General features: G+C 43.4%; 8 protein-coding genes and 1 pseudogene across 15 annotated transcripts; 3 read left to right on the top strand and 6 right to left on the bottom strand.

Annotated features, from left to right (window-relative positions):
• Window positions 1-3,989: 3,989 nt before the first annotated feature.
• On the top strand, window positions 3,990-6,740 carry syt15 (synaptotagmin XV). The gene is made up of 8 exons (XM_053414125.1): window positions 3,990-4,134; window positions 4,230-4,422; window positions 4,600-4,745; window positions 5,234-5,526; window positions 5,628-5,795; window positions 6,111-6,219; window positions 6,332-6,517; window positions 6,601-6,740. The coding sequence occupies exons 1-8, from the start codon at window positions 4,128-4,130 to the stop codon at window positions 6,738-6,740; spliced, it is 1,242 nt and encodes a 413-aa protein (XP_053270100.1). The 5' UTR covers window positions 3,990-4,127.
• Window positions 6,741-7,475: 735 nt separating this feature from the next.
• nat9 (N-acetyltransferase 9 (GCN5-related, putative)) lies at window positions 7,476-10,569 on the top strand. The gene is made up of 6 exons (XM_053414191.1): window positions 7,476-7,648; window positions 8,067-8,176; window positions 8,436-8,576; window positions 8,694-8,753; window positions 8,839-8,933; window positions 9,018-10,569. Exons 1-6 carry the CDS (start codon window positions 7,572-7,574, stop codon window positions 9,165-9,167), a joined length of 633 nt encoding a protein of 210 aa, XP_053270166.1. The 5' UTR covers window positions 7,476-7,571; the 3' UTR covers window positions 9,168-10,569.
• lrrc59 (leucine rich repeat containing 59) lies at window positions 9,649-13,580 on the bottom strand. 2 transcript variants are annotated; one of them, XM_053414189.1, is made up of 8 exons: window positions 13,434-13,580; window positions 13,217-13,319; window positions 12,404-12,463; window positions 11,940-12,098; window positions 11,602-11,706; window positions 11,441-11,513; window positions 11,016-11,207; window positions 9,649-10,883 (listed from the first exon to the last, which is right to left on the bottom strand). In XM_053414189.1, exons 2-8 carry the CDS (start codon window positions 13,316-13,318, stop codon window positions 10,600-10,602), a joined length of 975 nt encoding a protein of 324 aa, XP_053270164.1. In that variant the 5' UTR covers window position 13,319; window positions 13,434-13,580; the 3' UTR covers window positions 9,649-10,599. The 2 variants fall into 2 exon arrangements, with proteins under 2 accessions (XP_053270164.1, XP_053270165.1); XM_053414190.1 differs by having other exon boundaries at window positions 9,649-10,880.
• Window positions 13,581-14,301: 721 nt separating this feature from the next.
• Window positions 14,302-19,493, bottom strand: LOC128427239 (5-hydroxytryptamine receptor 3A-like). The gene is made up of 10 exons (XM_053414333.1): window positions 19,454-19,493; window positions 17,703-17,878; window positions 17,222-17,266; window positions 16,986-17,095; window positions 16,327-16,496; window positions 15,873-16,033; window positions 15,584-15,794; window positions 15,369-15,494; window positions 14,836-14,864; window positions 14,302-14,523 (listed from the first exon to the last, which is right to left on the bottom strand). Exons 1-10 carry the CDS (start codon window positions 19,491-19,493, stop codon window positions 14,302-14,304), a joined length of 1,290 nt encoding a protein of 429 aa, XP_053270308.1.
• Window positions 19,494-23,534: 4,041 nt separating this feature from the next.
• LOC128427238 (5-hydroxytryptamine receptor 3A-like) lies at window positions 23,535-29,585 on the bottom strand (annotated as a pseudogene).
• Window positions 29,586-34,245: 4,660 nt separating this feature from the next.
• LOC128427236 (5-hydroxytryptamine receptor 3A-like) lies at window positions 34,246-39,110 on the bottom strand. Its single transcript, XM_053414332.1, has 11 exons — window positions 39,087-39,110; window positions 38,931-38,994; window positions 37,698-37,858; window positions 37,189-37,233; window positions 36,976-37,085; window positions 36,265-36,434; window positions 35,735-35,892; window positions 35,133-35,343; window positions 34,860-35,063; window positions 34,593-34,633; window positions 34,246-34,476 (listed from the first exon to the last, which is right to left on the bottom strand). Exons 1-11 carry the CDS (start codon window positions 39,108-39,110, stop codon window positions 34,246-34,248), a joined length of 1,419 nt encoding a protein of 472 aa, XP_053270307.1.
• Window positions 39,111-40,492: 1,382 nt separating this feature from the next.
• LOC128427235 (5-hydroxytryptamine receptor 3A) lies at window positions 40,493-44,407 on the bottom strand. Its single transcript, XM_053414331.1, has 9 exons — window positions 44,398-44,407; window positions 43,784-43,944; window positions 43,233-43,342; window positions 42,659-42,828; window positions 42,371-42,531; window positions 41,839-42,049; window positions 41,472-41,624; window positions 41,173-41,279; window positions 40,493-40,714 (listed from the first exon to the last, which is right to left on the bottom strand). Exons 1-9 carry the CDS (start codon window positions 44,405-44,407, stop codon window positions 40,493-40,495), a joined length of 1,305 nt encoding a protein of 434 aa, XP_053270306.1.
• Window positions 44,408-45,879: 1,472 nt separating this feature from the next.
• Window positions 45,880-63,212, bottom strand: rnf157 (ring finger protein 157). 2 transcript variants are annotated; one of them, XM_053414260.1, is made up of 19 exons: window positions 62,622-63,212; window positions 59,285-59,403; window positions 57,067-57,155; window positions 56,617-56,766; window positions 56,268-56,385; window positions 56,049-56,115; window positions 55,912-55,955; window positions 55,664-55,711; window positions 55,452-55,523; window positions 55,191-55,350; window positions 54,072-54,184; window positions 53,750-53,982; window positions 53,303-53,405; window positions 53,055-53,163; window positions 51,986-52,224; window positions 51,825-51,887; window positions 51,685-51,733; window positions 49,693-49,803; window positions 45,880-47,871 (listed from the first exon to the last, which is right to left on the bottom strand). In XM_053414260.1, the coding sequence occupies exons 1-19, from the start codon at window positions 62,707-62,709 to the stop codon at window positions 47,723-47,725; spliced, it is 2,124 nt and encodes a 707-aa protein (XP_053270235.1). In that variant the 5' UTR covers window positions 62,710-63,212; the 3' UTR covers window positions 45,880-47,722. The 2 variants fall into 2 exon arrangements, with proteins under 2 accessions (XP_053270235.1, XP_053270236.1); XM_053414261.1 differs by lacking the exon at window positions 49,693-49,803.
• Window positions 63,213-64,211: 999 nt separating this feature from the next.
• srsf2a (serine and arginine rich splicing factor 2a) lies at window positions 64,212-67,711 on the top strand. 6 transcript variants are annotated; one of them, XR_008333313.1, is made up of 5 exons: window positions 64,212-64,789; window positions 65,392-65,734; window positions 66,089-66,372; window positions 66,646-66,738; window positions 67,242-67,711. XR_008333313.1 is itself a non-coding variant. In XM_053414168.1 (3 exons), the coding sequence occupies exons 1-2, from the start codon at window positions 64,455-64,457 to the stop codon at window positions 65,708-65,710; spliced, it is 654 nt and encodes a 217-aa protein (XP_053270143.1). In that variant the 5' UTR covers window positions 64,212-64,454; the 3' UTR covers window positions 65,711-65,734; window positions 66,646-66,940. The 6 variants fall into 6 exon arrangements, 2 of the variants coding, with proteins under 2 accessions (XP_053270143.1, XP_053270142.1); XR_008333312.1 differs by lacking the exon at window positions 66,089-66,372; XR_008333310.1 differs by having other exon boundaries at window positions 66,089-66,738.
• Window positions 67,712-68,257: the final 546 nt, after the last annotated feature.

Here is a 68,257-nt window from a genome sequence, read left to right as displayed (position 1 = left end):
CTCGTCCTCCTCGCTGCTGACCGGGAACATGCTTGAGGACGGGGACACCAGGTTGGAGTTCGACCCCACGGAGGCCTTCAAGTTCAGCCTTGATCCGGGTGGCGAGCCCAAGAGGGAGTGTGAGCCCATGTGGGAGGTGAACGTGTTTCTCTTGAGGTCCCACCAGGAGCCCATAGGAGTGATCGTCTGCACCTCTGCGTCGACCAGCTGCGGCTGGGAGGTCATTGTACCTTCTTCCCTAAACACCTCCACCCTGGGACCCTTAGTGGCGCCCTCTCTTGAGATCAAGTTGCACCTACAGCAGTCGCGCAACCCTGAGTCGCTCAAAGAAGAAACCAGGGGCGACCTCCATCCTCCTCGTGTTGGACACATTTCCCCCGGCTGCCACGGCAGCTCAAGCTGGCAGACTGAGTCTCGTCCACCTTCTGGTTCTCGTCCCTCTCCTGAAGGAGTCATGTAGCTGAACATTTCCTCAGCTTCCTCTCCACCCTCTGATAACTGGGAGCCTCCGGGATCCTGCAGCTCTTTTACTTTGTCCTCAACGAGGGACCCACCATCTGCATTTCCTTCCGCTAAACTAACAGAGGAGGGTTTCGGAGAGGGGAATTGAAAAGTGAGCAAATGATCCTCCAGCAGGCGCTCGTCCTTTGTGTCGGAGAGCTGGGGGAGATCGGGGGAGTTGGACGGCAAGGGTGAGGAGTTGTGAGCCTGTGGGGGGGACGATGGCGGTGAGGTTGCATGCTGGGATACAACTAAGTCCTCTTCCTGATTCGGGGTCAGTGTTAGTGTAGAATCCGAGTTTAGAAGATCTACAGGTGGTAAGGTAGGCGAGCCGAGAGGGGAGGTGAACGGGGAGGGTGTGGTTGGGGCAGAGGATAGTTTGGACGTCAGAGAGTCTGGTGTTGAGGAGTAAAACACCTCCTGGCTGAGACTCGAGGGGCGTGAGGTGCCTCCTCTCCACACTATCGTCTCTGGCGTGCTGCTGCGGCTGTACGTGCTGCCGCTGCACCCGCTCCACCGCTGCATGCTGCCAATCCTGCGCTCGCTGAGCAAGGAAGGGCTGTGCACGCTCACGTTCTGGGTGCTGAGCGCCAACTGGTGGCTGTTCTTGGAGCCGATGTGCTGCCACATGTTGGGATGCAGCTGCTGGAGCATCACCGCGCTCTGCTCGGAGTGCGTGTTGGCGCTGGAGCTGCGTCTCAGGTGCATCCTGGTCCAGGTCGGGTCCCGCTTGTGCGGCGGGCCCGGCGCCATGACCATGTCCATGGAGCTCTTAGAGATGGAGAAAATGGGGGCGTGTTCATTGTCGTCGTCCAGGCCAATGAGCCCTGCCTCACTGGAGTAAGATCCCGACTGACTGACCGAACAACAGATGGCCTGGTAGTTCTCAGACACAGGGCGCCCGGGCCTCGCCATGGCAGCAGCGACCTGTGAGGACAGACATAACCTTTAGTGAATTGGTGCTTCTTTCACACCACACACTCCTTCATGGCGAGAGTGAGACGAGAAGATTGACACCAGACTCGTGTATGTTCCTTCGAAATTTAAAAACACGACCACTGACATTTATCTTAGCTTAGCATAAAGACTGGAAACAGCTAGCCTAGCATCTTGTTTTGACTATAATGTTGTTAGCAACCAGCAGAGTAATCAGAAAGTTACTGGTTCAAGAGGTTGTGTCAAATATAACCCAATTTTTTTCCAAATTAAACATACATAAGTTTAAATTGAACTGGTTTACTGCCTCATATCTACTGCAGTAAACAGATATTCTAGACGTATCACTCTTCTCATCTAAATCTTTATAAGAAAGTGAAGTGTAGTTCCCAAACTCTTAAATTATCCCTCTAATATTTCCCAGTCTTGTTTTATTCTGGAGCACCCCCCCCCCCACACACACACACACAGGGCCTGCATGGACACGCACACACCCACGCATACAGAAGCACTCGCAGATTAGCCTAATGAGATTACACAACCCAGATAATTTGATTATTGAGACCAAATGCAGATTGATTGAGACGGATTTAAAAGAGCATTTCAGGATTTCGGTTGATTAAAGTAAAATAAAATAAAAACAGAGGAAGACGGAAAGAATGGAAAGAGACGAATATGAAGAATAACACTTAACTTGTTTTATTTTCGTCTTCTAATAGAGAGTCGACGTTGTGCCTGATTTAGCTCTTGTGTGTATTTGTCTTTTTAAAACACAGTTAAAACCCAGTTCAGCGGTTCGTCCTCATTTTAAATCGTTGATGCTCAAGGATAAAATCCCACATGAATCCAAATTCAGGTTGAAACTAACGACCAAATTTTCTAATCCACCTTTGTCCCAAACTGACCCTGTCCCATTTGACCACAACTGACTTCTAGATACCGAGAATAACCAATAAACCTCCTGTTCTGACCAATAGAAACACAGTGAGGACATTAATGTGACACATAGAGGGACGTAGAATCTGTCAGATAGAAGAGAAAGAACCTCTTACCTTTACGTCCCGTGGCCTGTTTTACCCTCTTCAGAACAGGTGGTGCTAAACGGCGTCACTCCTTCCTCCCGTCATTTCTCGCTCTCTTCCTACCTCACTCCTTAAGAAGATCACCTGTCCTGTGTCTGCCCCCCCCCTAACCAAACACATTCACCTCCTTTTTCTCCCCCCCTCGAGACCTCTCCACAGAGCCGGGCCTCATTTTAAAGTTGGCGTGAATACGAGAATTTCTCTTTGTCAGGGACGTGTGTGCGTGTGCATGTGTGTGCGTGAGATAGGGGGGGTCACTACTTGGCTTTCGGCTCCGAGGATTAACCGTGATCTCGTTAGCCGCCGTCCAATCTGTGAGCAGAGTGAGTGTGTGTGCATGTGTGTCAGTGAAACCACAGTGAGAGGCTAATGATTCCAGGTCAGTGGTCAGAGGAGTCAATCTACATGTGTGTGGATATGCACACGCTCACGGGAGGGATGATATGTAACTTTATAAAACAACACATAGTGAGGCTGAAGAGAAGTTGATCATTATAACTGATAAAAGGTTCAGCATCTGGGGACCGAGAATGTCTGTATGATACTTTGTGCAGATACAAGAAGTGAATCTTTACATATTTCACAGGATAAAGTGATTTTAAAATTGATTTGAGGTTTCATTGCTCACTGTCAAGGTAGCATCCAAATACCTTGATCTCAGTTGGAGACGATTCACACGGATTATTATTCTGTGGACTTCTCTCTGATCTTTTCTTTTTTCCTGTCACAGTCAGATTATCCTGTTTCTGCCCCTGAGGATAAAATATGCTGTGAGTTTGAGCCGTTTCTCCCACGCTCTGTGGAATGTGTCTTATGTAAATTCACAGTGGTACAGACAATGTGGTCAATACGGTCTGTACACACACAGAGTCCAGGAACCAGTTCACCTGGTCCGGGGCTTTCTGTGTGTAAATGAATACCTGGTAATTATTCAGGATTATAGACCATATGCACAGTGGGAAATAAAGTAATGAATTAAACTTTTAAACACAAATTATGACCCAAAGTTTCTCTACAAGATTGGGATGAAGGTTCAACGGCAGCTGATTTAAGATTAATAAGCATCTGGGTTTGTGGCCGTGAAATAAAATCCAATGCAACAGCAATAACCTTCTCTTTAGAAGTTTAATGTATAAATATTTTATTAGAATACGACTACTACTCTTATTTTTGTGTTCTCTGTTCTGTACTTCAATTATATTCCATATTTATTATCTTCTTTTTCTTGAGCTGTAATTATTCTGTTCTGCCAGAATGAATAAATGATTTTCTAATCTAATTAACTGTTTGTAAATCAGTTGTTTGCTGTAAATTGTTGTATTTAACTCTGATAAACTAATAAACTTATGGGTCAAAACATCCCAAACCAGCGAGGGTCTGTGGTCCTTTAATGGTTTATGAAAACCAGAACCAGATAAGAGCCTGACACGGTGGGAATCCTCCAGATGTGTCATACTCGCTCGGCCTCACTACTCCAAACTCTACACACACGGTCACACACAGACTCACTACAACAGACTCACTTTCATGACTAATGGTGGAGGATAATCCTCGGACTGTCGGATGAAGAGAGCTCCCTCCAGCTGATTTAATAAGAAGTTCTCCTCCATGGAAGGTAAACACTGAACTACATGAGTCTCAACATCTGTGTCTCTTCCTGCTCGTTGATGTGTTGTGTTTGTGTTTGTGTTTGTGTTTGTGTTGGGTCAGACCGGGTGTCCCTGTTGGCTGTCGGTCTGTCTCTCGGCCTCCTGACGCTGCTGCTGCTGGCTCTGCTGTGGTTCTGCCGGTGGAGGAGGAAGAAGAAGGACCAGAGTCTTTACGAGGAGCTGCCGTCCCCAGTTCCCTCAGTCCCATCCGGCTCTGCTCCCGTCATCCAGGTGTCTCAGTGCTCATGGACCACGTCAGTAACACACAGCCCTGGTTCTACTAATACAACATTATCTGTAGTTGATTGTGTTTTTGGTACAATTAATCAGTATCTGTAACTGAGATAAATGTTGAGTTAAAAAAGTGTATAAAGAGAATGTTACAAAACTTAGTAATTGAGTAAACTTGGTCCCTTAACTGTTTTTCTCAGGCCCAGTGAGATCCCGTTCACTTTGCCTCCTCGTTTCACGACACAAACTTGTGGTGAAGTGAAGACGGAGGAGGAAGAGGAGGTGGAGATGAAGATGGAGACGCAGTGCGACAATCTGGCCCATCGAGGGTCACTCTCAGTGAGGAGTGGGTCATTATTATCTTTTTATTTTAATTTAAATTGAAGTGGCTGGAGATGCCAAAGTCATTATGATAATAATTGTTGTGATTTATCAGTCTGGAACAAAGTGGTGAGGTGACTATCAGACCCTTTATAAATGATATTATTATAAATTACCTGAAAGTAATTTTAAGTTTAAAGTCAATCACATTGATTTAAAAACAAATCCTTGTTATTCGACAAACTATTTTAGTAGTTAATTGATAAGTTTACTGTTTTTTATTGGTTCCAGATTCTCAAATGTCAATATTTTAGGCTTTTCTTTGTCATACTAAACTTTTAATTAGCATTAGAAGTTTTGATTGGAGCTCAGGTCACTTTGAACTATGGGAAGTTTTTAGGGACATCTAACGACCAGACAATCAATTAAGGGAATAATCTGCATATTAACTGATAATAATCTTTAGTTGCAGCCTTGTGTTCATTCCTCATATTTTCCACGGGCCTCCCTCAGGTTTGTATCCGGTGGGGACGCTTCTCGCCGGCCTCTACTCGGTTCCTCCTCTAAAGGAGGTGGTGGCTCCTCCGCCCGGCATGGCCACCCGCCTCTGCTTCTCTGTGGAGTACCGACGCAGCGGCGAGCAGCTCGTGGTCACATTGTTCCGTCTGGGCAACGTCCCGCCTCGGTTCCACGGAAACATCACGCTGGTGGAGCTCCGGCTGCTTCCTGACGACCGGCGGCCTCGCCAGGCCAAGGCCCGCGGCACGGGGCCCAACCCCGAGTTCAACGACTGCTTCATCTTCCAGGTGAGGAATCAAACTTCATCCGGAACCTCTCATCTGTTTTAAAAATATGTTTGCTGTAGATTTAGTTTCGTAATTTTTGGTAAAGTTTGTTTGGTCCTCAGGTGTCGGGAGTGTGTGTTCCTCGGAGCATCCTGAGTGTGTGTGTGTTGAGCGTGGAGCAGAACGGGAAGCGCCACGCGGTGGGCAGGGTGCTGCTCCCTCTGGAGGGCGAGCTGGGTCGGGCCGGACGGGTTCTGTGGAGAGACCTGGAGGCCGAGGACGACACACAGGTAAACCACATGTACCTGTTTGAGATGGACGGCACCTCAAAAGTGAAGCCAGAGAGTCTTGACTGCCCCCTGGTGGCAGGTCACAAACCACGGCCTCCTTCATGTTAGTGGATGGGACATGTTAGTACTGAGGCTCAATCTCCTGATTGGCTCCAAATGGCGCCAAGAGCACAAGATGGCCACACCTATATCCCAGATGTTCAGGGTTAGGGTTAGCTTAATATCTGAATGAACGCGTCCTTCTACACACACACACACACACACACACAGACACACACACAGACACTCATAGTCGCTCATCTTCATCTCTCCCAGTGTTCAGAGTTGGGTGATGTGCAGATATCCCTCAGTTACAGTCCGACTCTGCAGCGCCTCTCTGTGGTGGTTCTCAGAGCTCGGGGCCTTCAGCTGCTCACAGACGCAGGTAAAGACGTTTGTCTGGGTTTCATTTAAAAAAAACTCCATCGATAAAACACGAACATGGATCTGAGAACGTGTTGTGTGTGTGTGTTTTTCATGTGTGTGTGTCATTACAGGTGTGTGTGTCCAGGTGAGTTTACAGATACACACTCAGGTGGTGAAGATGAAGCGCAGCTGTGCGGTGACAGGAGACCACGCACAGCCGCACTTCAACCACAGGATGACCTTTAAACTCCGCGTGCAGCACCTGGACGATGCCTGTCTGAGCTTCCAGCTGCAGCAGCCGACCGAAGTCCCCTCAGGTGAGAGGTCAACCCAGTGTTTAAGAGGAACCTTTAGATTTGAACTTGTTACTTAAGGCTCATGTGTTAATGTTTCATCCCAGAGCCTCCGGTCCTGCTGGGAGTTCTGGTTCTGGGGCCCTTCATGTACGCCAGGGGCCAACAGCTGCAGCACTGGATGGACATGGTGAACACGCCACAGGAGCCCGTCCGGCTGTGGCACAGACTGAGCCGGGCCACTTAGCACATGTGTGATGAATTAATAAAAAATGTTTTGTTTTAAAGTATGAATCAAGTACTTTCATTATTTGCCAAACTTCCATCAGAATCAGAATCAGAATCAGAATGTATTTTATTGCCAAGTAGGTTTACACCTACGAGGAATTTGCTCTGGTTATTGGTGCATACAATGAACATAGAACATAAAAACATACAAACACAATAAATGCAACACACGTAAGAAAAGCAATAAAAAGAAACAATATATATTTACTCACTATTTACTTCTTATTTACTTCCCTTTTTCTAATATTTATACAAAGTAACATTTATTTAGACATAAACATATCTAAATAAAATATATATAATAGATAAAAGATATAAAAAGTGAAGTAAAAAGTGAAATTCAAGCTCCATCTTTGAAACAACCATGAAACTGACACCTTATCTATCGAGGAAACTTCGAGTCACAGCTCGGACTTTGAGTTTTAATAAATTTACAGCAACTTTGCTTTTGTGAAACGACCTTTGTCTCTATAGAGTCTGATAGTTTAAAAATCTCTTCCTGTCTTATTCGAAAGATCAATCATATCAATCAAGAGAATTACCAAATCTTAATTAACTAACCTGCATCCTGAATAATTCAGTGAGTTTAATTGAAATGTGTTTTCATTGTTGATTCTCTTCTAGCAGCTCCACAGGCAAAGTTACCTTTTGTCCAGCAGGTGGCGCTCTCCTCCGGAGTGTCGGTGAGAGCAGCTGCAGTTTGAAGCAGCGAGTGAGGAAGCAGGAAGTGTTGTCAACGTGTTATAGAGTTAAAAACAGTTTTCAGAGGATTTAATGTTGATGAGACGTCATGAAGATAAATGAGAACATTTCACTGGAGGGACAAAGAGTCCTGCTGGTTCCCTACAATGAGAACCACGTGTCCAGGTAACGAGGCTCTGTTTACTCTCGTTACATCTGTTATTACTTCTTATCATCTTCGAGTTTGAATTGATCCTTTAAAAGTCTGACTTCAACCTTCAATCATATGATAATAATAGCATATGTATTATATATAATAATAACAATAACAGTCTTTATTCAGACATTTATTCTAATTATTATTTATCTTTTTCTTAGAGGACAGTTAGAATGATCTGACTTTCTTCATTTAACCTTCAATCCTCTAATAATAATAATAATAATAAACTTTTATTTATAAAGCAGGTTTATAAAGTCACAGACATAGAAACAGCTGATCAGCATTTCCATGGACACACTCATCATTCCCATGGGACGCCAGTGACATCCTTAGAAGCTTCATGTCTAACGTGTTTCTGATCCAGCTGCTCTCTGCTCTGCTCAGGTATCACGAGTGGATGAAGTCTCCTGAGCTGCAGCAGCTGACCGCCTCCGAGCCGCTGACCCTGGAGCAGGAGCACGACATGCAGAGGAGCTGGAGGGAGGACCACGACAGTGAGGAGTCCTCTGTCTTTCATGTGCAAGAAAATAATATCAGCTTTTATAATTACAGCCTGAATCAGTGGGTTATGACCCGTAGCCACCAGACTATTGTCATTTTTTAGTCACCGCCAAATTTAAAGTTGCGTGTTTTTGCTTCAAACCAAAGTTAAATAGCTTTTAATCAGTTTTTATTACAATCTTTCATCTTGGCTTAAAGATCCTGATTGAAAAGCTGTTTTTTATGTGATTTGGTTTTCTTTGTTTGTGCCAGAGTGCACGTTCATCATCCTGGACAAGCAGCTGTGGAAGGATCCCGGCGTCGAGGAGGAGCAGTGCATGCTGGGAGACGTCAACATCTTCCTGACGGACCCCACGGATCCGTCCTTGGCTGAGCTGGAGATCATGATTGCAGGTGAAGTGTTAACGTAATGAAATGTCTTAAATCTGCCTGTTTTACGTGTCAACAATTGAAAATACATTTCGGCACAAAATGTTCTTGATGCTGATAAAGTTTGTTATTTTAAACCAGAGGCCAGTTACAGAGGGCGGGGCCTCGGGAAGGAGGTGACACGGATGATGATGAGTTACGGTGAGCTGCCTCAGGAGTTTTAAATCACTTCAGATTGAACTCTGGTTTGATTCTGACTCAGTGACTTTGTGTTGTCTACCACTAGGTGTCACCAAACTCGGGATCAAAAAGTTTCAAGCGAAAATCGGGCTGGACAACGAGGTCAGCGTGGGCATGTTCAAGAAACTTCACTTTCATGAGGTAAGGAGACTCGCCTGCTCCGGCTGTGAACACCACAGCTCTGTCCGTGGATGTAAACACAGTGTGTGTTTGTGTGTGTTGCAGGTGTCGGTGTGTAAGGTGTTCAAAGAGGTGACCCTGGAGATGACGGTGGACGAGGCCGTGCGGACGGGGCTTCTGGACGAGACGGCCTTCATGAAGGAGAGGGACTACACACAGGCCTGCAGGGACAGACAGGAGCTGGTCTCACAGTGACACGTGAAGACGTCTCAAAGACTTCCTGCAATGAAGGAAACACCTGGAGACACGCCAGACTGAAAACAGTCGTTTGCTTCAAACACATGCAGCAGAGTCCTCTATTTAATGTCTCGCTCTATGTCTCTTGTCTGTAACACTATGATTCCTCAAACCCTGCAGAGGTAACTGAGTACATTTACTCAAAGTACTCAACATAGTTTCAGGGTGCCGGGACTTCTACTGCATCGTTTACTTCAGAATATATTCTCCTTCTCCCTCTCTACCTGGAGATACCAGTTGCACCATGTGCTCACAACAGTATTGTACTTGCACGTGATTATTCCATCACTATGTTTTTTATCTGATTTTTAAAAGGAAAATCATGTAGGAAAAATAAGCGTTTCCATTTTTATCTCTTCTAACATGTTTGTGTCATGTTCTTCCAAACTGCAGCATCAGGCGACACACAAAAAACAAAAAGACAAACTTGACAAACGTGTTTCTTGCTGTGCAAAAGCCATTTAATGACGCCGACGATGAAGCTGTACAGAGGCAGCGATTTCAGAAATCAGCAGCTGAAACCAAAAGAAAGAGGGAAGTAATCCGTCTGCGGTATTTAATTTATTCATTTTAGATCTTAAATAAAAACCTCTGTTTCCCCTTAAAGAACAAATCAGGTCAAGTTTATCCTGCAGCTGAGATTCGAGCGATGCATTTGCTGATGTGTTTCTGTATATTGAGAAATGATGGGTAGGGAGTGTGATAGGTTGAACAACAGAAAACCAGAGACAGAGGGGAAGTGGGGAAAATACAGTTTGAAGCATGATTTGATCAAACAAGGATGATTTCAAGCTAGAGGGCAAACTCATGCAAAACGTTTTTGAAATTTAGTGCAGTGAACAGGAAGTTCATCCAGTGAACAGGAAGTTCATCCAGCACAAGACTGATACCAGATTTTCAGGATCAATATCAGACATCGGTCACGTGCGATATATTTTGATGTCGAGATCAAATCTGCTGGTGAATCAGTTTGGTTCCACGTTGCATTAGCTGCTTCCACTGATGTTAGACTGTAAAGACGCTTGTGAAGGTCGGAGCTCTACATTCACACAGTCTGACACCGACTGGCGGAGGCACAACTCTGACTGGCAGTGAACACGTGGCTCCAGTGCAGCGGACAGGGCCACCGGACATTTAAAAACATGCTGTAGTACAAAGAGGATACAAGCGCGACAACAATTCCATAGGAATTTAAGACGATTTTAACACATTTGTCCGTCCCCCTTTCTGTCTTCCCCTCCCGCCAACAGGGTGAGAGGATGCAGGGTTGCCCATCTGAATGAAAATCATGATTTCAGCGTATAAAAAAAAAAAAAAAAAGAAGATCCCAGGATTCATAGGTGAGCTGAAAGCCTGCAGGTGTCAGTTTTCATGTTTCTTTCAGGTTTTTCTAGTTCTTGGACGTTTGCGTGGATTCAAGAAACTCCCTCGCAGCAGACGACAGGTTGTGCACCAGTTGTCTGACCACGCCCTCCTGCTCTTTGGCCCAGGTGAGGCAGTCAGCCATGCCGATGTTGATCGGCACGCACACGTCCTCCTTCTTCAGGTCGGTCAGCTGGCAGGCGGCGGCGACTCCGGCCAATCCCAGCAGCAGCAGGAGGAGGAGTTTGAACAGGAGGCCAACGAGAGAACGCCGAGGTTTAGGAGCCGATATCACGACAACTTTTTTATCTGCTGAGATACAACAAGTGTCAAGTTAAACACAATATTAACAAATCAACTACACTAATTAAACGCCTATAATGGTCTGTTATCATCATCATCTGTCAGTAGAAGACAAACATGGCAGACGTGTGTTGTCCTCACCTGCTGCCTGTCCGTTCTTTTTCTTCTTCTCCTCGCTCTTCTTCTTCTGTTGTTCCTTTGCAGCTGCGGCCGCCTTCTGAGTGTTGTACTCTTTCCTCCTCTTCTCCTTCTCCTCCGCCTTCTCTCGTTTACGCACCTCCTTCTCCTTGGCCTCCCGCTCCCTCTGCTTCACCTCCCGCTTCCTCTCCAGCTCTGATGGGTGGGGGGGGGTAAAATCAGACACATGAACATCACATGTTCTCATAAAATGTTATTATTCACATGAGAAATTAAATTTTAATTGGAAAATTAGATTGAGTCAATATTCCCTTGCATAAATTATTTTACATTTAATTTAGGAGGCAGTTAATGCTTAGAAGTGTGATAATCTTAAGGTTTGATATAAATATATATTAATGACTTTATTTCAAAGCCCGAGCACAAACCTTTTTCCCTCAGAAGACGCTTCTCTCGAGCGCGATCCACCTCGTCCTGAATCTCCCTCATGTGCTGCAGAACCTGGAGAGAAGAAGAAGAAGAACAGACTTTTAGTTTGAAGTACTAACGTGTGACCTGGATGATTGATCGCTCTGCAGTCCTCCGTCACCTTGGAGGAACATTGTTTGCACTGTTTCTCGTCCAGACAGTCTCCTGCTGCCTTGGCCAGGCCGGCCTCCAGAGGGTTGTCCTTCAGATCCAACCACCTCAGACTCTGGAGAATTAAACACAAAGAAGCCACTTCACACTTCATGTTGTTGAAGACAAGCAGAGCAATAAAGTATATCAGGAATAATCAGCACTAGTTCAAGTAGATCACCAAGTGTTTACCATTAAAGACATAAAGTTAGATGTTTGTTAGATTACTGTACAGATATGAGAGTGTTATCGATCTTCTCATCCAGATTTTCATATCCACACTGTTCAAATAAACTCGTGGACACTCACCCTGAGCTGGGAGAAGCTGACGGGCAGAACATTCAACTTGTTGTTGTACAGATCCAGATGTTGAAGGTACACCAGGTTCCCCAGGTCGTCTGGTAAACAGGTCAGCTGGTTTTTGCTCAGATCCACCTTGATGAGGTGGGTCAGGTTGCAGAACTCTGGCTGCGCGAAAAGGAAACAGAGTCAAAGAGAAATGAGCGTTAGAGACAATGTGGGAAAATGTGCAGATGAGCCAAATGACGTCAGGATGAATGAAGAGTGAGAAACAAACTGAGACAGGATGTTAGAGGCGGTTGTTCCCAGACTTTACTGAAGTAACAGAGAGACTTAAAGAAACTGACTTAAATCTCAATTTAACACACATCAAAATCTACACCATAAAACCTGACTTCACTTCTTTAAGACTGAAACAGGTTGGAATATGAAGAGGTTGCGTCCCGGGAGTGTAGAGTTGTGTTCATACTCACAGGGAGGGACGTGATGTTGTTGCAGGACAAGTCCACAATAGTCACTTTGGGGAATAAAGCCTGCAGAGACAAATCACAACATGAGTTCATTAACACATTGTATTTCCTCAACATCCTCAAATCGTTCTCCCTTCTCAAGTCTTTGCTGGATGTTGGTGGTAAAGCTTCCACATGAGCTTTATACCTAATTTGCAGGTTCTGGAAGTTTTCAACAACTTTAACTGAATCACGGGTTTGATGGATTTCTACATCGACGTCCACCGATGATTCACGCGGCTCCTTTTTGTCAAATGACAACTGAATGAGTACAGTCACATAAAATGTGCACTGCTTTAATGATATATTTACATGTTGGACTCGTTAAATTGAAGTAACTGAGGACTGCAGTGAGATCGATGAGGTGGAAAAAAAAAAGAAGCAACATCTGGAATAAACTGCACAAGTATAAAGTACCGTGAACTGGTGTATATGTACTTCGTTACTCTGCTCCACTGTGTAACTGCACGTTGCATTGAAGTATATGAACATGTGATCAGTCCGGTATAGGACTGGTAAGGGACCGGTATAGGACCAGTGTGGGACTGGTATGGGACTGGTACAGGACCGGAGTGGGACTGGTATAGGAACGGTATAGGACCGGTATGGAGCTGGTATGGGACCGGTATAGTCCAGATAGAGTCCCGATATAGGACCGGTGCGGAACTGGTATGGGACCGGTATAGTCCCGGTATAGGACTGGTGTGGGACTGGTATAGGACCGCTATAGGACCGGTGTTGGGCCGGTTCCCTGGGCTGCAGCCCCCCGACACTCACCAGCTCTCGGACCGGGACCTCGGTGAGGTTACACAGGCTCAGGTCCGCCTCGTTCCCGCTGATTTTGTCCCTCAGGTTCAACACTCGGCTGCTTTTACTCATCCTGCGGGTTTGACAGGAGGAGACACTTCAGGGACAGACACACACACCGGGGGACACAACTTTAACCACCGGGGGAACCGTCGCTCCGGCCCGGGGAACCGAAACCCCTGCTCACCTGGTTCTGAAGCCGCCACACGATCGAGGAAGGAAGGAAGAGAATCGAGCCGAGCAGCTTCTGGAGACGAAGAAAGTTTGAGCAGCGAACCGAGCTGATTCTGTCTCAATGGAGATACACGTCACTGCTTGGACCACGGAGAAGAGGAGCGGCGGCCAGCAGCGCCCCCTGCAGCCCCGGAGGAGAACTCCACACAGGGGCCGTACCGATACTTTGTGAAAGAAATTTACCGATAGTTTGTTCAATAATTATCACTTTTTTAAAGAATTAAAAGTTTATTAGGCTTCAAATCACATGACACATGCCTATATTATTTAATATTTAATTCCAACTACACGTTGGTTAAGAAGATGATGTCTAACTAAACCACCGTGACCGCTATTGTTTAAATAAATAATAAATAGAGTTTAGTAGCACTTACATGTATAACTTATAGTTTGGCTTACTTGATTCTTGTTGCTCTGGGTTTGTTCCCTCATGGTTGAATGCACTTATTGTAAGCCATTAAGATTACATAAAATAAAAAAAAGGTTTTATAATGCATCTATAGATCTGCTCTCTAATTAATAATAAAAACACACATGGAAACATTCCTCTCACTTTAATGTGAATTAAAAGCAATGCACACGGACACAGTGTATATCTACGAGGGTAACATACATTTTTGCTTAAACATACATGCTTCATTTCTCAATAATATAGGCATTAATGGATTCCTAAACTACTTTATTTATAACATGTCAAATATGTTCCCATCAATACCAGTCATTTCAGGAGGATTATGATGTGTACAGCCCATTACACTCTTACTGCTTTAAAGCTGCATCAGAAACTCCAACTCTGTGTTTTTATTATTCATGCCCTATAACTACAGGTCATAGTTCCAATTTAAGAACATATAGATTAAAAATAGTGCTACAGAGATGAGGTAGAACACGCAGAAAGCCTTGTTGACTCTTTGTGCCACTCGGGTCCAGTATCCAGGTTTCGGTTCTTCTCCTCTGCTCTTCAGGAGCAGATTCAAAGCTTTTATCTCGTCCAACAGATTTTCTGAGACGTGACTCTCCTCCATCAGTCGGCTGCTGCTTTTCTGAAAAGCAGTTTACAAAGAGTAGACTGAGGTAAACAGTTAAAACCAATGTCAGGCACCAGAAGCATTTGATATTCCTAGTTTTGTTGATATCTCGTTGTAAGAACCTTTCCATTTTTAGAGGATATGATTATTATCCTGCTCTAAGTTAATTCACATCATCCATGTAAAAAAGAAAACTCATTAAAACTCCATCCAGACATCACTGCACAACATTAGTTCTTTTTATGATTTTATTTTAAAAACGTGCAACTTAACTCTAACCTCTTGGAAACCAAAAGGTTCTGAAGCCCTTTTACCAAGAGACCGAACTTGGTATGAGTAAAACTGTTTATTTGAATCTGAAAAGATGCATCAAAGAAAAAACATGGTTAATACACAATTAAAATAACACAATGAATCAATTTCCATGTCAAATTCAAATCATAGACATAGAAATAATGATAAAATAGATCCTTATCATAGTCAAAAGTCCACTAAACGCTTTGTTTCATATAAACAATTTTCCATCAGTGGTGTGATGTTATAAAGAACATTTACTTAGTTACAATACTTTCCACTGTACTTTTTGAGACAGGAAGTGAATTGGTTTACTGATCCATTCCGAGCGACCAGGCTACTTTAGATATGGGGATAAAGTCAGAATACCTTTGAGTATATTTAAAGGGAATACTTAATTAATTTTACTTAAGTAGAAAATGTATTCGTACTTTAATATGCTCTTGTCTGTTTATTAACTTTTACTTTGGTAAATTTCTCTCTCTCTCTCTCTCTCTCTCTCTCTCTCTCTCTCTCTATAAAATGACAATTCTCCCCTTCCTCACAGTTGAATGAGATGGATTTACCTTGTTTGCCTTCTTCTTCCGTCTCGTCGTCCCGTGGCGCCGAGTCTTTCTCGATCAGATACATCACCAGAACCGTCTCCAGGAGGCTGAGCATCATCAGACTAAAAACCCCGATACAGTAAACCGCTGAAGAGAGAGGGCCGCGTCATTTACACAGATAAATAACCACTAATTTGCTGTTAGTGATATGAGCTGAAGATTGTGAGCTTCTCTACCGATCAGTGGAATGCTGTTTGACGATGACGGCAGAATTTCATTCAGAATAAGCTGCATGACGGTGATGGCGAGCAGCACGGTGATCTTGAAGCCCAGCTTCTCGCCGCCGCTGTCCGAGATCATGAAGGAGGACAAGTCCAGACAGAGTAAGAACAGGATAGGAAGGATGAAGTTGACGATGTAGAGGGCCGACCTCCTCTTCATGTTGACCTGTTGAGTTAGGTTGAGCGGATTGACCCACACGCTTGAAGAAAGAGAGAATTCAAACAGCAGCTTTGTTCCACTTACTGTGTAAATGACCGAGGTCTGGCTGTGCAAAAAAATTTTGTTTGTTATGCTGGAGACTGTGATGTTGATGAACAGCCACTCAGACTGGATCCTCATCACGTCTCGAGACTCCTCAGTGATCTGTGCAGAGCTGAGGTGATGGACCAGTTTGATTTCCTCGTCTCAAGTGGGAGAAAAACACCAAAAGGAGATTTTAATTAGGTTGGTAAAAGGAAAAACACGTGGCTCCCTCATTGTCAGTCATACATTTCCTCCATGTTAGTGGATGGGAACAAATGAAAAAGTCAAGATACACGTTTTTCTCAAAGATCGTTTCTGTCATTTTTAGGTACCATCCCACCGATATATGTTCAAGTGCTCATGCTCCTGGTTTTTGGTTTTAATGAGATATTTGATGTTATAGAAATGGGGTGAATCATCGTGATTGACAGCTGACACAAGTGTCCATCCTCACCAGAGTGAATGAATGACTTGAAGGTGAGGTTGCAGCTCTGAGTGTCGAAGGGGAACTTGTAAATCTGCATCCTGCAGGTGCTGGTCAGGACCTGATCATTCACAATCTCCACGTTACCCTGAGATGTAAGGGTGATATAAGGACTGGGAGGGGCGTTGTCCCTCTCTGTCCTGTTTGACAAAACAAAAACACACAGCGTCTCAACACAAGTGAAAGTACACAATGAACTATGACCAGTATACTGTGTTGACTGCAACTGAAACATATCTACGGAAATTACTTTCACGTCTTAATCCCTCTACTCCTTTGGATTTCTTGTATGAACCTAGTACTTCAAATACCTCATTCACCTTCCTGTACAATCAATTAATCAATCAATCAGTCAATCAAACTTTATTTGTATGGCACATTTAATATAGGTCATAGCAGATCAAGGTGCTTCAAAATGTACTGATGAGCCAATACCATAAAATGGATAAAAGCAAATATTAAAAAATAAATTAAAAAAGACATTCTAATAATATTAACTGTCATAAAACATTAAATGAAATAACATTAATGTTTGCAACTCAATAACATCAATAAATGATAATTACTCAAGGTTAAGTTAGTCATTATGGGCTCTGTGAGTGTGAGTGTGCACATTCTTTAGAACTTACATCTCCACAATCGTGATATCTGGCTTCCACATTAATTCATTGGGAATGGACAAATAGCTAATACCACAAAACTCATCGGGATCCCAACTGACAAAGTCATTTTGCCACCACTGCAGAGGAGACAAAGCAAGAGGAAGAATTCAACCGGACAAAAGCAACATAGGAGTTTTCCAACAGAGCAGGAGAGAAGGAATTCATGAAGTCCAAAAGTCCTTTGGTCCTCGAGGGGAACTCACCATTGTGGTCCAAACGTAAGGGACGAATTTCTGGTCCTTCTCTTTCTACGAGGAAAAGACACACGAGTTAAAAATCTGCTGCAACTGCAGAGTTTTAAGGTTGTGAGGTGAAACGTAAAAAAGATTGTCATTGTCTCAGAATACAGAAAAAACATATAATGAGATTATGAGACTATTGTCAAATTGAGAAAAAGTCATAATATCACGAGAGTAAATCTATTTCCTGTAAGTCAGGATATTATAACTTCATTCTCGATCCTCCAGGCAAGTGGAAACATGACGAACTTATTGCAATAAATTATAAAACATTAATCTTCATTTGAAAGCTCACGCTTCCTAACCACAGACAGGATGATGCTAATGTGAGGCATATAGGAAATGCACATAAATGGCCACCAGATATAATGTGATTCTGTGATGTGAGAGACAAACAGACCAATTCAACCTTCTTGGACATTAAACAGCTGTAATGACCACCTACCACTTCTAGAATGGCATAGAGCAGCAAATCCAGGTGGACCTCTGTGGGCGTCTTGTAGTTTTGAACAGGTCGGTTCATGTAGAACAGTTTGGACCTTTGGGTGAGGTTCAGGTGGTCTAAAACATCTTGATAACTGCAGTTCTCCTCAGCTGCCGCCCCCCCTGCAAACAAGACACCTTCACCATCAGTCGCCGGAGACCACCAGGGGCAACTTTGGTGAACTTTGACCCGTGACGTTCTCCTGCAGTTATATTTGTGGGACCCTAAAATTACATCGGAGCCGACGCCCACCACAAAGCCGGGGCCAAGGCACCCAACCCCCCCCCCCCCCCCCCCCCCCACACACACACACACACACACACACACACACCGCAGGAAGCTGCGGAATCACAGAGGCGCTCTGTCAATTTCCTGTTGTTTAGAAATCGATGAGCTCCATCCATCATTTTTCTCGTCATTTTAAACACTCAAAGTGCTTTATGCTAAAAGCCACATTTACACACACTAACAAACAACGCTTTTCTATTATGCATCATCCCCAGAGGCACATCTGGGAAGGCCCACACCTGCAGTTCGGCTCGAACCACTTACATTCCGTTCAGGGGGATGACCCGCTTCACCTCCTGAGCCACAGAGCACCGCCGCCCTTGAAGAACACGCTTCAATGTTGTAGGTTTTATCTTTTGTATGTTTTAAATGGTGCCTATAAAGAAATGATTGGGTCCCGGACAAAGAATTCTGACCAGTTTAGGGGATCCTCTGACTTTTACCTGTAGCGCCACCATGAGGTTACAGAACTAATGTCTGGGAAACATCAGCACTTCAGCCGCGGGATAACCACAGACCAGTAAGTGCAGCTTTACGGTCCTGTAAGAAGGGTCTTAGATCTAAGTCATTAAATATTCATCCCAAACGTGAACATTTGCAGTTATACACAGTGTTTGTGATGACGTGGATCCATTATGAGACGGACGGATGTTGGCGACAGCGAGGACACTGCCGCAAATAAATGTTATCATTAAATTCTACATGTTTGCTACGTCCACGTCAAACTAATACATGTTGTTAAAAGCTAAACCAGCAGTTTTCTCTTGTATTTCTAACTGTTTTGTATTTAACTGACAGGAAACAGTATTGATTTTGATAATGTGAAGTCTCTATTTAAATGCCTGCTCCTCTCTGTAGAAACACCCTTCAACCCGACAGCTTGTTCTGGTTTCCAATTAACCCAACTCCCAGTCTCCACGTAATTGAACTGTGCTAGGAAGCACCAAGGAAAACCCACATAGACCCGATAATAATTAATTTAGTTTGAGTTAATTCAAAATACTTCATGGAAAACACAAGGCGCAGCAGGAGAGCAAACCAAAGAGCTCAAAATGTTCAGAAAATACAAGAAAATATGAATATGTTCGCTTTACTGAATGTGTCCTTTTCCCCTCCTCGGTTTGATTCTTCATCTCTGGGTTAAACTACCACAAAAGATCCAGATAACACTGATTCTTGCATCAGATATTTTCACTTTGTCGATTTTAATGAACCTCTAAAGAAGAAATAATTAGAAAAACACCTTGAATGCATCAAGTGCAGACATCTTCATAGTCAATCACGACAGGAAGCTTTTAAAAATGAAGCATTAGGTCGGACTGACCACAGAAGAGGGAGAGAGCAGTTTCAATTAAAAGCTGTTCACAGCGAGGCCTGTGGATAACGTGGATAATCAGCATCGACTCAGACGCCACAGGACTCACCTGAGAGGAGGAGCAGGAGGAGGAGGACGCCACCGAGCATCTCTGGCCTCAGATGCATCAGAGTGTGTGAGACGCGTGTGCAGCAGACGATGGAGGCACACTAACCAGTTGTGTTGACACTAGTGGGACACTGGTAGTGGGCGGGGAAAAGTGAGGCACCATTCCTCTCTCTCATACCAACCCACACCCACACACACACACGCACACCCACACACAGACACACTCAAACAAACTCTTTGGTTAATTTGTTGTGTGTCGGGCCATTTGTTTTATAAATATGAACAACATGACTGCTCCCCCAAAGCGTCTCGATTGCCCCCTGGTGGTTGTTTGTAGAATAAACCCTGCCTCCTCCGTGTTAGTGGACTGGACTAAAACCTCAAAATACACGTTAAATACATTTCTCCTGGTTTTAACCACCTCCGCAGGGGAGGTTTATGCTGTTGTCTATGCTTGTTCGTTTCTCTATGTTAATTAGCAGGATAACCTAACTAATAAAAAATTCATTTTCTAGATGTCTACCTGATAGTGCTGTAGCTAAATTTAAGGAAATAATCCCAATTACATTTAAACCCGTATTAGCAGTAGATATAAACAACAAATTCTTTAAAACCCTGAGCTCCATTGAGATCGACCACCTCGTCGATAGCTCTGCAGACTCATTACGATTAACATTAGACTCAATAGCGCCTCTAAAAAAGAAAAATGTCAAACATAGTAAATTAGCTCCGTGGTATAATTCCCAGACAAATGAGTTAAAACAATTATCAAGAAAACTAGAAAGGAAGTGGCGCTCCAGCAACCATGTTGAAAACCTAATAGACTGGAAGAATAGTGTTAAAGAATATAAAAAGGCTCTCCACAAAGCAAGAGCCGCCTACTATTCAAAACTAATAGAAGAGAATAAAAACAACCCCAGGTTTCTCTTCAGCACTGTAGCCAGGCTGACAGAGAGTCACACCTCCACCGAACCCAGTATTCCTCGATCCCTAAATAGCAATATCTTTATGACCTTTTTTAATGATAAAATTCAAACTATTAGAAATAAAATCAACCATCTCCTGCCCTCAATTGGCACTAATACCCTCCCAACAACAGAGATCTTAGAAACGGCTGAGAATCCTGCCCATTACTTAGACAGCTTCTCTCTGATCACCCGTGATCAGTTTACCAAATTAATCTCAGGTTCTAAACCAACAACCTGTATCTTAGATCCCATTCCTACCAAATTACTTAAAGAAATTCTGCCCCTAATTGATAGTTCGTTACTTAACATCATCAATCTGTCATTATCATCAGGTTATGTACCACAGTCTTTTAAAATAGCTGTCATCAAACCCCTACTCAAAAAACCCACCCTAGACCCAGAGGTTTTAGCCAATTACAGACCAATATCTAATCTCCCCTTCATCTCTAAAATCTTAGAAAAAGTTGTTGCCAATCAGCTGTGTGAGTTTCTCCGGGAAAATAATATATATGAAGACTTTCAATCGGGGTTTAGAGCCAATCACAGTACAGAGACAGCCTTGGCAAAAGTCACTAATGACCTTTTAATAGCCTCAGATCAGGGACTTGTGTCGGTCCTCGTTCTGTTAGATCTCAGTGCAGCATTCGACACAATTGACCATCAAATTTTATTACAAAGACTCAAACAGTTAATTAACATTAATGGAACCGCCCTTAACTGGTTTAAATCGTATTTTTCTGATCGCTCCCAATTTGTGCAAATTAATGATGAGTCATCTGTGCGCACCAAAGTTAACCATGGTGTTCCACAGGGCTCTGTGCTCGGCCAAATTTTATTCTCATTATATATGCTTCCACTAGGAAACATTATCAGGACACACTCGGTAAATTTCCACTGCTATGCGGATGACACCCAGTTATATTTGTCAATAAAACCTGAACAAAGTAATCAATTAACTAAACTTCGAACATGTCTCAAGGACATAACAACCTGGATGACCCGCAATTTTCTCTTATTAAACTCAGACAAAACAGAGGTTATAATACTTGGCCCCAAACACCTTAGAGATGCATTATCTAATGATATAGCTGCGCTAGACGACATTGCCCTTGCTTCCAATGAAATAGTCAGGAACTTGGGAGTGATCTTCGATCCTGATTTATCCTTTAATTCTCACTTAAAACAAATTTCTAGGACCGCTTTTTTCCACTTACGTAATATTTCCAAAATTAGACATGTCCTTTCCCAAAAAGATGCAGAAAAACTAGTCCACGCCTTTGTTACATCGAGACTGGACTATTGTAATTCATTATTATCTGGCTCCAGCAGGAAGTCGTTAAAGACTCTACAGCTTGTCCAAAATGCCGCAGCACGTGTCCTGACGAGAACAAAGAGAAGAGAGCACTTTTCTCCAGTACTAGCGTCGCTACACTGGCTTCCAGTTAAATCTAGAATAGAATTTAAAATTCTCCTCCTCACCTTCAAGGCCCTTAATAATATGGCGCCTTTTTACCTTAAAGAGCTGTTAGTACCTTATAAACCCGCTAGAGCACTCCGCTCCCAGAATTCAAGCCTACTTGTCGTCCCTAAATTCTTTAAAAAAAGAGTAGGAGCCAGAGCTTTTAGCCATCAAGCCCCTCGGCTGTGGAATAATCTACCACTTTCAGTTCGGGAGGCAGATACCATCTTTTCATTTAAGAGTAGACTCAAAACCTTCCTTTTTGATAAAGCTTATAGTTAGAGCTAATTAGTGCGCCAGAACGTTACTTGTTCTATTTTATGACACATGACACACGGAGCTTCTCTTTCCAGCTTCTCCTTCCTCTTCTCCATCCCTATCCCCCTTCCCCGGAATCCCTTTGCTTTATCACCCGCAGATCCAGGGCCTCTGTGGCCGCACCATGGATTGCGGTTTGTGGATCGTACACCGGGGGTCGTGGTGGTGGATCCATTGTGGCGGATTCTGGGCTGATCGTGGTGCTGGTGGCGGACCCTGTGTCGCGTTGGCATTGGGCACGGGCGGTGGACCAGGACCGCGGTGGTGGCTTGTGATGGGTCCTGGTGGGCGGCGGTGGACGGTGACTGAGGACTGGAGTGGCGTCTGGTCTGGATGGTGGATCGTGGTCTAGATGGTTGCTGAGCATGGACTGTGCTTGCAGCGGGACTGCTTGGCATGTCATGTTGGGGTTGTCCTTCGGGATGTCTACCCTCATCAAATGCTGCTAGAGACTTTGATTATTGATGATGTTTTCCTGCACGTGGCATCTATTGCACTTCTGTCCGTCCTGGGAGAGGGATCCCTCTCATGTGGCTCTCTCTGAGGTTTCTACATATTTTTACCCTGTTAAAAGGGTTTTTAGTAGTTTTTCCTTACTCTTGCTGAGGGTTAAGGACAGAGGATGTCACACCCTGTTAAAGCCCTATGAGATGAATTGTAATTTGTGAATATGGGCTATACAAATAAAATTTGATTGATTGATTGATAACGCCAAAACCAGTAGCTACCATGAACCTTGGTGGAGGAGAAACAAAAGATCCACATCAGGGGGTTAGATCCAGGAGTATTTTCACTTTATTTAATGTTATGATAATCACCGTTCTCCTATAGGGAATAATAAAATATCAGACATGTAGAGGGGACAGATACCTATGGACTCTTGGGCCTTGGCCTTGGTGTGCACTTATTACAAAGTCTGTTACATGACAGGACTTTTATTCAATGTAAGCAAATAGCTTTATGAAGATGCAGCAGATGCAGACAACAAGGAAAGACTCATGCTTTATGATTATACCTAAACCTGAGACAGCATGTATGATGCAAATCTGTTATCATTGGCATGCTTATTTTTTATAATATGTACATTATTTCAAATATATAAATCTACTGCTAAATGGTAGAATATAATTAGGTAAAGGTCCAGTGTGTAAGATTTAGGTGAAAGGAATCTGATAATTGGTAATTGAATATAAAATAATCTTTTACCCTAGAATGGGTAGGTGATGTGAGGGGTATTTAGCTGCAATATGACACTTCACCACTAGATGTCACCAAATTCTACAAACTGAACCTTTAATCCAACTAGATGTGCAGGGATCATCAGTATAACGTAATAATTAATGTTCTGTTTGCCAGTTGAAGAACATAAAGACTAAAAACAGCGTGGCAGCTGTGAGATAGAAAACAAAGAAGACTTTGTTGATGATTCTAGTTTTTCTGGTCCAGTAGCCGGGTTTAGCTTCCTCCTTCCTGTTGAGGAGCAGAGTCAGTGTCTCGACCGCCTCCCTCAGATCATCAGCGAGCTTCTCACCGCTCGGGGACCCGTCTACCATCCGGCTGCTGCTGAGCTGAAACCGGGAAACCCAAACATATCGTCAGCTGTGAGGTTTGACGTACACATTTATCAGTAGGGGAGATCGGGGTAATGTGGGACATCGGGTCATATGAGACACCCCCTGTATCTAGGCAAGGGGACACATTTGTGGGCATTTGACCATCATGTTTTCAAGCCCCTCCCATTCCCCCCTTGCCATGAAGGAGAAGTTGTTGCTGGTGCTGTTGAAAGTATGTTTTTTCACAACAATGTGTTTTTTGCATGTAAAAGTAAATTCTCTTGCTTTGAACTTAATCAACTGTTGTGTCAAAACAAATTGAATCAGGTAGAAACATTTATATCATACATGTTGAACTTCCAACATATAAAACCATGTGATTGATGCTAGCTGAAGATTAGCCTGAATTGATAAGAGATGTTGTTTTTTCTAAAACGGTGGCTGTGGGGTAAAGTGAGACAAATGCTGTGGGGTAAAGTGAGACATGAAGCACAAGTTAAGTTTAGTCTTAAACATATTTTAGTGTTATATTACATTACATATGTTTTATTTTTAATGTCATAAACATTGTAGAAAAGCCATCATGCCAAGAAACTATACACCAGGAAGACAACCGGGGGCCAAGCACCCCTCGCAGAGATGGAGAGTGCAGCCGCTGACGTCATGCAAGGAAAGAAGACCTTAAGAAAAGCTGGAAGGGATAGAAATATTGATAAGACAACCCTCAAAAGATTCATAAAGAAAAAAGAGAGAGGGGAAGTAAAATCAGTAGCCTGGGGTGCAGTAGCTGAGGTAAAGAGAATATTCACAGATGAGATGGAGGAGGAGCCAAACACTTGAAACAACTAGCTGACCAGTTCCATGGCCTTGCTCCAGTTAAGTGCCGTGAACTGGCATTTGAATACGCAGAGAAAAACAATATCCCTGTCCCTGCCAATTGGTCAGAGAAACAATGTGCAGGTAAGCTAGGGTGTGCAAGAGATCACATGAATCATAATTATCATAAATGTGCTTAATTGACCAATCCCCATGATTCTGTGACTAGTCCGTTATTAGTGGTTGTCATTCTAGCTGTCGGGATTTTAACTATTACAACATGTGTTGTTATGGTAGTTTTAAAGTGGAAAAAGCCGGGGTAAAGTGGGACACAAGACCACTTTTTTTAAAACAATCATATTTTCACCGCCCTTTGTCCTGAAGACATTCTGATCATTTCCATTGCTAGAAAACATCCTGAATTAATGGGAAATGTGTACATTTTACTGATATATCATTTTAGCTCGCCTAGAGGGGAGCAAATGTAAAAAATGTCCCACATTACCCCGCTCTCCCCTACAGTATTCTGAGAGTGATGGCAGATTTAAATACAACTTAGTTGTTCTAACTCAGGTTATTTCACCTAAAACACTTTTGAAGTTGTTTGTGTGTTATGTAGCTGGAGCAGAGACACTGCAAACAAAGATGGATGTCAGTCATGATATGTCATTATTTGTGCTTTGACTTTTTTTAGTTTGGTCCATGTCCCATCTGCTAACATGGTGGAGACAGGGTCTTTGCTACTGTTGGAGAGCCGTCATGTCGTCCATCTTTCTTTACAGTCTATGAGTTGAAGGCTGAACTATCGTGTGTTCATATGTAAAGTGTCATGAAATCCACACCTTCAGCCGTTCAGCTGGAGTTTCATCAGCAGAAAAATCACATTGACTCCATTTCTTCTCTTCTGGAAGAACACATACAAGAAAGTGATTATAAGCAATTACATAATTAACTAGAATGTCAGTGAAAACTCCACCAAGGCAACAGTCACATAAAAGATGAAATATTTACAAACACTCACAGATATCGGTTTCCTGAATCTAACTGACAGCAGCTGCTGCAACGAGCTGCAGGCGTCCAACTGTCCTCAGGGCTGAAAACATGAATTCAACCTACCGTCTTTTCACAGTGACCTTAGTGGAGACACTTCATGTGCAGATATTCAAGCCTTCAGTGAATCTCACCTTCTTCACAGTTGTGGAAGTTGACTCTGCCTCGTTTGTCCTCCTTCAGGCATCTGTCTTTTTCCGCTTTGTCCTCTTGAGGCTCAGAGTCTTTCCGCATTAGATACATCACCACAATCGTCTCCAGGAGGCTGAGCATCATAAGACCAAAAACCCCAATGCAGTAAAGCGCTGAAGAGAGAGGGCGGTGTCATTTTACAGATCAATAACTACACACTGGATGAAATGTGTCCAATTCTTTATCCCTGAGAATCCTTTACCAATGAGAGGGATCCTGTTGGACGAGGCCGGCAGGATATCGTTCAGGATGAGTTGCAGCACGGTGACGGCGAGCAGCACGGTGACCTTGAAGCTCAGCTTCTCGCCGCCGTTGTCTGAGATCAGGAAGGAGGCCAAGTCCAGAAACAAGAAGAAGAGGACCGGTAGCAGGAAGTTGACGATGTAGAGGATGGACCTCCTCTTCATGTTGATCTGTCAAATGATATCGGTTAGTTGATCTTCCAGCTCCTGCGCGTCTGAGAAAGATTTAACTGCAGAAACTCGTTCACAGCTTCACGCCACAAAGTCGTCCTGCAACGAGCTGCTCTTGCTTTTTATCATGTTGAGTGACAGCTGTTTAATTCTAGTTGTGGCAATTCTGCAGCTTGTGTAGGTGGTGCGCTTGGGTCCTGCTTTCTAAAATTGTCATGTTTAACAAATGGAGATCAAGAAGCTGTGTAACATTTCAACGAGAGCGACGAACGCAAGGACAGAAAGAGACAAAAAGGCAGAGACAAAGTAGAGAGAGAAAATGCAGCTCATACAAAGTGGACAATCTCTAGATATCCTCAAAGTCTCGTCTCTGCTGCACTCCAGTGGTATGAGTCCTCCAGCACAACCTGACCTCACTGTTGTGTGTGAGCTCAGGTGCATCGGATCCTACCTCTGACTTATGGATGTGCCCGTTACAAAATTCAATCCTACAACTATTGGGGCCTGAATTAAACTGCAGCCTGTGATACGTACAGTGTAAATGATGACGTCTTGGTCGAAGCCAAACGAGTTGATGGTCTCACTGTAGATCTTTATATTGTTGAACAGCCACTCGTACTGCGTCCGCATCAACTCCTTGGATTCCTCTGTGGCCTCTTTAGAGCTGGAGTTGTAAAAAAGATGGATTTCCGTAGCTGAGATGGAAGATAAACAAACATTATGAATAAACTGTCATAAAACTGTGACGTTGGCAGATTAAGAAACAAAATATGTAACATAGGCAGTGCTGAGATAAGAACTCAAACATTTTACTGAAGTAAAAGTACAAATAAAGTACAGTTGTTTTCATTTGCAGCTTTCTAATGCAACGGTGTCTTACATCGTCCACTGCGCCTTATTTCTTTAACTCAGATATTGTAAAAACTCATCATATTAATAAAGAATCCATCAGATGATGCTACTGGAAACCATTCACATTAGTTAAAGTGTCTCTGTAGTAGAAATTACAGCTATTTGCTATGTGTGGTGGAGTAAAAGTGAAAAGTAGCCAAACATAAATGTACTTTGTTATATCCCAACACAGATTGTATGTAGTAATCTGGCGGTGTGTGTGTGTGTGTGTGTGTGTGTGTGTGTGTGTGTGTTTGTGCGTGTGTGGCTCACCAGGGTGAATGATGGACCTGAAGGAGAGGTTGCAGCTCTGAGTATCGAAGGGGAATTTGTAGACGTGCATCCTGCAGGTGCTGACCACCACCAGGTCGTTCTGCAAATGGACCAGTCCGTCACTTCTGATCGTGAGGTGAGGACTCAGAGGAGCTCGATCCTTTTCTGTCCTACAAACACAAATCATAGATATTATGGTCTGTTTGATTTAAAACCACTCAACAGTGACATAACACCCTTGAATCCAACCACTGTCTCAGTATGCTATCAATCTGCCACTTACATCTCTTCAATGGTGAGATCCGGCTTCCATAAGACTTCATGGGGAATAGAAACATTTTCAATACCACAGAAGTCTTCTGGATTCCATGAAATGTGCTGACTCTCCCACGACTACACGGGAAAAACCAACAGCAAAGTCCAGAATGAGCAGAGAGGGAACATATCGAGGGGAGGGAGATCTGAGTTTCCAACAAAGAGAGGATAAATAAAAAAAAGAAAACTCACCATGATCAACCAGACGTAAGGAATGAAGGTCTGGTCAGTTTCTCTCTATGAAGAAGCAAAAACATACGTGTGAAGCAGCAAAATGATCATAAAAATGCTTTTTTAAACAGAAAGATGCTAATTCATGACCAAACAAAGGACGACTAACACCCTGCCAAGGATAAAACAGTTCCTGAAACAAAAACACACTCACCACGTCCAGGATGGCATAGAGCAGAATGTCCAGGGAGACGTTAGTGGTCAGTCTGTAGTCTTTGACCGGCCGGGTCATGTAGAACAGCTCATTGTTTTTGGTTAAGTTCAGGTGGTTTAAAACATCCTGGTAACTGCACAGTTTCTCCGAGGACGCCACGTCCACGGCTGAAAACCGGGAGACAGAAAGAAATGAGAGAGAGAGAAACGATGTAAAAATATGTGAGAGAAACATTTTCTGTTTTGTTTGTGTCGACATCCATTGAATTTGTTGTTTTAAATTAATGTTTATTTGTGTAGAAGCATGAATCATAGCCGAATATACTGTTTTATACTGGAATACGAGTGCAACCGCAGAGTTTGAGAACAAGCAGAGACTCTGAGTGAAAGCATCACTGAATCTGAACGTGGGATTATTTAAATCCTGCTCTCAAACTAAAAGACAACGCTGTTTAATAAAGATAGGGGAAAAAACATATGTAATTTACAATTCTTCTGCATATAAAGGCCTTTAAAATACAGCAAATGACCACAAAAGTACAGTAAATATGGTAAAATCTTAAAAAGCTGTTTCAGTTTCTACAATGCACTTTGAGTTTTGCAGGTAAATAATCGTCCCGGGACAGAAAAGACTTGTCTGTCCAAATGAGGATTATGAATCTTTTATCAAACTTCCGATAGCGGTCCATATAATTATCACCAGCTCACAATAAAAACATCTAGAACTTGTGGTCAGAGATGGGATGTTGGCGACAGGTGGCAAGGCAGCTGACCACTGAATAATTTTGGTGTCTGTCTAAATAGCTTCTCCATTTGAGATCCATCTGTTAGACAGAGACTAATGCGTGTTGATAGAATCCTTGCAAAGCTGCACTCAGTCTGAAAAACCCTGATTCAGACAAAAGCACTCGAAAACTTTTAATTCAATATTAATTGAAGAGTGATATTTGATCCGACTGCAATAGGAGAAATTACAGTTGGTTGTTGATTTGTCCAGATGTATTTAATCTGACACTCTGGAGGTGGATTGATGTTATTTAGCGGAACTCAAAATATAAAGTAAATATAAAAATATCTAATAATTGATTAACTCAACCATCTAAACATTTCATTAAAAAGTAGACATCTGTTCTAGCGTGTATAAAACCATTTCCCTAATCTTGGATCTATTATCACATTAGATGTAAAAACTTACATATGGACACATATTTTTGAAAATATCTTTAAACAAATACAAAAATATATATATTTTATTATATGATAAACAATTATTGGTATTATATAATAATAACCAAACAATACACTATGTACTATTATCATCTTTTTTTAGTTCTACTTTTACATTAGAGCTTCAAAGCCTGACACTGACTTTGTAGAGTTCAAAATGACATTAAAACTTTAAAATATCAAGGAATTAACTCTTCAGCAGATTATTCTTTAGACTGGATTCAGAAAACTCACCCGAGAGGACGAACAGGCAGAAGAAGCCAACGAGCATCATGAGTTCAGCAGCAGAGGAGCAGGACCGTGTGGGTGGAGGTGTGAAGGCAAAGTGTGTGTGTAGCCGTCTAACAACTTTACTCTGCAGTGAAAACTCCAGCTCGTCTCACAGGCAGAGGGACGGACACACTGAGAGTCCAGCACTTCGTTTTATTCTTTCCTGAATCTTGGAAACACCAAAGGAGGGAAACATTAGGAACCACTGACCACTCCCCCACTGGGCAGATAATCACAGTCCAACTAATTTCTTCTACTGCTCCCATCCATTATCCACTTAATAATATAATAATACATTATTCATTTTCACATTGGAACTTCCGTGCTCTTGCATATGGAGAACAACTACTTTCTAATTATCAGTAATAACACATAACATAAATGAATCATTGGTTATACAATACGAAAATAATCAGTTACAGCTGCAGCTCTAAGTGTCAAAGGGGGTTTAGAGGTTCATCCTGCATTAAGTTGTGGTCCTTTCATACTGCGTGTGTGTGAATGTGTGTGTGTGTGTGTGTGTGTGTGTGTGTGTGTGTGTGTGTGTGTGTGTGTGTGTGTGTGTGTGTGTGTGTAAGCCCTTGTACTGCTATCTTTGTGAGGACCAGCCTGAGTCAACCTACAGAGTGAGGACATTTTGGCAAAGTGAGGACCTTTTGGCCGGTCCTCACATCGGTTTCTGAGCTGGGTTTTTATTAGCTTCAGTTTAGAGAATGATCGCTCTACTGAAGCAGTTGTCACCGGGATTGTTGCATATGTTTTTAGTAGCAAAGTCAGACCAGGGAAAACTGATTGCACATCCTTGTCTTTCAGGCACTTTAACACAGCTTTCACGTTGCTGGGGGGAAGAGCATATGATGAGTGGAACACCTTGAGCTCGGTGACAACATTTTCTTCCTCCACATCATAAAATCTGCATACATCTTTGACAGATCGAGCAACTCTGTCATTTGTCATGCCTTTCCAGTGACTTGGGATGGTAAGGCAGTGAAGGCCTGAAAGAATTAACCCAGTTGGTGTCTCATCCTTCCCCTTGAACCTCCGGTGTAGCTCCTGGGAGAGTGCATCAAGGAAGGTAAAGAAAACCTTTCCCCGGTAGTGCTCCTCCAGGTCTTGGGCTTGGTAGTCCTCCGTAGCAGATTTGGTGCTGTATTTGTACTTTTGGTGTACCTTTCTGCGTCTCGCTTGTCCAGGAATTTCATCTGGAACCTCAATTCCTGCTGCCTCTGAGTTCCCTTTTGCCTTTGAAAAAAGGACCTTGAACTCCTCATCCTTCCTCATTGCTTTTACTCTCTGTATAACTCCCTCCACAATGGTGTATGATGTTGTCAAGTCAAGGTCTTTCTTCTGCAGTGAAGCAGATGCGATGGCAGTCTCATTGAAAATGGGTGTGGTAATCTCCATGCATAGAATGAACTCAAAATCTATGCTACGCAGGAGCATCCGGGCATCACCTGCTGCAGCGTCTGGTGGATCACTGTCAGCCATGTTCCGAAGCAGCTTAACGACGGCAGAAAGAACCTTCTTCAGGGACCTCAGAGCGTCTTCTCTGCATGCCCACCTTGTGTCAGACAGCCTTTTCAATTCACAGACCCTTTGGTCAGGGTACATGGACTGTTGCATTTTAACAAGCGCAGCATGGCGTTTTGTAGATCCGGCAAAAAATGTGTATAGACTTTCCACTAAGAACCAAGACCAGGTTCAGACAGTGGGCATGGCAGTGCACGTATAAAGCTTTGTCATTATGGCTCTGAATTCGCGACTGCAGACCCTTGTAGCTTCCACTCATATTTGCAGCTCCATCGTAGCCTTGGCCCCTGACATCTTCCAACTTCAGTCCATTCTCCTCAAGGAGTGTCATTACAACATTCTCCAATTCCTTTCCTGTTGTTCCCGTCACATCGCAAACTTGTAAGAATCTCTCCTTGATTTCCATCTGATGGACAAAGCGAACAACGAAGGACACTTGTTCGACATGGGAAACATCAGTGGTCTCATCCAAGAGAATGGAGAATAACTTTGACTCATCTATTTCTTTGAGAATGACTCTTCTGACATAGGTGGCAAGGGCCTTGATAATGTCATTCTGTGTCTTATAGGACAACAGCGACATCTGTGGTTTTTTCTGTTGAGACTGGATATGGTTTATGTCATCAAGGTGCCTTTTGAGGGTGGAATCATATTTTGCAAGTAGCTGAACAAGTTCAAGGAAATGTCCTTTGTTCAAAGATGTTCTACTTTCATCATGACCCCTGAACGCCCCATCTTGCCGTGCAAGATACAGTGTGATGTCTACCAGCCTTGTCATTAATTCCCTGTTTCGTTGTCGCTCCTGTTCTTTTTTGGCTTTTTCTTCTATGTCTGCCCTCCTGAAAGCTTCTTCCAGTGGTCTTTGTCTGAAGTTGCTCCACCTTACCATGCTTACCATATGTGCTTCTGTTTGTTTATGTTCCTTTATTTTTTCTGTTCCTTTTTTCCAATTGTTAACTCCTACAGTTCTCCAGTTTGTTTTATTCTCATACTTTTCCTCTTTCAAGAAAAGGCGGCAACTAAAACAAAACATAGAATCATTTTCCACAGAATATTCTAGCCAGGGATTATCTTGATACCACTCCCTGTGGAATGAACGGCCATCTGTCTTTGGGTAATTTACAGCTGGTTGACAAGGTCCAATAGAGCAACAGAACTCAACAAATCTCCCAGAGTGGTGGTCTATGCTGTGCTTTTGAACATGAGCTGGATCAGTGGGAAATTGTAAGGACGACAGAAGAGCAGTATTCATGTTATTTGATGCTGTGTCCATTGAATCATGTCCCTCCCTGTCATCATTTTCATCCTCGCTTGGCTTAACTTCATCATTTTCGTCGTCATCATCTCTCTCCCTGGTATCATCTTCATCATTTCCCTCTCTAATATCTTCATCTTTGTGATCCTCTATCTGCCTTGCATCTCCTGGCTCTCTGATATCTCTGTCTTCACTGCCTGTGCTGTCACCATCATCATCATCATCTTCTTCATTTCTCTCCCTAGCGTCACCTGCATCCTCTCTGTCCTTAATATCTTCATCATCATCATCTTCATAATCATCATCTTCATCATGTCTCTCTCTTATATCTTCATCTTCATTATCATCTATCTGCCTTGCATCTCCTGCCTCTCTGATATCTCTGCCCTCTAGAGCAAGAATATGGCAAAACGAAAAAACATGTTGTGGTAAGATAATGAGGTGCAGACGTTCCACTCTTTGGTAGCTGACGAAAGGGGAATGAGAAAGAGGCGTTGCTTTCATGTGGCGTGCGTCGCCATAACGAACTGTAACATCGAGTGGTCCTGAAATAGAGAAAGAGGGCATCATAATTCATTGTATGAAGGGTTACCATAGAGGGCACTCAATAATTGTTTTCCTATGTAAAGGGCAGCCAATAAGGCACTTTCTCTCATATTCACCACTCTAGAGAGCAATTTTTCAACCATGTAGGCACTGTAAGGGCATTAGAAGGGCAGGTTATCGGATTTTCTCTCGTAATTCGCCACTCTTTACGGCACTTTAGCACGCTTTTTCAACCAAGGAGGCACGAGGGGGGGCGGTCCCCCCCCTGCCCCCCCCCCCCTGAGTCCGCCACTGGTTAGGGTTAGTGTAAGGGTTAGGGTTAGGTAATGCATTATGCCAATGAGTGTCCTCACTGAGATAGCTGACAACCATGTGTGTGTGTGTGTGTGTGTGTGTGTGTGTGTGTGTGTATCATCAGAAGGTGCTCACAAGTGTCTGTTCTAATTTCCAGTGGTTGTGGTCACTGAGAGACCATTACACACTGCTGGGCGTTGTCCTGCGGGTTTTATTTCATCAATCCATTAATGCTCTTTTCAATGTGAGCGTCGGACAACAAGTCCAAATTGTTCCCTATTAATGTGTGTGTGTGAAACGACTCAACTCCTTTGTGCAGAGTGACGTCGAAAGAACAAGATGGCCGCTCCGATGTACCAGAGATACTTCAGCTTTATTTCTGTACAACAGGAGGTAGTGGAGCCAAGTGGTACATCTTTATTCACAATCAAATAGATATATGACTTAGTGTTATTCAAACAGAAGCAACAACTGGCATTAAGTCCCCAAGATAACACAATTTGATGGAGATTAAATAGTAAAATGTACGATTTAGACAATATGTCAAATACATGGAGTAGAATGCTACAATATATGTTATTCGGTTATAGTTATAGTGTGAAGACGAACCGCTGATGCAGATTTCCTCTGCATCTCCGCATTATAAAACTCTGCTTGTTTCTGCGTCAGGCTGCTGATCTCTGGCTGCTTCTCAGTGTGAATTCAATTATAGATAGAAGAGTTGTAGTGTAGTCGGAGGTGAGATGTCCATCCCAGAGTTCAAGGCTGTGCTGTTTCCTGAGCCGCTTTCAGACGTGAACTCAGGAAAATGTGACGAACACTGGGAGCAGACATTTTCCAGATCGCCTTTCACATTTGAAGAAGCAGTGGGAGAATGTCCGGAGCTTCCAGGCGAGGGGGCGGAGCCTGTAGAGCAGCAGATACAGTTGTGGAAATGCAGTTCAGTCTGAAAGCAGCTCTGGAAACAATTGCAAACTAGATTATTAGGGAAATTGAATTATATTCTATGCTTATATGCTTTGACTATAGTTTGTGATAATCACTCGGATGTCCACATTAAAAAGAGCCAAAATAAAAACACAGTGATCGATATGACGTAGAAAATGAAGACGACTTTGTTGACTCTTTTAGCCACTGTGCTCCAGTAGCAGGGTTTGAACTCGTCTCTCCGGCTGCTGAGGATCAGACTCAGAGTTTTCTCCATCTCCCTCAGCTCGCCTGACACCGTCTCCAGGACCCGTTCGTCCCCCACCAGCTTTCTGCTCTGACGCTGCAAGAGACGTTCAGTAGATTTGTTTAGGCGGTTGATTGTGTATTTGTCATCCAGCATTTTCTGTCCATTGTCATGAGCATTAAAGTGCAATCTGATTCTAAGTCATTTCCAACCTCGTTGGCCATGGACAGCAGCTCAGAAGGAGCTTCACCAGCTACATCACAGATACTCGAGCCCTGAGTCCATGAGTGCATCTCTGAAAAGACAATATAATTAACAAGTATGCTAAATAACAAAAACAGTAAATAACATAAAGATAGTTTATATTGTTCTGGATCACACTGCCTCATTGCTTATATTGTAATGTCCTTCCAGCCAACATTAGTCTGATACCTCTTTTACACCAAAATAAGATTTGGTAACAAAGACCTAGTTCGTACTCAGGGTATATTTTGAGTTGAAGAACAGCTGGTGACACTTACCTCTGGTCTTGTGATTGTCTTTGCCCTGGTTACACTTGTCCCTCATACTTCTGTTTTTCTCGTTGTCTTGTGGCGCCGAGTCTTTCTCGATCAGATACATCAGCACAATCGTCTCCAGGAGGCTGAGCATCATCAGAGCAAAGATCCCGATACAGTAAACCGCTGAGAGGAGAACGCTGCGTCATTCATGACACGCTAAAACAATGTGTCCAGTCCATATGATATCTTTACCTATGAGCGGGATCCTGTCTGACGACGAAGGCAGGATGTCATTGAGAATGAGTTGGAGCACGGTGACGGCGAGAAGCACGGTGACCTTGAAGCTCAGCTTCTCGCCGCTAGTGTCTGACATCAGGAAGGAGGCCAAGTCCAGACAGAGGAAGAAGAGGATGGGGAGGATGAAGTTGATGATGTAGAGGGCCGACCTCCTCTTCATTTTGATCTGTTAAGTGAGGTTCAAGCTTCAGGTGGTTGATATAACTTCAACAACGGCTCATGACGAAAGAGTTAAAAATCATTACAATCCACATAATACAGTGGAAAATAAGTCAAAAGTTTACTCAAGTTAGAATCTGTTCAATGTCGTAGCAAGAAAATGTACTTTTACATGCAAAAAACACATTTTTGTGAAAAACCATACTTTCCACAGCACCAGCACCAACTTCTCCTTCATGGCAAGGGGGGAATGGGAGGGGCTTGAAAACATAATGGTCACATTGCCACAAATGTGTTCCATTGCCTAGGTACAGGGGGTGTCTCACATTACCCGCTGTCTCACATTACCCCGATCTCCCCTACCTCAAACTGTTCTTTAACAGAGTCATTATACCCACAGTGTAAACAAGGACGTCTTTGCAGAGGAGGTCTGTGGAGTTTCTGGGTGTGACCGTCATGTTGATAAACAACCATTCGTACTGCGTCCGCATCGCCTCCCGAGACTCTTCGGTGGCCTCTGAGGAGTTGTCACTGGCTCGCAGCCGAATGTCCTTAGCTGAGGAGAGAGAGGACATAACTGTTTGTTTGAGGAGCAAAAGGGACGGATGGATGGATGGATGGATGGATGGACGGATGGATGGATGGAAGAATGGACTGACCAAGGGATTGGTTGCCTGGATTGATGGATGTATAAGAAGATGGATGGACAGACAGATGGGTGCATGAATGGATGGATGAACAGACTGACAGACGGGCAGACAGATGGATGGATGGATGGATGGATGGATGGAAGGATGGATGGATGGATGGATGGATGGATGGATGGATGGATGAACAGACTGACAGACGGGCAGACAGATGGATGGATGGATGGATGGATGGATGGATGGAAGGATGGATGGATGGATTGGTTTGTGGCTGCTCTCACCGGCGTGTATGAGCGACTGGAAGGTGAGGTTGCAGGTCTGGATGTCGAAGGGGAACTTGTAGATTTGCATCCTGCAGGTGCTGACTAACATCTGGACGTTCTGAACCTCCACGTCACCTTTAGCGTTGATGGTGAGATACGGGCTGGGAGGAGCTTTGTCCTTCTCGGTCCTGCTTGGACACATGTGGAGACACGTGAACATCACAGCTGCTTCAAAAACTACACATGCACCAATATCATCACAACGATAAACTCCTTTACACGTTCAGTGAACCTCATTGCACGGAAATAAGGAATAATACGTGCAAGATAACTTAAGGAGAAGCTGCTGTGACATCTTTGTCATAAAAACACATTTGCGATAATTCTAATTATTGCGTTTATTTCTAGCATTTCCACTCAGACGAATAAGTGTTGTGTTTCCAAATGCTTCAGCTGTTGTGTGTGATGTCGTTTCCGAGCAAAAACCTAATGTTCGGATGTTCTGTCCACATTACTGTCAAATCAACAAATTGGAAAATATGATACTGGCGTTCATTTTCTTAATTTTGCTTTTACATTGTGACCATTATGACTCCATCTTTCTATGTAATTTATAAAAATCAATATATGCACTGAACACATCCTTGTCTGTGTGCATTTTTGTGCGTGTGTGAGTGTCTGCCCTTGTGTGTCTGCGTGTGTGTGTGAGTGTGTGTGTGTGCTACTCACATTTCTACAATAGTGAGATCTGGCTTCCACAAAAGTTCAGTGGGCAGAGAAACATTGTCAATTCCACAAAACTGATTCGGATCCCAGGAAATGTATTCGTTGTGCCACCGCTTCGAGAAAATAATACAAGACAGGAACAAAAATATGAAAACAAACAAATTACAGCGTGAAACAAGGGACAGAATTATTTATTTTATAAATTGCAGAACTCACCATGACAGTCCAAACGTAAGGGATGAACTTCTGCTCTTTCTCAACCTACAAACAGAATTATATGTAAATATTGTTGCAAATTGGTTCATTTGAGAAAAATACTTTTTTCTATGAATGTTTTTGGTTTATTGCAGAAATTAAAGTTTATTTTATTTCAGAAGAAGCTTTTAAAAATTCACAAGATGGACTTGACTGATTTCGGATAATAAAATTAAATTCATTGAATGAAAACGTATTTTCAGGTTTATTACTTATTCTTGCAGTATTTTCCATGTATAAATATATGAGCATCATCCCGGACACTTTGAAACACTCGGAGGCGTCATGAGCAAAGTTCAACCAATATATGTTGATTTGTAATGAATGGGATTATTGTGTTTCTTTAAAAAAAAAGGACATATAATCTAGTTTACAGCTCAAAACACAAATCTAATTAATGTCCAACAAATGCTTTATTGTGACAATTGTGTTTCTCCCTGTAAAACAGTGTAAACTCTTTAATAGCTCACCACATCTAGAATGGCGTAGAGCACGACCTCCAGGTACACCGGGGTGGTGTGTCTGTAGTTTTTCACAGGCCGGCTCATGGAGAAGCGCTCGTTGTTGCTGCTCGTGTTCAGGTAGTTCAACACGTCCTGGTAACTGCAGTTCTCCTCCGGGCACACGTCGTCTGAAGAGCACAGGAAAAGGAGAAATCTGTGAGATGCTCACTCACGTGTTTGCATCTTTTTTCTGGTAAATCAGAAGTTCAAGTTGAGGAGAAATGGTTTAGGAGAAAGGACATTAGACAAACAACTGTGTTGGTGGGAATCCGCCGCCTGTCAAATTATCTGACCATTAAAACCACAGCTCACAAATGTGTGGAGTAACATCCAGGGTCTGTGGTCACACAAAGAGCCTTAATGAGAGGATTGTTGAGTTCAGACAAGGATGTCTCTCTGAGATCAGCTGAGGTAATATGTCCAAGTGCATTTCCCCCGGAAACATAACACAGGTTTTAGAACAAATATCTATTATTTAAAAAAGACGTTAAATGTTATTTCTTACAATTTGAGTCCTTTAAAGCCTTATTTTCTTCAACTTGACTTTTCTATTTCATGTTTGTGCATGAAAGCGCTGTTGAGTCAGTTAAAAAATTTAGTTTAAAAGGGAGTTTTTTCCCCATGGCAGTGGGGCTCACAAACAAGCCCCCTGCATCACACTGACTCTGCTAACCCCCCCAGCCCCCACCCACCCTTGCACATAATTTATAACTCTATATTACTGGCACTATTACCAATCTCTGCACCTTAAAACCGCACGTAACTCTTTAACTGTATATACTGTTGTTTTTTTTATATTGTTATATTGTTCAATATTGTGTTTTTTTTAATTTGTTGTTTGTAAAGTGCACCAACCACACCAAGACAATTTCCTGTATGTGCAAATATACATGGCAATAAAAAGAATTCTGATTCTGATTCTGATTCTGAATATTTCCCTCTCTAGCATCGCCCCCTGCTGGTCGTTTTGGTTGAACAAACATTTTGGTGTTGGCATACTGTGATATTCTGTAGCTCAGGTTCAAACTGCACCACCTTTTCATCAAATACATTTGAGAAGTTGCAAATATTCCTAGATTTGGGTCGCGGCTTGTCATTAAAGGGGGATGGTGGGTCCCGAAGCCAGACCATTAGAGAACCACTGCTCCCACAGCAGTTTGAACAGATAAATAAGTGAATCTGCAGGTGTTGTGTTCTTACCCGTTAGGAAGACGAGCAGGAGGAGAGAACCGAAGAGCATCATGACCGCGACACCTGTGTCATACTACTGTTCTGCGAATGTGTGCCCTCAAACTATTGTCCTGGAATCTGAGAGCCTCGTCCAGTAAGAGGGCCGGAAAAACTGAATTACCAAACCTCTTTTTTCTCCTCAAATGTCATTAGTCTAATAGCCATCTGGAGATAGCGCTCATTCCCACAGCAGCTCTTTGTGGGTTTGTTAGAGCGAGAACGAGAGGCGAGTTAAAGAAACTGCAGCCAGTACACATTTTCACCCAAATCCCACAGGTTTGGATGAAAAACTCAAATGTGAGCAGTTTCAACAACACCGGATATTCAATTCTAATATATTCTGCTCTATTAATTTGTGTTCTGCTAATGAATTATTCTCCATAGGAACCGGATGATTGTTCATTTGTGTTTTCATTTCATTTACCCACTTACGTAAGAAAACATTTGTAGTATCTGTGCTTTACTAGATTGTACAAACTTTCTGCTGGTTTCAGAGGAACATACAGTTTTTACTTCTCCAAATTGATTACTTATATATTACATTTTGAGACGGTGAGTCAATATGTTCCGATGTGTTCATGTCACACTTGGCATCAGCATTATATCAGTGCACTGTGTTGAGGCTAATCCAGTTCAGGTAGATCCAAACTTTCCACCAGGAGACTAAATCCATCTTTATTTTACTCTTCAGAATCTTTATAGTCTTATAATCATTAACTTTGACTTTTCATTCTGAGAATAAAGCCAGAACATGAAGTCCATCATCTCAAAGTTGAGCCCACCCCCTGGTGGCGTCAGGGGGAACCTGTCAGAGTGAGCTGTCGGGGTCAGAGTGGAATTTGACTCATTGAATCCAATTAAGTTTTCATGTCGACGATTCAGAACGACAGAAGTTGACGTGTAGGAAGACGTGAAGTTTGATTAACTTCAGGCAACAAAACAATTTTGCTCAGCTTGTCTTTGGGTTGACGTTCTAACCTTGTTAGGGTCATGGTGACAACGCAGTTAAACGTGGACATGATTGGTTTAGACTGAACGATGAGCTGCGGAGGGGAAGAAGACTGAAGAGATGATGTCAGCGACCTGACGAGTCATCGAGGTCAGCGAGTTCGTTTCAACCACGTGGACCAAGTGAAGGATGTGAAGAGGAAGGAGAAGGTTTTCCTCCTTTATCTGTTGAAACTGATCATCCTGATTAAATTAGACTCAGCTCAAGTCTTTTCTTTGGTGGGCGTGACCACATCAAGGTGCATCCTGGGTAACTGTCTCTTGCAGTGACAGCCAGGGGCCGGAGGCGTGTCCGTCCGTCTCTCTCTTGTGAACAGACCACACGGAATTTCTTCAAATTCATTAAAGTTTATTTTATTCAATATTAAATGTTTGGCCTTGAACCAACATGGATTGTTTATTACACATCTTTAAACAGAAAGATTAAATGACAGATGATCTCAGCTGAATTCACAACAACATCCAAACACATGAAATACACACAATACAGAAACTGAGGCACTACAGGGAGGGACTGAACGTTTCTAGCTCCTCCACTTATAGAAGAGCAGGGACAGAAACAGTAACACGGTGGTGACGTAGAAAATGAAGAACCCTCTGTTGATTCTTGTGGCCCAGAGGAACAACCTCCCCCCCGCCTCCTCCCTGGGGCTGAGGTGCAGACTCATGGTTTTCTTCAGCTCCTGCAGCTCGTCCAGAATCAAGAGCAGAACACGAGACTCCCTCGACTGCACACATATGCTGCCCTGCACCACAGACACATGTTAATATCACACAACCACAGGCACATGTTAATAACTTGCATCCACAGACACGTTTCCTATATTTTGGTAATATTATTTTGTCTTTCATAGTTTTGCATGACCTCAAACTTTCTGTGGTTACATATAATAAATAGAACCTGACCAATGTTATCTGTCGGCTGATGAAAGTATCTTCTGTGTCTATATTTATAGTTATATGTGATAATGTTTATTATTAAACTGTAAAATATAAATGTTATATTTCAATGTCATGAGGGTTTGATGACGACTTAGGAATAAAATAATAGATTTTTTTAGTCCTAATATCAGAAAAAATAGAATAGTTTTTCCGTGATAACAATTTTGATATAAATAAGCATTACAGAGAGTGAAGAATAGTAAAAACTTTAACATAATGCATATGACTGAATCCTCCAGATTTGAATCTGTTGCATGTTCACAATGAATCTGAAGTTGTGATCCTGTACCTCCTCCACCACCGGCAGCATCTCAGTCTCTTTCTCTGGCGCTTTGAAGACGCATGAACAGAAGATCCGACTTCTCTTCTCTGAAAACACAAAAATAACAAAAACGATTCATACACATTTTTTATATTTGTGACTAAATATGAAAGAATCAAGGCACAGACAGAAAAAATCTGTCAATCAGAGTTTAAATGAAGTCGCTGATTTGGAAAGTTAAGTTTGTGGATCCTAAGCTTGTGTGGAATCTGCTCCTGTCACGGATGTGTGGGTCTCGCCTGTTTTACCGTTGTCACTTTTGACTTTTTCCTTTTGGTCCTCCTGGTCGTTCTTCAGCCTCTGTTGGGAGTCGATTTCCATCAGATATATAATCAAGATGGTTTCCAGCAGACTGAGCAGCATCAGAGCAAAGATCACGATGCAGTAGGTGGCTGGAAGGAGGAAAACAGACAATCACTCTGTTTCCTTCAGGGCTGTGAGAACCATCATAGAGTTTGAGATTTGAGTCCAACCAGAAAAAAAACATCTAGATTCTTTAAACATGGTTATATCTAGAAATGCAGAGTGTTTTGATTTATTTGGGTTTTCAGTCATCGCCTCTCTAACTTGGCTGCACTGGTTCTTGAAGCTGGAGTCCAGTTGTACCTATGAGCGGAGTCCTGTTGGACATGGAGGGCAGGATGTCGTTCAGGATGAGCAGCAGGACGGAGATGGCGAGCAGCACAGTGACCTTGAATCCCAGCTTCTCTCCTCTGTGGTCCGAGATGAAGAAGGAGGCGAGGTCCAGACTCAAGAAGAAGAGGATGGGCAACAGGAAGTTGATGACGTGGAGGAGGGGCCGCCGCTTAATGGTGAACTAGTAAAAACAGGGTCAGATGAGATCCATCAAGTGGATACACACATTTCTGGATATTTGAGTTATGCATCAAATATAACTTTAATCTTAACATTTTATTTTCCATTAATTTAAACCATAATACCATGAGACAACTAATAATCATGAAATAAGGAATTTTTGATTGAGATTATCCAAACCTCTGGACTCTCACTCGTCTAAAAAGATATCGATTTATTCACTGTGTCGAAGATGGTGATTCGCTCGGACTCTGCTCAGACTGGTCCTGTGCTTTGTCACCTGACTGTTTGTGTGCGTACAGTGTGCGTACAGTGTGCGTACAGTGTAAACCAGCTGCTCGAACGAACGGTTATCGAAGGTGAGGATGTTGTTGCTGACGGACAGATGGAGGAACTCCCACTCGCCCTGAGTCTTCAACACCTCGCGGGAAAACTTAGTGGCCCGGGACGAGTTGGAGGAAGGAGCGAGACGGATCTCCCCGACTTTGGAGAGAAGAGGAGATTTAAGCTACTCATCATTAATTAGCTTTCAAACATAAAATAGAAAGTTAAGGAAACAGCAAAAGTTACAGTAAATACATCAGTGTTACTGAATAACCCTCTCCCTCACTGCAGTTTATTGCCGAGCCGATGGAGATGTTGCAGCTCTGTGTGTCGAAGGGGAACTTGTGCACGTCCATTCTACAGGTGCTGACCACGTTGATGTCCTCTTCATATGTGACCGTCCCCTTGTGGTCCACATACAGGTAAGGGTTCTGATTGGAGTCATCTTTCTGTATCCTGAGGGTCAGACGCACACAAAAATCCTTTCAGGTTGTGTTTGTGTAGCGTTGAACCAAACAGTGAATCAACAGGATCATGTTTCCTCACTGCTCATCCAGACAATAGTATGAAGCCCGTTGTGTATTCGTTAATCAGAGTGAGCACTCATGCAGGTCACGTGAACACACACAGGGTGTAGATATAGAGATATTAACTTACACAATGTTTAATAGCTTCATGTTTAACAAAGAAAAATAACCCATCAGTCCATCCTCTAGCAAACACAATCTTTGGTGAGAGCAAAGCAATGATTTATTTAACAATGTCACTTTGTGTGTGTTTGTGTGTGTTTGTGTGTGTGTGTTTGTGTGTGTATGAGTGTGTGTGTGTGTGTGTGTGTCTGTGTGTGTGTGTGCGCTCACATCTCATAGATGAACAAGTCTGGTCTCCACAGCATGTCTTTAGGAACTGAAATCCCAGTTATTCCACAGAACTGAGCAGGGTCCCATGAAATGAATTCATTGTTCCACTCCTGTGGTAAATGTAAAAGTGAGCTCACGTTTAAAGTCACATTAAATACAGAATAACACACGGACTGGAACATGAATGCAAAATCACGCTTTACATCTAAATAATCCAAATAAAAAACTGGAAAGTTTCACTCATGCACGGTAAATAAAGATGCCCGTACTGCTGCCACCCACCAGGGGGCGATCAATATGTTTTGGCTTCACTTTCTTGTGAACCATCATGTCATCCATTTAAATTAACAGTCCAATGGTTTCACTCAGTCAACTCACCATCGTTGCCCAGATAAAAGGAATGAAAGTTTGCGTTTTCTCGATCTGTGAATGAACACACACAGACACACACACACACACAGAGACACAGACACACACAGACACACACAGACTCATCAGTACTGATCCACAGCCGGGCAGAGTTCAGCGGTAGAGCTGCCTGACGGACGTACCACAGCCAGGATGGCGTAGAGGAGGACGTCCAGGTGAATCGTGGTATGGTGCGTGTGGTCCAGAACGGGCCGGGTCAGTTTATACAGACTGTTGTCCCTGGTCAGGTTCAGATACTCCAGGACCTCGTGGTAATTGCACACTTTCTCCGAGGACGTCCCACCTGCAGTAAAACACAGAGAAATAACGATGCATCAAATTATCATCGACTTTTAGACGACATTACTATGTGTAGATTTCAAAATTGAGCAGCTTTTGGTTCTTAGGATTTTGTTTCTCGAGTTTTTTTCTTCATAATCTCTCATTCGTAACACTTTATTTCAAGTCCCCGTATTTAACATTCATGTATAATCATTAAGAAAAAGTTTATAACACATTTTGATGTAGTTGTACGCTGCTATAAGGACATTTCAAGTTTTCATTACTGTACAGTTTAATTAGAACTGCAAGATCTAGATATATTTGACTGTCTCTACCAGAACCTGAATTTCCAGACCCAGAGACTGGAAATTAAGATGAACGACAAAAAGTGAAGCCAAAGGGACTTGAAGGTCAAAATGTGTTCAAATTAATATCTATTGGAAACAATTAGAATCATTAAAGACAATAAACACACGTTTTTCCATGATCAATAGAAACAGTTGATTAGAAGACACACATGAACAAGTACATGAATTAACACATATCTGCTTCAAACTACAGTATAATGTGTATTTAGTTCATTTGATATTCGTTATAAATGTTTCACAGTGGGAGTTCAAGTACAGTTCAACCTGAAATATAATAATTTGACATTTTTTCCAGATTCAAACATCATCATAAAAGACAAGATCTTACCTGTGAGGAAGATGAAGACGAAGAAAACAACAGGAACCATATCTACAGCTTTGTGTGTGTGTGTGTCTGTGTGTGTGTCTGTGTGTGTGTGTCCCTGCTGTGAGACCAGACCCACTGTGTCTCCGCTGGACACTATGAACGACCTCCTGAGAAGAAACCCCTCCCTCTTTGGGACGCCACAAACGGACGCTGTGATTGGCTCACAGAGGAGCAGAGGGGGGGGGGGGTGAACATACATCATGTTTTGATTTTGAAGGCAGGTGGGGCTGCAGATGATTGGTTTACAGGGTGAGTGATGTTGATTAACACTATAGGAAAGGCAGGCGGGGGGGGGGGGGGGGAGTCATCCATCTGAACACAAAGATAATGTGAATTTACAGCTTTTTCTTTTAGCAGCAGAGACTAAAGCTCAGTGGGTTTAAAGCTCAGCTACAAAACAGAGGTTTGCTGTTGAACATAAGACGCAGCTCTCAACAACAACACAACTCAATTAGACGGGAACTTGATCACCAAACAGACGTGGTTAATGACATCATGCTTTTGCCCATTTACACCCACTCACTCTCATTACAGCTGTGATCACTGTCCGGTGCCAGCAGCCCGGCACCACAGTCTTCTCATGTGTGTCAGTGGATCGGCTGTAAATACAAACAACCAAGGATCATAAGGCTGCAACTTATGATTCTATTTCTGATTAGTTCTTTGATTGTTTTTGTCTTTAAAATGTCAGGAACATTTCTGAGCGTTTGTGCTTGATTCAATCATCAACCATTGGGTTTTTGTTTTTTATCAAAAATCCTATCATTTGATAATTTCAGCCCAACGATGAAACAACGTACGATGAATATCCTGGTTTGGCTACTTGTCACTTCTTGAGAGAATTAATCTATTGATTTATAAACTGAATATTATTAGAAAACTTACTTACTGCCTGATTAACATTGGGTTATTGCAAAGACATTTGAATAAAACTTGAATTGCCCCCTTGCTGTTATAAACCTCCACCAACAATGTGTAAAAAATAGATTTCCAGACTCAAATGAGGTCGTTGTGGTCTTTGACCAGCGAAATATCATCAGTTCATCTTTAAGTCCAAGTGACAACCAGTCATAATTTGAAGAAATCCCCTTAAAGCAGACTTGAGATATAATGTTGAAAGCTGATCATGTTGGGAAACATCTCAGAGCAGCGTTTTATTCTCAGGCACCAGAACTAAAACCCATTCAATTCCACCAATTTACACAAATCACTCGAAGACGGGTTAGTTGCAAAATCTTTATTATCTGTTTGATGTTTTCTTGGACATTTTTAACACTTGGTTCTAGAAAAAGTGGAGTCTTGAAGATTCAGAACCCGTTCCTTTGCTGTCACACTGCGACCGGTGCGGGGGGGGGGGGGGGGGGCTGTAATCACGTGACTGTTTGCAGCTTGGATATCATAGTGCAGGAGTCTTGACCTCGACGGCTCGGTCAAGGGAAGAAGGAGCCAGCAACCGATTAGTTAACACTGCAGAAGGACGTGAGACGGCTTCCTGTGTGTGTGCAGTGACCCATCAGGATTCTACAGGAGGGTGCAGGCCGACCTAGACTAACATGCTTACTCTACTATCGCCTCATGCACCGCAACGTGTGTCATCTAGGAATCAGCTAATAATGCATTAAATGTCGATATCATCCCTTTTCAGTTATTTGAGATCACATGTGTGTGTGTGTTTGTTTGTGTGTGTGCGAGTGTGTAAACCTTTGCAAATGCTTCACGTTTTCATCCACATTCCAATAAACAACACAGTGTTCTGCAACAACTTAAAAACACAAAATTGGGAGAACAACAACAACAGGTGAGCTATACATTAAAAGTTATACAAAACCGAAACAACTAAAAGTTTCTCGGATGAGAAGTAAAGAGGGTTCGTCAGGATGATGATCTAAAAAAACTAAATACCAGCCGACCAGTGTGGCTCCAATCTCCATTGTTGTTTTTCCTCACAATCAATCCCTTTAAAATTTAAAATAAAAAATGAGAATTAAACACACATGAATGTCTGTATTTGATAGAAGTGACCAGTGCGAACACAGTTTTGTCTTTGACTGTAAGTGAGCGTCCTCCTGCAGAGGGGAAAGGAAGAGATGCAGCTTGGGCATCTTTATTGCTCGGTGGTGCTTGTTGATTTCCAGTTGAAAGAAGAAGCGGACATGCTAACGCGTAGCTGCAGAAGGAGAGGGGGTGCGGCGGGTGTGTTTTATAAAGAACCACTTCGAAGGTTCACAGTTTGTGTTTATTTCCAGTTCAGGTGAAGTTCAAGGACTTCACGTACATTCCCCTTCTTCCACGTGTTACATTCTGCCAGACGTGTCTTTCTCTGTTCAACTCAAGTCCGAGAGTTTCTGGATTCACTTTCAGCAATTGGTTATCGTGTTTTAAATTCATGGCGGCTGGAGTGGTGAAGAAAATCAGCAGCCGTCGGGAGCTGCATGCGAAGTCGAGCCTGGAGCTCCCTGATCCGAGGAGAGGGACCCGGGCGTTTTCAGTTTGCTGTGGTAACGTAAGGTCGTCTGGTGTGAGCTGACTTTTATATAGTGTCCAAACACTCATTCAACGCACAGTTTATAACAGAGAAGAAGAAGTAGATTAGTAATAAATTCCGATTGCCGATCACAGTAGCCCCTGACTGTTTGGCTGGTAATAGAGGAGAGGAGAGGAGAGGAGAGGAGAGGAGAGGAGAGGAGGGGAGGGGAGGGGAGGGGAGCAGCATGGATGTTTCTAAAGATAGTGTCACGATACAGAGCTCTCATTGGTTACACCTACAAGTAATAAATAATAAGGTCGCAGTGGGATCATCTACACGTTCGGTCACAGACAAAAAAAAAAAAAGAGAGTAAAGTGTTCAGTGGAGAGGTGATGCTGTCTGTTCCTCTTCCCTCCTCTTTCCACTCAGGACGGATTTCACGACAATCAGATGTTCTGAGAAGTGTGTGTGTGTGTGTGGGGGGGGGGGGGGTTGTTTCCCTGTTCAGCGAGGACAGTATCCAGCTATGCAGCACTACGACAGGGTAAGACGTCTGGATGGATTAGGTTTAGTCTTTGTGTACATGTGAGGGAGCGCGTTACACGATGAGGGGTCCGCGGCGGGGGTGTTTAGGACTCTGGCCGTCCCTGTTGTCGGCCACCTGCTCCTCCAGGTTGATGTTGCTGGTGGAGGAGTGGTGGGGGAGGGGCTCCAAAACAGGCCTGTAGCCCCCGAGGTACATCAGATCTGAGCGAGAGATGAACACAGAGACAGAGAGAGAGAGAGAGAGAGAGAGAGAGAGAGAGAGAGATGACGGTTAGTTTGCAAAAATCCTCCAAGAGAGGAAACACTTCAGAATTTTTTTTTCAATCAAAGCTTCTATTTCATTGTAATCCACTGGGACCAGGCTGAACCATCGACTGTAAAGAAACACGGACGATGAGTCTCCACTTCTTTCCGCCATCCAGAAATGAAGCCAAAATATTGCGGATACAAACGCTGCCAAGTTGCTCTGATGACGTCTTTTGGAGCCGGAGTCTGAGGATTCACGATCGGGGAATGGAACCACTGCCAACCATGATGTTTCTCCACGTTTTTAAAGCATTGAATAACTAATTAAAAACCAAAGTTATCAGAAAAATAATCACTTTAAAACGTCGGCATCGCGTTATTAAAGATATTTGATAACTGAATTCTATACTTGGTACTTGATACGATGATGAGCAGCTACCATGAGTTATAATAGAAGAAGTACAGTTTGTGACCCTGGTGTCTGATCTACAATCCGACCGTAACTCCATACCTAGTCGTCAATGTGCACTGGGCACGACTCCTCATCTGTCCGTCCGATAGAAGGCGAAAGAAGGAGAAGAGACAGAGGAAAGGAGGAGATCCGGGAAAAGACGGCAGAACATGTGAAGAATGACAGGAAGGGGAAAAAAGGGAGAGAAACAGAGATAACAGAACACTTTTACGAGACACAGAGAGAAAACATGTCACAACATCCACCGTAAAACAGCGAAGAGGTGAAACAGGTTCAAGGAAATGACGGGAAATCAGAGGTTTTAACAGAGGAAAGCTTCTGAAACAGGGATGGGAAGAAAGTTTGAACCCGAATTTAGTCCTGTTACGTTAAATTAACCCTCTGGAGTCCTCTTTCATTCAAAGTGACTTAACTCTCATAGACAGATAGACATTAATACTGAAATGTTCATTTTGTCAAATGATTTAAATGCTAAATTTTCTATAAAAAAGGGCCATATAGGATATAAATAGACTGTATTATACTTCTAACATTTTATTTCTCTGTTTAATTGGTATGTATGAATAGTAAAACAATATATTTTTAAACATTATTGTGACAGTTTTTAATTTGTTTTACCTTGATGTAACGTTTACAATATCTGTGATTCAAACGCTGCACAAAGACAAATATGACTCCATGAAAAGTTCGCTCCAAAAAAAAAAAAAACATATTCATCCTTGATCCCAGAGGGTTAAATAACCTCTACATAAAAAAATGCTGTGAAGTCAAATCGAGACGTTTATCTCCCATCACAGCAACGCACCCAGTGTGGAGAAGCAGGAGGAGGAGTGATGGGAGGACAGGAGGGAAGATGGCGGGACGTAAGAATGAGGAGCGGATGTTTGGCAAAGCGGCTCGAGAGCTGGCAGACGCTGAACATGAACTCTGGGATGGACAAGACTCTTTCTCTCACACACACACAGGAAACACAGCATGCAAACACACACGATAAGATGCACTCACACACAAACACACACCAGGGCTTCGGCTAAGAGGGAGAGGAGGGAGACGGTGCACAGCTAACCGGTGCTGAAAATGCAATGAAGCACCACAACACCGAAGGGGAGGAATGAAGAGAAGAAGGACGGCTCCAGATCTTCATGCTGGGCAAAATGTCCTCTCTGGTTTCTCACTAGCTTCAACTCCAATGAGCTCGTTGGCATTGAAAACTAATGTGTCAGAAATCCTTGATTCTTCTGACTCATGCACTCCCCCTCCTCCCTAAGTTCTCATCTGTCCATGTTCGAGAGGTTGCCACTCACCGGCGAATCGGCTGTCGGGAGCCTGCTCATTATCCAGGCCCAAAGAGGGCGTGTCACAGAGGGCGACACCCTGATTGTTATTGGCCAACTCTGGACACCTGCTCCGCCCACCTGCAAGCGAGGGCAAAGGTCAAACAAGAGCAGCCAGGCACAGCAGGAGGAGGAGGAGGAGGAAGGTGAGGAGTGGGGGCAGGCAGGGTGAGGGAGCGAGGGGGGGAGGGTGTCTGAGGTGGAGGTGGGAAGGTCGGCCATGCTGGAACGGGTCAAATAATAACTGATGATATTTGTCTGCAGTTGATCTGTGTGAGTTTAAATAAACTGAGAGTTTGACTCAATGACACCAGAACCACTGAGCGTCTGGAGCAGGACGGATTTCTGTTTGTTGATGTGGAGACACAGAGAGAAGGAGCTTTAGTCCTTGATAAGAAATAAAGAATCTTCTCAAACTGGAGGAGACAGCAGACGAGGGAGTGAACGTGGAGAACATGTAAAGTTCAAATAATCAGACTCGTGAAGGAATAACATTTAATACCTGTTTGACAACGACAGAAGTCAAAGCATGTGCCAGGAATTATGATGAAGTACTTCACAGCCATAAATCGTAATAATCTAGTTAATGAATTAATCATTAATCACCTGGAGTTGCAATGGCAGCAGATGGATAGATGGACTGAAAGACGTCTACAGGTGAACTTTGAAATTTTCTAACCGATTTTTGTTAAAATCAAAGACTAAATCGTTCCATCTCAGAGGGAAACAGACCTTTTGTAAATTAAATTATAAAAGTTTAAATACATTTGTTATTCAGGAACCTGAAATAAATATGTTCTAGGATTCTGGGAATATGATAATATGACACATTAACACTACAGATTCACCTTGATCTGCCTTTTCCAGCATGGCCAGTGGACACACAGTGACAGGTTGAACATGTGTAAGTGCCCGCAGCAAGAATGTGTGTGTGCGGTTGTACGTGTGTGTGTGTGTGTGTGTGTGTGGAACTAATGAGGAGGAACTGACAGATGACTGAATGATTGGCAGCTCAGCACAGAGACACAGACAGGGCACATACAGAAGCTGTCTGGCAGCGCCGGTGCAGATGCTACACACGAGCGTGCAAACGAACATCCTACAGTCGACTACACAGTGTGTCTCAGTGCCGCACGGGGTCCGCTCGCCTCCTGAAGAACTGAGAGGTCGTTCACAGCAACACACAGGAACACAGAGATTGTTTCAGTCTGGCCCGAGGTGTCAGAACACACACACACACACACACACTCAACAGAGAAACTAATTCACTCATATTGGTTTTTAAACTGGTGTCTAATGGAAAGTGACAATGCGTTTGCTTCACACACAACACACGCACACACACACACACACACACACACACACACACACACACACACACACACACACACACACACACACACACACACACACACACACACACACACACACACACACACACACACACACACACACACACACACACACACACAGCAGCAGCAGTGCGGATGGAGCACGAAGAAGCTTCATGATGAATAAGTTAAAGCAGCAGATGCAGACTGCCGTGCTAAACGACACACTTCACACACAGCAAACACACAAACTGGACACACACAACGTGCAAATCATGCAAGTGCAGCAGAACCTCTTCTAAACGACACAGGGAGACTCAGGCCTCACTGCAAAGTAGTAAAAGGTTTTATTGCACACAAACTGCACGAGAAGCCGTTCACTGGAGTTAAGACGCTGCAGCCCCTGGTGGTTTCAGCCAGTATTACGTGCATTTCCAAAGGGACAGTCCCATCTAGAGGTCAGTGTCTGTTCCCTGTATTTTTAAATGGATGTCATCACTCAGACATGGCTACAACCACACGGTCCATAGGGTTTAGTTTTGTATGAGGAGGGATTGTATTGCAGCAGATGCAAAGGGGAGGTGCGGGGTCAAGGGTGAAGGGGGGGGGGGTTGGTCATGGCCATGATTACCTTTCCCATTAGATGGGGACGAGCAGTCCTCTTCTGTCACATCATTTCCCTGAAGAAGAAAAAAAGACAAAAAAACTGTTACGAAAGTTCAACATAAAAATAATGAAGCATTGATGCAGATGTCAGTATTGTGTCGTCACCTCTGAGTCCTGCTCCTCGACAGCCTGGGAGTACTTGTGTTCCTTTGGCTGTTTGGAAAACTCCTGATTGACAGAAAGAAGAAGAGGAGGAAACTCCAGTGATGAAGAGACACACTTGTACTAAATCTACAGGATGTTGCAGAGAGTTTGTCTGTCCTCACCTCGTCCTGCTGGGACGGCCCTCGCCTCTCCATGGGGATGTCCTGGTTCTCCCCGCCCGCCGCGTTGCCTCCTTCCTCCTCCTCCTCCTCCTCCTCCTCCTCCCCGCCGGGCTCGCCTTCGGCCCCGGCCAGGTAGGACCCTGACATGGAGGACATGGTGTCAGTGCTGATGTGGGAGTGCTGCGAGTGCGACGAGGCCATGGACATCACTGACTGGGCCAGGCTGCTGCTCACTGGGTCTGACAGACAGACGGAGACACACATCACACTCGGGCTCGGGGGGTCGGAGGATTTCTTTTTCTTTTGTTTCCATCATTTAAAAGAATACATCGATCCCTAATCTCGTTATATGAACAACAGCCGTATATACATTACTTTCTGTTGGATAGCAGCAAATGCATATTATGCTACAAATATATTTTGTGTAATATTAAAATAATTTTTTCAAGATTTAGGGAAATAGACGTTTTCATGTACGTGCAAAACATATGGAGCTACAGCCTGGAGGTTGATTAGCTTAGCTTAGCATTAAGACTGGCAGCAGGGGGGAACAGCTAGCCTGGTCCTGTTCAATGTTTGAAAAAAGCCGCCAACCAGCACCTGGGAATCACAGACTGTATAAAAAGAAGCAAAAAGTGAAGGCAAAGTGACTTGATCACCCCCTGGTGGCTGGCTGCAGTGCACCTCGTAAGCCCTGCCTCCTCCATGTTAGTAGATGGGACATGGACCAAACTAAAAAGTCAAAGTCAAAGTTAAACGAACAATATAGAACTTCAGCCTCTAGGGATCGACACATCACAACAACAACAAAAGACCCAGTTAGATTTATCTGGGTTTGAACATTGTAAACAGTCAACAAAGCATTTATCACAGGTCTGGTAGTTTTTGGACATCTTGGTCGAACCATGCTGCTTAAACGGCCTGTTTGAAGGTCGAGATTTGGTTTTAAGGTTCAGGTTAGTACTGTGTGAGGTTCAGGTTGAGGTTGGGGTGGACATTTAGCTGCTACACTCAGACTGAGGGGCTACATCCTGTCAGAGAACTGGATCGTGTGTGTGTGTGTGTGTACCTTCAGGAGAGGTGATGGTGGATGACAGCGGAGTTCCAGTGCAGGACGACTGGTCGATGGCTCCAGACGAGGACAGAGTCAGGTTCTCGCTGTCTGGAGTCACTCCACACTGTAACACAAGAGAAGCATTAGCAGGAAGAGAGGGAGAGAGAATGAGACTCACAACCGACGCCACTTATTCCTCACACACAAACACATTCACAGATATCCGACACTGACAGGAAAGGAAAACACGCAGGCACACAAACCTCCTGCTGGTTCACAGCCAGTTTGTGGCGACAGGCCTCCGATTCACTGCAAGACTTCTCGTCCTCCTCCTCAGGCAGCACAGAGGAATTCTGGGAAAGTGACCTGAAAAACATAAAGCAATGGATGAAAATAACTGGAGTGGGTTCGATGTACTGGTACAAAGTAAAAACTAAAATAACAGAGAGGGAGAATAAATACAACGTGGTCATAATAAGCAGTACTGTAAAATGACTCAGTACTTTGAGTATTTTAGTATTTAAACCCTCAGGTTCCATTGGTCAAAAACCTAAATATGAATCTAAAGAACACTAAGGGAATCAAAAATTCAAATTGGCTTAAACATATTCAAGTAAAATATCAGGTCCCTTAACTTTTAACTTTTAACACATCCATTAACTTTGAAGCATAAATCTTGTATGTGGCCGAGGCCTGAGACGCAGACTCACTTTGAACCACTCTTCTTGAGTTTGAGTCCCTGACTGGAGTTGGACTGGTCGAGAGGAGAGAGGGAGCGAGCCGGGGTGGGGTGGGGCTCACTGCTGTACGGAGGCAGCACTCCAGAGACGTTGCTCGGTCCGGAGTTGAGAGGAGGAGGAGCCACCGAGGAGGTGCTGAGGGGCCCATTCAGCGCCTCCAGGAGAGACACCACCTCGTAGCCTGGAGGGATGTGCTCCGACGCCTGCACACGAGAAGAGGACACTGGGGATGTGAGCTCTGCCGGATGGTGGATGATCATTATTTTATATTTAATTATGTTTGTTGTCTCACCGAGTGTTCCTCCGAGTCCGAGGTCTGTGACGTGATGACGGGGTTAAAGCTGGTGGGGGACAGGGGACTGAGTTTCTTCCTCATGGCTCGGATCTGCAGCAGAGCTCTGAACGCTGTTAATACAAAAAGAAATTAAAAAACCTACATATAAATAATTGTACTGCCACTCACATTTAAACCTCAGGAGAAAAACTGATTTCAACACATGAAATAGGCTGAAAATCAAGATCCTTTTTCCTAAAACGTCTCAATTGGTGAAATAAAAACTATACAGAGGTGAAGGTTTGACATATTTAAAACTGTGGGTATGTATTTGATTATTTATTTTCATCAGTTTTAAAAACTATACAAATTCCTCAATGCAGTGACGTATTCACTAATGCATCAGATGTACATGAAGACTGCATGTGAGTAGAATATCAGTTAATTATAGCCAGATGTTGTCAGGCCAATAAAAACAAGAAATTCTTGGTAAATCCTCTGAATTCTTTTATCGAGATTATTGCTTCAATCAAAATAGAAAATTATTTAACAACCATCTTAGTAAATAAACATGGCTGCAGCAGTCATATTGAATTATACAGGACCAGCTGAAGCATATATCGATCGGGGGGGAAATGCATGAGACAAGTGTGAGATGGGAAAATATATATATATATCTCTCGCTCTCTCTCTCTCACTCTCTCTCTCTCTCCCTCCCCAAACCATGACGCAGGTTTTGCTTTTTCCCCCCCGACACTATCTTTCAGACTCTGATTCTTCTGCTGCAGTGGTCACTCAGCGGCGATAAATCCGTTGGCTATTGATTTAAATTTCCATTACCTCCTCCCATATTTCGACCGTCTGTACGGGAGCGCGTTTAAATAAATATTGCATGAGATCGAATGTGCAATTTGTGCTTCTGTTAAGTTGTTGTGAAAGGGTTGGAAAATCTAAATAACACTAATTGCTGCCTCACAATGATCTAATTTCTGATTGGAACACAGAGCTCTGCCATTTCTGCCCTAAAGGGAATGTGCATTTTAAACAAAGCGTCACCTTGAACAGTTTTAATCAGTTTTAGTGGTTAATAAGTGAAGAGCACATCTGAAACAGCTGGCAGGTGGATTGGGAACTCACGCAGTCTGCAGATGGGGCAGCAGTTGGCCTGGTAGCGCAGCGTGTCGGCACAGGCGTTGCAGAGACACAGGTGTCTGCACGGCAGGATGAGTGTGTCTCGCACGTCCGACAAACACACAACACACTCCGCGCTGTTGTCACTGATCTCATCATCGGCAACCTGGAGACGAGGAAACATTTGAATGTTGAGAAGAAAGAGATTTTCAGACACAGACACATGTTGCTCAGACAGAAAAATCTCTTGTGTCATCTGCGGTTTACCTTTGATTCTTGGCTGTTGTATTTGTTCTCTATCCCATAGATCTCCTGCAGCAGATAACTTACTCCATCCACCTGGGAAAAGGAACACGTTGAAAAAAAAAAGGCAGCGGAGAAATAAAGATTTCTTTGTCTTTGAAAAGCATAAAACAAAACAAAAAAGTTACACAAAGGGATGAAAGAAAGAGAGAGAGAAGTAAAACAGGTGAACTCACCACTTGTTTCTGCTTCAGAGGCTTCACACAGTAGCTCCCGTCCATGTGCTGCCAAAGAAAATAACAGTTGCTCAAGAAAAGCAGAAAAAAAACACATTTTAGAAGCTGCTTCCAGCAAATGTTTGGAATTTTAGCTGGAAAAGTCACTTAAAAAATGTCTCTATCTAAGAACCGTGCCAACATCTGCACAGCAGCAAATTCCTGCCACAGTTTCTCTCAGGCTTTTTACTCTGAAACCACCTTCATACCTTTTCAAATGTAGCCAGGAGAATGTGCGAGTGTCCCAAATGTTCTGCAGAGATTTAGAAGCAGGGGACAAAGATTTGTTTGATATTCTGGAGCCATGCTTTCACATCAGATCATCAGTGTGACTAACACAACTCACCGTCTCCCTCGTCCACCACAGCCTGCACCACCATGGGGAAAACCTCCTTGTCAATATCAAACAGCAGCTGAGGAGGAATCACAGAGAGACGGGGACATTAACCCAGTAGATATGTGTTTGTCTGTGTGTATTAACCAGTGTCACAACTCAGGCTCGTACAGACCCACACACACACACACACAGACACACACACACACACACACACACACACACACTTACCTCCTCGTCGGCCCATTCGCTGAGGTTGACCGTGTGTGAGGGCAGACAGAACTGCTGGCAAACTCCCCTCTTGAAGTGCACGGTCTCAGACTGCAGAGAGCTGTCCTGGGGCAGGTAACTACACACACACACACACACACACACACACACACAGCAAATCAATGTAGAATATAAAGATGACAAGACCATGTTGGCATCACTTATGAGTGCCTGCAGGAATATCTATGGAACCTTCTCTTCCACACAAGCCTCTTTTTCCATTTCTACGATAAAAAAATTCTGATGGTAGCAGATGCTGCTCTTCTCAAATTCAATACAATAAAAAATGCATACGCGGACAGACACTTACACTGGCACTCCATTGTGAAACTCCTCTATGGCCTGGTAGTAGATGGTGATGGCGACCTGTGTGTCGGCGTCGAAGGTGAACTCGACGTTGTAGCACGCCCTGTTCTTCGCCGTCTCCTCATCACCCGGCAGCTTCAGGTCCTCACTGCACCTACAGGAGAAGGTTTTTAATAAGTAGAGAAAAGAACTGGATGTTTGAGACGTGAATAAATTGTGTTCATATGTTGAGTGTGTGTTTGTCCCATTTCCAAAAAGAAGGGGTATTTAGTGCTTCTGTTATAAGCTTGACTTGTAAAATTTGATTATGCCTGAAGATACATGTAGGATTTTTACTAAACTTTTCATTTAATATATGTTGTATATATTCCCTATAAATAACTCGGTGCGGATAAAATTAGACAGCAGTGGTGAATGGGGCCGGGTGTGTTGAGGTGGACAGAGGTGCTCATACCGTACGAGCCGCAGAGTGTCTTTACGGATGTTGATAAGACTTCGTAACGTCTTCACTGGCTCCTGGGGTGGGGGGGCTGCATACGGGAACTGAAAACAAAAGACACAACAGTCAAATTACAGTTGTAAAAATACACAAAAGTAAAGCAGTATTCAGCTTTCCTCGACCGCACACCAACATTCCTATCTCTGCCGCAGGGAGCTCAGGGTTACAAGATGACCGCGGCTGCTCTGGGTTTAACCTTTTACACAAAAGTGTTGTCAGCACCAGCAGAGATCCGTGCTGACAAGTGCTGAGCCGACGGAGCCTTTCCAGGGACGAGGCTGACACTTCAGACACGGCTCGGCACATTTCTGCACACAAAGGGGCCGCAGGAGTAAAACAGTACACCCAGAAGTCCAGGGTCAAACGGACGAGGTCTATTTCCAGCCGGTTAAAAAGGACCAGATGGTCGAGGTTCACCGCATCTAACCAGCATTTAATAATTTCAACTCACAGGTCTGTGACGGGTATATACTTTCTGTTCTTTAGACCCCCTAACCCCCCCAACCCCCCCCTTGAGTGATTAAAATCCAACATTAAAATGCTGTAAACTTGACACAGAACCATTGAAAACCTGAGCCAACTTCAGCGGTTCACTTCTCAGCGCAGTTTTTTTTGTTGTGTGTCTGAAGCCAGAAGTTGCTGACTGAGCGTAAAGGGAGAGCCGAGGTGGTTTCTGAGGATCTCTGGAGGAGAAACATGCAGGAAGTGGTCAGATACCTCCACACTACAACCCCTCATCTGTGTGTGTGTTTGGGGGGGGGGGTTGTGCGGCTGTGAATGGCCCCATATTCAGTATTATTACACATCTGGGCTCAGCAGGAGTTGCGCCTGTAAACCACACAAACAAACACTCGCACACGGAGGAGCAGATGCTGAAAAGAGCCTCTCATTGGAAACTCAGCAGCAACATAGCGGGTCTTATTTATAAAGTCAGTCTCAGGCTGAAATATGAATATTAATACTGTTGCGAACACAGAACAGCATTTTACTAAGAATCCACAAGGCTTTTTCTAATAGTGAAAACTGAACTGGAAAATGTCTGTGATGTGCAGCTGAGGATTAGCATAATGCTTTTTTCCTGTTTGACCCTAATGAAAAGTTGGGGGATCACAAAGTTATTAAAGTTCATCCTGAGAGGTGCATGAATGTTCACACTGTCGAGGGGTCAATAAAGAAAAGTGTTTCTACCGTCATTAATGAACAGACTGTCACGGGAATCCACTAATTATTAGTCTATTTGAAGAGTTGAGATATTTCAGTCGTGACAAACTGAAAAACAAACAATGCCAAACCACTGGCATGACTGAAAATCCATTTTGGATATCCCTGGGCTTCAGACTGCAGTCTCTGAAAATCCCTAAACATAGCCACCGGCCATTATCATATTTGTCGAGTAGCGCAGGAGGCCGAGAACACAACAACTGCGGTCGCGTTTTATGATTCCAGAGAGCGCCATCTGCTCAGAAACCACAAAACATTCTAATGCTCGTAAAGCTTCCGACAAAAAAAAAGACAGAAGCACCGTTGCCAGCCGAATTCTGTGTCCACAGGAGGATTATAAACACCCACATAATCGGGAGAAGAACTGCACTCCTAATTTTAGCCCCAGTCTAGACAGAAACAGCGGAGTGATTGAGATTAGGACGGAGAGATGGAGCCGAGTTTCTCCACATCAGCTCCACTCAGTCCAACAGTTTTAACTCCCTCCTCTTTGCTCTCTGTCAAACCCTGCAGCTCTCATTAGTTTGACCTTGAGGCTTGAGATTAGGCTGAGCCGAGCCGCCGCAGGAACCGTCCCCTTATCAACGTTTCTGCTCGGGAAGCCGACAGACTTGTCATTTCACTTTTAATCAGCTTGACAGGGTGAGACAGTGAAACAAATTTCCACCAGTGACAGTGTGAAAGCCTGTTAATTGCTGCTGCTGCTGTTGGAGACACTGAAATGTAACCGATCCTGTCACATGACAAAGAGGCAGCTGCTGTTTTTTATTTGAATATCTTTTTGCTTTGGACGTTTTAAAACATCATCTTTTCATTTTTACAAGCGATCCCTGCAACACACTGGCAGCTCCTGGACAGAATGTACTTCGCCTCCAGAACCAGTGTCGGGCGCCAGTGGCTCCAGGAAGACCACTGGGTGGGGAGACTGTTTGTTTCTTTAACAAATACCTACCGCTACAGGTCTGGTCCCCAGGAAGTTGAGGTCTGTGTTTTCCCCGAACAGGTAACCCTCCGGATGGGTGGAGTCAAACTTCTCCCCCCCCATGATGAAATGGCTGGCGAAGTAACTTCCTGCACACAGAGAAGCAGACTCAATGTTAAAACACATCCAAACTCATATCACATCACATCTCCTGGTAAAACAGCTTAAAAACACAAGGTGTGAATAATTTGCTGTATTTAATCCTGATCTCAATACAATTGTTCTTTGTAGATAACTGAAATTAAGTTGTGAGCTTAAAATACTTCTTAGAGAATTCTGTGTTTTAGACGGATCTGTAATTTGCGTAAATTATTAGAAAGAAAGCACGTTGCAGAACTGAAGCATCGTATTTTATGTAACTAACCAAAAATGTTGGGTTGAGATTAGATTTGCAGGCCTGTGCAAAAACCACTCAACAGATTTTCTTGAAACTTGTTGGAAGGACGGCACGTGGGCCAAGAGAGATCCCATTAAATCCTTGTTTTTATAAAACATTGAATCCAGGAATTTCTCTTTAACACTGTGAGATAGGACATTTTCATAAATTTGATAAATCTTGATAAAGCAATACGGAGCAGAACAGGACGGATGATTGTGTACAGACTGTTCGACCTGAAGCTCGTCCACCTGTTTACCAAGAGTTCAGCTTCGATGACAAACAAGACTAAATAGACGTTCTGCCCTTTAATCACAGGCTGGGATAATATCGTAAGACTCTAATGGTGGTTCGGAGTCTTTAAATACAGCCTGGACAGTCAAGTCACGTTTCTGCTGCGAGGTCATCTATTCCGGCATCGCCGATCTGAATCACGATCCGTTTTGGTTCACGCTTACTAACGCTGGAGGACACTGGATGCTCTGACCTTCCAGCTATTGGCCCTGCCGCTGAGAAGAAAAAAATCCATAACACCACAAATCATGACCTAAAAAAGCTCCGGTGACGCCGCTCCGTCTCGCTCTCCCTCCCTCTCCCTCTCTTCATTACCTTATTATTATTTACAGCAGGTGGGAGAGGCGAGCTGGATCGAGGCTCTGTCACCAGATCCCACCGGCAGGAAGTGGGGCTGACAGATCGCCTCCACCTTCCCTCCCAGCACCACCACCACCACTCATGCAGACTGTTATATTACGATTCACAGTTCTAATTCAGCTGAATCGTGGTCGGGGGGGGGGGGGTAATGACCGCCACTGGTCAAATGTTTCATCCCTTTAAATCTCTTTTCCAAATTTAACATCACAATAAATCGAAGAGGTTATTGTAATATCTGTATATAGCCTCAGGTCTGCGCACAATAAAACGTTATTTATTGTCCCTTATTCTGTTTCAGATCTCATCATGTCCGAGGTTTTCATTTATTTGATGCCGTTGTTTTTGACAGAATTGAAAAGTAATAAATATGACTGTACATATACAGTGATATTGGATTAGGGCTAAACCCCAATAGAGAGCTGCTTCAATCACAACCTGTCGTATAGAGGAACAATAAAGAGACGAATATAAAAACACACACGGGTCAAGTCAAGGTCTAAAGAACAGTCTGGGACCTGAATGGGAAAAGTGGCTAGTCGGGCTGGTTATTGATTTTACTTTGATTTTTAAGTAAAAATAATTCATTTAATCTTAAAATCTAAAGCAAACCCTCCTGAATAAATCAGAGTGTAATCAAAGCATACAGCAGGGATATGAGTTTCTCTCTTAGGTCACTGTGAGATGAATGTATTTGGATTTTTGGGGCGATTTTAATATTTCAGCATCTGCTCTGGAAAATCATGTCGGGCCTTTTTAATTATGTTTGTCATTTTGTATAAAAAAAAAAAAAACTAATCTTCAAACGAAAGGATTATGGAATTAATCATCTGCAGCAGTCTTTCTCCAAAGTGAAAAAACATCATTTAAATTGAAAAAGCGTGTCACCTTCTTAGATAGATTATATATAAATAGACTTTCCTCCTTTTTAGGAGCCATCATCACTTATTTATTCTACAGACTGGGACAGCCGTGAAACCATTAACCAAGTCCAGCTGCCTACAGATAACAGATGCACCCAGATACGAGAGGATTTGTATAAGTATGTAGATAAATGAGTGGGACGCAGGTAAATAGATCATATGTGTTGCTGTTGTCTTTCACTGGTTAACATACAGAAAGCCCTGAAGTGCAAATCACAACAACAAATCACATAAACACAAACAATAATGATGAGATTTGTATTTTTCTTATACGTAGCTTTGTATCTGCTGTTGTGTTTTCTTTGTCGTACTGTTTTCTAATTAGTTGTTGCTTTTTCTCAATTGCTGTTTTTGTTTTCTTGTATGTTGTGTTTTCTTCTTCACTGTTGTGTTGTCTTACATGTTGTGTTCGCTCATATGTCGCTTGTATTATCTTATATATCATTGTGTTTTCTTATTTGCTGATGAGTACTCTTATGTGTTGTGCTCTCTCATGGTTGTTGTGTTCTCTCATATGTTGTGTATTCTCATATGTCGTTGTGTTTTCCTGTTTGCTGTTGTGTTCTCTTATATGTTGTGTTTTCTCATTTGTCGTTGTGGTCTCTTATATGTTGTGTTTCCTCATATGTCGTTGTGGTCTCTTATATGTTGTGTGTTCTTATATGTCGTTGTGTTCTCTTATATGTTGTGCTCTCTTATAGGTTGTGTTTTCTCATTTGTCGTTGTGTTCTCTTATATGTTGTGTTTCCTCATATGTCGTTGTGGTCTCTTATATGTTGTTGTGTTCTTATATGTCGTTGTGTTCTCTTATATGTTGTGCTCTCTTATAAGTTGTGTTTTCTCATTTGTCATTGTGTTCTCTTATATGTTGTGTTTTCTCATTTGTCGTTGTGGTCTCTTATATGTTGTGTTTCCTCATATGTCGTTGTGGTCTCTTATATGTTGTTGTGGTCTCTTATATGTTGTGCTCTCTTATAGGTTGTGTTTTCTCATTTGTCGTTGTGTTCTCTTATATGTTGTGTTTCCTCATATGTCGTTGTGGTCTCTTATATGTTGTGTGTTCTTACATGAAGTTGTGTTGTCTTATTTCTCATCATGTGTTCTTATCTCTCGTTGCTTTGTGATTTGCACCTCAGGGCCTCCCTCCATACTAATGTACCACTCCAGGTGAAAGGCCTTTAAATGTCCTGCAGGCCTGACAGCTCGCGAGGCATGAAGAAGATGATGAGGATGATGATGATGCATGTTGTACTTTTAAGTGTTAACCCCTCAGATTCATTCTAGCTCCATGAACCAACCCTGGAGCCCGGGAGAGGATCCCAGCTCGCCCAGTGAGACCTGTTGTTCGGGGCCTTACCAGATTTCGGTGGGTAACGGTACACGGAGCTGGACGGAATGTCCACCTCCTCCACGCCGATGTTCTGTCGGCTCGTTAACGCTCCCATCTCCGGTCACACGAACAGCTCTCGGGCTCACGGACATCCACACGTCGCCTTTGTTCGCTCCTCAGTCCGTCTCGTTTAATCCACCCGGTGCGGCACGGTCCATGTTCTGTCCCCGTCGAGTCCCGCTTCCCCCCCTCTTGCGCCGCCGTGAATCGGACCGACCGTCCCGGGGATTAGCCGCTTGTTCTCCGGGGCTGCTCGGGCTGTTTTAGAGGCTGGAAAAAACCGCCGTTAACGTCGATTTCATCGTCACTGACAAGAAGAACCGAGCGATAACCCGCCGCCTGATTCAGTCCGCTGCGGTGGTCGACAGCTCGGCGTGTTTTCCCCCCGGTGCTCGGTGTGTTTTCTCCCCGGTGCTCGGTGTGTTTCCCCCCGGAGCTCGTTCGTCGTTCCTGGATCCTGTCAAGAGAGGCTCCTCATGACGTCACACAAATCCGGACCGACGGTTTTGCGCAGTCTGTCTCTCTCTCTCTCTCTCTCTCTCTTTCTCTCTTTCTCTCTTTCTCCCTCCCCCTCTCTCTCTATCTCTCTCTCCCTCTCTTTTCTCTCCCCCCCCCCTCTTTTATCTCTCTCTCTCTCTCTCTCTCTCTCTATCTATGTCTGGCTCTATCTCTCTACCCCCCCCCCCCCCCTCTATCTCTGTCTGTCTCTCCAGGTAATTCCAAGTGAATTAAAATACAAAAAGCACCACAACAAAAAAAAAGCAGCAAATAAATAAAGAAGAAATAAAAGAGTTTAGAAATTAGTAGTTGTTTTATTTATTTAAATGCCGTGGCAAATAGGAAAGTCTTCAGCGTTGATTTAAATCAACTAAGATCTGCAGGTGACCTGAAGAAACTAAACGCTTCTTCTCCATGTTCAGTTTCACTGTGGGGATGTAAAGCTGACTTGTTCCAGACGACCTGAGGGGTCACAGTGTAGCAGGAGAAACATATTTTGGCCCCTAATCCAGTGCTTTATAAATCAACAGCAGGATTTTGACGTTGATTCTTTGACAGCCAGGGAGCCAGTGTTAAGCTCGTAGAACTGAAATCGTTTATATCAACCCCAGCTTTCTAATTGATTTTTTTTAAATAAAAAATAAATGTGCCTCAACCGGTTGGGGGTAGCAGAGAAAATTGGCAAGAGGGAAGAGAAGAGAGATGGGGGGGGGGGGGGGGGGACACCAGGATAATTTATGCTCTGTCAGACTGGTTGTTATAATAAAAATAATAATAATTATAATCTTCAGTCGTACCGTGAGGTGTTTCAGCCTTTTAATCGCAATAACCAGCCGAACTTGAGGGCACTCTGATGCTAAAGGTAAATCTTACTGGCGTTTATTGCAGAACTCATGATGAAATAATGAAAGATCAGAGAAATAACTAATTATTTATTTATTAAATAAAACTACTCTACCTGGTTACCTGTGTCCCTGTCGTGGCGCCTCCCCGTCGTCAGGGGGCAGTGTGGGGATTGCAGTTCGGAAGTTATGGAGTCCCACCAACCAATCAGAGGAGGCCAACGCTGGCGCAAGGAAAGGGGGCGAAAGGAAGCTTTGTTGCCGCCATTTCACGTGAGAGCAACGCGGTGACAGCGGCTGTCAGAGCAAAATAACAACAACAACAACAACAACAAGTGCACCGCGTGAGATTTAAATCAACCCGCTGGAGCTTTTCAGGAGCGAGGGACACCAGGTTATCTTGCTGTTTGGGCCGGATTCAGTGTGAAGGGGCCGGTCGTGGTGCTCGGGGGAGAACAGGATGAGCTACGGAAGGCCGCCGCCAGACGTGGAGGGGATGACCTCCCTCAAAGTGGACAACCTCACCTACCGGACGTCCCCGGAGACCTTGCGCCGGGTGTTCGAGAAGTACGGCCGCGTCGGGGACGTGTACATCCCCCGGGATCGCTACACCAAGGAGAGCCGCGGCTTCGCCTTCGTGCGGTTCCTCGACAAGCGCGACGCCGAGGACGCGATGGACGCGATGGACGGCGCGCTGCTGGACGGGCGGGAGCTCCGGGTGCAGATGGCCCGCTACGGACGACCCCCAGACTCCATGTACAGCCGGAGGGGAGCTCCGCCACGCAGATACGGAGGGTATGGACTGAGGAGCAGGGGGTAATCCTGGAGTTTAGTGTCGCTGAGGAGGGAGGCCCGGAGCGCCTGTCCTCACCTGGAAAAACAACTCCTGCTCCTTTTTTATTTTATACAAGCAAATGCATCTTAAAGTTTCTTATCGTTTTCAGCTTTATCAATTAATTATTATTAAACCATAAATCGACCAAAACATAAATTAAAATGCAATAATTCCTTACTCCTTTTCACATCTCCGATTGTTAACAGATTATTTCAAGCAAAGTTATAACCTTTTTGTTTCATATTTCCAAATGTACAAGAAGAAATTGAAATTATCGTTCTTTTACCTTAAGTTCACTGTTATGTAAGGTGTGCATTTAAGTATTCACACCTGAGGAGCTTTAACAAGGTCACGCCTTTTTACTTTCTTACAAATGCATTTTAAATGCACGATTAATCAACTGTAAAGTGTTTTGTTGGCGGTCTAATCTGTTAACTCAGTTAGAGCAGCTTAGTTTGGTCTGAACAGCTGTTAGATGAGGTAATGGTTCTGGTGCCACCATTTTGTTTTTAGTTTCCATTTTGCTCCTGCATCACTGACAACTTTCCCCCTGTAACCACAGACGTTCCGACAGCCCCCGGCGCCGCAGACGTAGCCGCAGCCGCTCCAGGAGCAGGAGCCGTTCCCGATCCAGGAGCCGCCATCACTACAGCCGCTCCAGGTCCCGCTCCTACTCCAGGTCGAGGTCCAAGTCCAAGTCCAAGTCTAAGTCCAGAACCCCGAGGAGGAGCAAGTCAAAGTCCCCCTCCAGGTCTCGCTCCCGCTCCAGATCCAAGTCAAGGAGTCAAACCCCACCCTCCAACAGGGGGTCCAAATCCAGGTCCAGGTCCAAATCCAAGAGTAGGCCTAAATCACCAGAGGACAACGAAGCTGAGCCTTGACCCCAACATGGACGCAATATAACGGTATTCAGGGGGAAGGGTGGATGATGATTGCTACTTGTTATGGTCAGATTGTAGTTACTCCTCACTGGTTTTCTGCAGTCTTGATGCTACATTACAGTCATTTGCACACAAGCATCGAGGTCTGCAGAACCCTCCATGTTTTTAGATAGTCCGATTTGGACTGATGACAATGTGCTGTGTGTGTGCTTTACTTTGCTTGTATGTTCAGTCAAGCTAAAGCACACACCGGGAGATTTGGCTAAATGTTAATTGACAAGCACATTTTTCAAATTGGGTTAATGTGAGTGGGGGGGGAGACGTGGGGGTGCTTCACTCAAAAAACGTTCACCTAAATGTGGAATTCTTTCCTCCAAGCTGCGGAGTCCTGTTTGCAAAGAGAGGAGGAGGAGGAGGAGGAGATGGGGGTGTGGCAGTGTGAGAGCAGTTAGTGTGTGACCCGCCCATGTGACCTGCCTGTTGCTGAGAGCGATGGCAGCTGCTAAGGAGCAGGTCGTCATGGCGGTGGTTCGGGCGGTCAGTTGGTGTATGAGGTGGTGTGGTGAGGTACGTTCACGGGGATCACAGGCGGATGCGCTGAGCGCTGTTCCCGCCCGTGCCTGTGGTTTCCTCCGCTTCTCACAAAGGGAACGGACCCAGAGGTTTGTTTTTCAAATATGCCCGAGTGCAAGACACTTGTTACAACTGCTTTTTTGGGGGGGGGGGGAGTGTGGGATCCAAGTTTAAGGTGTGTAAACAAATGTGAAGATTAACTACAAATGTTAGGTATATTGGATTCACCCACAAAAATAAAAAGTTTTTTTAAATGTAAGTTTCAAGAAGATCAGACCAGAACTGTTTAAATATCAGCTGCAGGAGTTGAGACTTTCTTTTTGTTGTGCTTTTGTCAATTGTATTTTTTTCTTTCCTTGCAGAACTGAGATGACCGAGCCTTTGCAGAGGACGTCAGGAAGAGTCTCACATTGAGCAAGGGGACTCCATTATTACCACTGAATGCAGACTGAAAGGTTATTGGAGCTTGGTCTAAAAAAAAATTCAAATGTTTAATTTGACATAATTTACTTAAATTCTGTAACTTTGTCCTCCTTTGTATAGTTGAGCACATTGACAGGGACATGTACGGTGCCCCCTCCCCAACAAATTGGGCTCTTTCTTTTAATTTTGGTTGAATTTGTACAAATTTGTCAAATAAATTAATTTTTACGTTAAGTATATCTCTTTTAATGCAACCCCTTGTTTAGCATTCTTTTCAGATGGATATGGAGTTGATGTAGAAAATGTTTATGTTGGATGTTAACCTATTCTTTTTGGGGGGGAAATGGCTTATTGTTTCACTCAGTGACAAAAACAAAACTTAAAATTTCGCAGTGCCACTCAGTTTGTGATTTGCTAATCCGGTCGCAAAGCATTTTATTTTCTGTCAAATCTTTTTTTTTCTTTTTTTTTTCTGTCTGGTTAAAGTATTTCCTATGACTCTAACCCTCTTTCTTGTGTATCTTTTGTGCACTAGGCGCAGTTGTGTAGCAGTTGAGTAATGCTGGTTAGCTGTTAAGATGCGGTGCAGTGCGGTGGTGACATGGTGTGGCGTGTTGCGGTGCTGAGTGCCCGGCGCTGTTCCGGGGCTCGACCCTCCGCTGCCGTTTGCCGGTTTGTAAGATCACAGGTGTGGCAGTTCATCCATCCTCTCCTGTCTTGTGACTTCTCCTTCCCTCCATGTGCTGTACAGATTCTCTCCTTCCTTTTGCTCTTTATCCTCCCTCCTTTCCTCCCTCCCCTCCCTCTGTGGTTTACCCACTGTTTAAAAAAATAGCTGTGCTCGCTTTTTGAAGTTGAGTCCAGTGCGACTCCTATTGAAGGGTTTAAAATTCAGTTCAAAATGCTCAATGAATAATTTGTGTATTGCATTCCTCTGTTAACCTTTCACACGTCTTGTTATTGCTTCAGGTGAATGCTAATAAACATTTTTTTTGTCGTAAATAAGTTTCCAGTGTGAATATTGTCCATCTTATACCTTTCTGCATTTTGTGTATATCATAATGTGATCAAGTCCTCTTCACTCTGGCATGTATGTTAAACTAATAGGAACACCTAAACTGCAAATGTAATGGTGTTCCCATTATGTCCTAAGTTATAGAGACTTACTTTAAAGACGCTACATTTACATTTTTACTTAATTTAAACAAAGTAGATGTTGGCAAGCAAACTGTCAAGGAGAGTATTAAGTAGCATTTGACAATTGTGTTGATTTATTTTTATTCAACAACACAATTAACAAACCTGGGATATTTTCGGCCTCTCCTACAAGATGATAGTTAAATGTCATGATCTACACACATCAACGCTTCCTGGCACCATATTTATAAGCTAATTTCTAAGTAGTGATTAGTAGAGCGATGAATTACGTGAATTGGGCAGTTAGCATTCTGTATTGTATAAATGTCTCTAGGAAACAGCTGTAGCACAATTAAGAAACAGCCGTAAAATGTTTACGGTAATGACCTCAGTTAATAAGTGTTTCCCGAAGGT

This window comes from Pleuronectes platessa, chromosome 21 (assembly GCF_947347685.1).
Source record: "Pleuronectes platessa chromosome 21, fPlePla1.1, whole genome shotgun sequence".
Classification (NCBI taxonomy): domain Eukaryota; kingdom Metazoa; phylum Chordata; class Actinopteri; order Pleuronectiformes; family Pleuronectidae; genus Pleuronectes; species Pleuronectes platessa.
This window is presented reverse-complemented; position numbering and strand designations above follow the sequence as displayed.

Bases quoted from the DNA above. Each gene is read 5' to 3' on its own strand.
- rnf157 (XM_053414260.1), bottom strand. From the start codon at position 62,709: ATGGGAGCGTTAACGAGCCGACAGAACATCGGCGTGGAGGAGGTGGAC. The intron at 59,404-62,621 runs GTAAGGCCCCGA...CTCTGTGTGCAG, and splicing joins CCGTTACCCACCGAAATCTG to GAAGTTACTTCGCCAGCCAT. The intron at 55,351-55,451 runs GTAAACCGCAGA...CCTCGTCTCCAG, and splicing joins ACAACAGCCAAGAATCAAAG to GTTGCCGATGATGAGATCAG.
- LOC128427235 (XM_053414331.1), bottom strand. The intron at 42,829-43,232 runs GTGAGCGCACAC...TCTGACCCTCAG, and splicing joins GACTTGTTCATCTATGAGAT to GATACAGAAAGATGACTCCA. The intron at 40,715-41,172 runs GTGAACATGCAA...TCTGTGGTGCAG, and splicing joins ATCACAACTTCAGATTCATT to GGCAGCATATGTGTGCAGTC.
- srsf2a (XM_053414168.1), top strand. From the start codon at position 64,455: ATGAGCTACGGAAGGCCGCCGCCAGACGTGGAGGGGATGACCTCCCTC. The intron at 64,790-65,391 runs GTATGGACTGAG...CTGTAACCACAG, and splicing joins CCGCCACGCAGATACGGAGG to ACGTTCCGACAGCCCCCGGC.
- LOC128427236 (XM_053414332.1), bottom strand. From the start codon at position 39,110: ATGACATTTGAGGAGAAAAAAGAG. The intron at 38,995-39,086 runs GTTTGGTAATTC...GCAGAACAGTAG, and splicing joins CATTTGAGGAGAAAAAAGAG to TATGACACAGGTGTCGCGGT. The intron at 37,086-37,188 runs GTGAGTTCTGCA...ATTTTCTCGAAG, and splicing joins CTTACGTTTGGACTGTCATG to CGGTGGCACAACGAATACAT.
- LOC128427239 (XM_053414333.1), bottom strand. From the start codon at position 19,493: ATGCTCGGTGGCGTCCTCCTCCTCCTGCTCCTCCTCTCAG. The intron at 15,495-15,583 runs GTAGAGAAGCTC...CTCTCTCTTCAG, and splicing joins AAACAGCATTCCACTGATCG to CGGTTTACTGTATCGGGGTT. The intron at 14,865-15,368 runs GTAAATCCATCT...GCATCTTTTCAG, and splicing joins GGAAGAAGAAGGCAAACAAG to ATTCAAATAAACAGTTTTAC.
- lrrc59 (XM_053414189.1), bottom strand. From the start codon at position 13,318: ATGAGTAAAAGCAGCCGAGTGTTGAACCTGAGGGACAAAATCAGCGGG. The intron at 12,099-12,403 runs GTGAGTATGAAC...CTTTTCGCGCAG, and splicing joins ACAACATCACGTCCCTCCCT to CCAGAGTTCTGCAACCTGAC. The intron at 11,707-11,939 runs GTGAGTGTCCAC...TTAATTCTCCAG, and splicing joins TCAGCTTCTCCCAGCTCAGG to AGTCTGAGGTGGTTGGATCT.
- syt15 (XM_053414125.1), top strand. The intron at 4,423-4,599 runs GTCAGTAACACA...TGTTTTTCTCAG, and splicing joins TCTCAGTGCTCATGGACCAC to GCCCAGTGAGATCCCGTTCA. The intron at 6,518-6,600 runs GTGAGAGGTCAA...GTTTCATCCCAG, and splicing joins GCCGACCGAAGTCCCCTCAG to AGCCTCCGGTCCTGCTGGGA.
- nat9 (XM_053414191.1), top strand. From the start codon at position 7,572: ATGAAGATAAATGAGAACATTTCACTGGAGGGACAAAGAGTCCTGCTG. The intron at 7,649-8,066 runs GTAACGAGGCTC...TGCTCTGCTCAG, and splicing joins AATGAGAACCACGTGTCCAG to GTATCACGAGTGGATGAAGT. The intron at 8,754-8,838 runs GTGAGCTGCCTC...GTCTACCACTAG, and splicing joins ACGGATGATGATGAGTTACG to GTGTCACCAAACTCGGGATC.